General features: G+C 40.2%; 2 long non-coding RNA genes across 2 annotated transcripts; both read right to left on the reverse strand.

Annotated features, from left to right (window-relative positions):
* Positions 1-6,042: 6,042 nt before the first annotated feature.
* LOC120513465 lies at positions 6,043-45,093 on the reverse strand. Its single transcript, XR_005630278.1, has 3 exons — positions 44,998-45,093; positions 30,069-30,158; positions 6,043-6,942 (listed from the first exon to the last, which is right to left on the reverse strand). It is a non-coding gene; the product is annotated as an uncharacterized LOC120513465 (long non-coding RNA).
* An 8,487-nt stretch (positions 45,094-53,580) lies between these two features.
* Positions 53,581-58,029, reverse strand: LOC120513453. Its single transcript, XR_005630276.1, has 3 exons — positions 57,944-58,029; positions 53,974-54,097; positions 53,581-53,701 (listed from the first exon to the last, which is right to left on the reverse strand). It is a non-coding gene; the product is annotated as an uncharacterized LOC120513453 (long non-coding RNA).
* Between the last annotated feature and the right edge of the window lie 14,060 nt (positions 58,030-72,089).

Here is a 72,089-nt window from a genome sequence, read left to right on the forward strand (position 1 = left end):
CAAACCTCTCTTTTTAAGTGACTTTTCTTTAAACTAAATATGCTGGGAGTCATTATCTGTACCAAAGGGGAATGGAATTGGTTCCATTAGGATTTATAAATCCACATTACACCAGCCAGCACAGATCAGTGATCAAACATGTTGTGCACCACAGAAAGCTGCAGCCCTGGGGAGTTTCTCTTGCCTCCTGGCAATCTTCAAGACTCATTTGCTTCTAAAGACTTTTTGCCATTAGTTGCACTTAAGTAGTCCAGATGAATGTTGTTCCTCAGTCAGGTCAGGGTCATTTCTTATTTGCCATAATGGTCAAAAAGATGTTTAATTACATCACCTTCACATGAGCAGAGGTGGATTACAAATGCTACTTGTTTTCCAGTGCCATTCTAGAAGCAGATTAAAAATGACAAGAACACAAAGAATTATACTGAAAGTGAGCCTACAGATATTAACAAACTTTTATCACAAATTTTCTCCAAGAAAACCTGGTTTGTAATGATTTGACTGTTCTGCCATCACCAGGCATAAGCATTGGAATATTAATTCTGCAATTCTGTGCTTACCAGGAACAGTGAGGAACAGAACTAACAGATTCTCTAAGGATTCTTGCAAAACTGTACTGCAAGTCCAGAAATGCAAATTCAACTGATTATCACATATACTAGGAACGATTTGAAGTTATCAATTAGAAGAAAATCATCCACACTAGTTTTTTATAATTATATGGGACTATCAAAAAACTCACTAAGCTCAAGATATGTTATACTTTACAAAGAGCAAGTCCTTCACATTCTTCAGTTTTCTCACTGTCTGGAATTTACTCCTATTTACTGTCCTATTTTCTTTTGTTGTTATTATTAACTACCTATGGCAAAACAGAAAAGAAGAAAATAATTCTGCATTAACTCTTCAATTTTGTTAGGAAGAAATTCTCATCCCAAAAAGCCTTACAAAAGAAGAAAAGAGACAGATCTGAGTCTAGTAATAAATTCATATCCCCAAGTGAGATGAGGAAAATAATTTCTTATTATACATTAAATGTCATTGAGGTTCACCATGCTCATGAAGGCTATGAACCACATGGATCCAGAGGACAAAAGGAACAAGGCCATGCATGCACAGATTTCCTCTCAAACATGCTCAACAGGCTTCCCTGGAAGGGCTCACATCTCCCCACTCCCTGCCAAGCTTTTTTTTTCCTCCATCTGCCTTTACTCTATTAACTAATTTTTCTACCCTGAAAAGATTCTAAGGCAGTTCCACTTTTAAATAATGAAATAGAAATTGCACAGTTGTTTAAAACACAGTGCTAACATAATAAAATTGATTTTTCTTTGGGGAAGAAATCTAAAAAGCAACAAATGCTCTTCAGCAACCAGTACAAAGAGGAAGTTATATAAATAGTCAAAGCTTTCTGAAAACTGGGTCATTTTGTTAATTATTTTGTTAATTTCTACTAGTGTTAAAACAGAAAAAAAATTAATTCCCATATCAAGAGCAACAAAAAAAATTAATCCAGACTTCTATAATATTCACGGATTATTTAAATCAAATATCCCAAACTACTGATATTATAAAAAAGTAATTTTGAAACATTCTATTCAATACTGTTGGATGGCACCTGATATCCCTTGCCATGGGGACCCTGTCCAAGCCTGGTCTGTTCCTGTGCAGGGTGATGACAATAGCAATTCCATAAACCAATGGAATGGTTTATCAGTGAGTTTCCCAGGGTGCCAAGAATTTAAGGTTTGTGCCTGATGACCAAATGTACAAAGGAAGAGGACAGGAGACCAGTCTAGCAGCAGCAGACTCATCACACCTCTGACAGGAAGAGGAATCCCCAGGGGCAATCGAATCCTCTGTTGGAACTCCTGATGGAGAATTCCTCTGCAGGACTTCCCAGCACCTCTTCCCCATAAGCTGCAGGGTCACCAGAGCTCTCCACACAGCAGCCAGGGCAGGCTGGGCAGACCACAAGCAGCACAAACTGCAGAAAGAGAGAAAGCGAACTGGAAGAAGGGTGGGGGTTTTCTCCTTCTCAAAGTGAGAGGCATTAAAATTAGAATTGAGGAAAGAGTTAACCGAAACCAAATTCTCAAGTGCACAAAGCATCTGAGAAATCAGGTCCTGGGTACAAACACCCAGGTTTGCAGACCCGAGCAAACCCCATGGCAGGCATTATGCCCTGTGCACACAGCTCTGCTGGTAAGTGAAAGAACAGAGAAATTAGGACACAGCCTGTATTAGGGTGGTACACAGGCTGTAGCCACATTCTCTTCACAGAGAAAAGCAAGGCACAATTCTTCCCAAGAATATTTCTGGGTTTCACATTCTCTGAACCTCAGAGAAAGGAAAAACAATTCTTATCTCATGTGCTGTGCCTGTGTTTATGCCAAAGTAGAATGCAATATGGAGATTGTTTACCCAAAGCGAGGATGTTTTGTTTCCTTGACCTATCAGGGCCAGGACAGTGTGTGTGTGTGTCAGACTGTCAGCCACAAGATGAGAGTAATGAGTGCAGTTGTGTGCAGAGTTGAGTGCTTGGCAGATTCAGTTTAGATGTAATGAAATATAGTGTAATATAGTATAGAATAATATAGTATAATAAAGTAATTAATTAGCCTTCTGATAAGATGGAGTCAGATGCATCATTCCTCCCTGCCACGGGGGACCCAGCAAATATTATACAGCCCGTTCAGCACAAGCCACCCAACAGGCAGATATTTTCAACTCATGGGAGAATATCTGACACTTTTTTTAAAGAATAGCCAGGAGTCCCTTAGAGATTCCCAGTGAGTTTCACAGCAGGAAGAAGAGGCTGCTGAGTAAGGGTCACAGCAGCTCCCTGTTTTCTGGGTGAGTTCACAGCACAGCAGCTCAAACTTTGGACTGTAACAGCCCTTTAACACCTCTCACCTGGCAAAGACAGGACAGACTCCACTCCCACCACACTTTCTGCAAATTCCCAGCAGCCAGCTGCTCTCAGGTTGCACCGAACAGGAAACCAAGCTGAGATGCACTATCCAGTGTGCAAAATTCTTGGTTCTTGAGTATCTACCAGCTAATCATGGAAATGAAGAGTCAGCTAGACATCCAAGTGTCTGTTGTATGGGTAACTGTTCCTATGATTTGTAAAGGGCAGGGGAGGAGAAGGGACAGAACCACAGAAGGGTAAAACCCATGTTTTCTCTCTCTCCCTTTGATCAAAACAATTCCTTTTAATTGCAATACACTTTGCAACTATAATGTCATTCTTCTTGCATAAGAAAAAATAGACTCCCTGCTAAGAACTGAATGATCTATTTAAGTAATACTTTCAAAAGATGCTCCAAGTTTTTAAATTATCAGCTCAAAATGTTGCATAAATAAAATACCAACAATGGAAACCCATGTGTAAATCAGGCTATTATGCAGAGTTGTACCATAAAGTAGACCAAGCAACTGGAGCAGATCTTCCATAATTTCATCTTTTTTTGGTGTTCAATGCACTCATAAATTACAAACTTCTTCATTCCTCACAAATCCAAAATCCCACTGGGAACATGAAAGGCAAGATGGAGCCCTTTGAATATGGTGAAATTGAAGTTAGTGGGAGATTAAAATGCAGAAGAAATGCTGGATCTGGACATAAGGGTATTTGACATAGAATTATAATAGTCATAAAATGTAAGAATATTTATTCAAAAATGCTTCAGTATCTCAGAAGTTACTGCTTTTCCGTACAACTTCCTCAAGCTGGATCACTGCTATTTCTACTCTCCCTAATCTTTCCTTTGTAATTCTTCTTTTAAACATTTATAAAAAATTTGCACAGATGGGGAAAAAAGCTGAAGATCTGAAACAAAATAATTTAATAAGGTAGGGACTAGAATTCCATTACTGGTTTAGGCAGCCTCTTTTCATGCTGTATATTGTAACCAGGAACAATTAATTTTGAAGTCCTTGATCTCTGGGAGCTTTTGCATTAATATTATTATTAATAATGATAGCAAGCCCTGCTCACTCTCCCCACTTGCCTCCTGCTAGCTGTAAGCACTCCAGTGCCTCGAGGGACCCTGCCCCAGCACACAGAGCTGGATTTAAAAGCTGCTGCTGTCTGTGCTGGCCTGTGGGCAGGCAGGTGGTGCCAGGAGCTCTGCACACCCCCAGGACAGCCTGGCCCTGCCTAGCCCTGGGCTGGGTGCCTTGTGCAGGGCAGGAAAGGGCTGAGGCACAAGGATCCTGCTCTGAATGGGGAGGTGTGGGGAGCTTCAGAGCTCATTCCTGTGCTGAGAGCTGGGGTGGCAGTGCAGCACCTTTCTGACTCCACCCTTCTGTGCAGAGGGCACAGCCTGAAGCAGAGACAGCACCGTGCTGTGCTGACAGTGCATGAACCAGTGCCACCTCAGCTGGCACATGCCTGTGTCATAGTTGAGATGGAGACAATACAAAACAGCACACTCCATTTTCAGAAGGCTTCAGAACCCCAGGTTTTTATAGCACGCATGCTTTTGATACATTCTTACAAGACTCATAAGTTTACACTTTACTCCTTGGTCACAAGAGACAAAGTGCTCATTGGAACAGGCAGTTGTGGGTTTCTCCTATTTATCCTTCTTTCTTTCTTTCTTGGTTTTTACATCAAAAACCTTGGTAGAAAATTCTTTCAGGGGTAAACATGGATCCTCTTATCAAACTTCTCTCTGGCTCACAGAAGTCACTAAAAAACCTCTTCCATATGCATGGTCCCAGGGCTGCCAGCCACATTCTGAACAGATGGGCCTGCAGTTCTGGATGGCAATTTGCCTTAGGGTGAAAAACACACAGATCACAAGTTCAGTTCCATCATCCAAACAAAACACTTGGCCACAGCTAGTAAGGTGCAAGTCGTGTGGGTTTTGACTCCATTCTTTCCACGTGCTGTTCACATGTTGGTAGCAGCTGTCTGTGTCTGTGTCAGGAGGTGCAGCCCCTGCCCCGTGCACGTTGGTGGTGAGAGCTGGGACAGGACTGCATGCAATACAAACCTTGTTCCAAACAGGGCTCAGAGCAGCCAGCCACAGAGCTCTGGACCAATTGGCCAGGAGAAGCAGTATGAAAATAACTGCAGCATCCTCCAATATCCCTGGAATACACACTGGACTGCACTGCCTGCTTTGACATCCAGACTGCCATGTGTCAGACAGACTGTCCCTCCACCTCCAACCCAAAAACTATCGCCACAGGGCTCTCTTCATGGCTGTGCCTTGTTGGTCCTTGTTCTCACAACAGGAACAACTTCCAGCTACCTTCCTTTTCAAGGACCTCTCCATCTCACACAACCTGTTCACACATGTCCTAACACCTCCAGGTCATGACAATACTGTCTTCGCACAAAAATCAAATCTATTCTCATTTCAAAATTTTTTGAAATCCCTTTACCTATTCCAGGCTTATTGAAGCTGTGCCTTTCTGGATGCCTACCTTGGCAAACCAAACAAAGACCTAAAAGGCCAGGAATTAGCAGCAGCTGCTGTAACAAGGAATAGAGGCAAACATGTATCTCAATGTATCTCAAAAACTGTGCTCAATTCAATTTACCCACGTTGCATCCCTCTCCCATTTGGGAGTCTGAAAACAGGGAGTATGAAAACAGGGAAAATGCAGGGCTTCTGTTTCCCTTTGGGTTCCAGCCAGGCAGAGGGGGCAGGAACATCCAGCACAATGGGGAAATTCTGCATTACTTGTGTTGGCCGCTCAAAAGTAGCCCCTGGGTGTGTCACTACATAGGGCTGCAGATTGACCATCTGGGGTGTCTTCTCAGTGCCACACATGGGGATTTTTAAACTCCTATTTTTTCTTAAACATTATCCACTTCTGTATTCTTGTGGGCAACAGTCCATGTAAGTACCTCACGAACACATCTCCCCAGCTTCCTGTGGAGTTGCTTTCCTCCTGACTTAAAAGAAAGGAACAAAGGCATAATACACATTTAACTTGAAAACTGGATTTCTCAGAGGAAAGAATTTCAGTCCATCTTCCACACAGAGACTTTTTTTATTCATGTGCAAAATAAGGCTTGCATGCACAAAATATAAAGGACCCTAAAGAAAAATAATCTCCTCTGTTTCCTGGCTAAACTACTAGAAGACAGTACACTATTGAGGTTATAAACCTTTATTTTTAGTAATCTGGCATAAATGTTGCTTGCAAGCAGCTACCTTCCTAAACTGATGAATCATTAGGTCAGCTGAATCTCTTTCAATTTAAAAATTAATTTGTTCAAAACATCAAATTTAAGTGATATACAATTGTTTTCCACTGAATAATACACTTTCAGATATAACACACTCCAGTAAGTAATAAAGAAATAATAACAGAGAGATGCAAAACATAATGGTGGATCAAGACAACCCAAGTGTAACTTACCAAGTTTTTGATATAAGTATAGGCACTGTGGGAGAATGTTTGTATGGTTTCAAAATGCAGATACAAGGGTTTTGTTTGTTTGACTATACTGATACTCAGTTCTCAACCAGATGAGACAAAGCATTAGATCCCCACCTGAACAGCAAAAACATAAGATACCAGCACCCACTCCCACCCATAGGCAAAAGTCTCCAGCAGAAAGTTCACCAGAGGGAATTCTGGAAGGAGAACAAGTAGCAAACAAACCTGGGTGAGGAATAGGAAGGATGGCAAAACATTGTCCAGGACATTTGCCATCTCCTGAATGAGCACACAAACCTCCCCAGACAACACAATTTAGGTTTCACTCGATCTGCTTTTTTGTTGCCCACATCAGTAGCAAAGTCCTGTCTCATCCCTCCAGTCACTAGCAGGTGACTGCACAAGCCTGAGCAAGCTGGTTGTGCTTTCCTAAGCTTCTGCAGAGAAGTGGGTATGTCCAGAGGGAAATTCATCCTTTAATTCATCCATCTCTCAAGCAATGGGTAGAAAACACACTGCAGCATCTGAAGGGGGCTCGTCTCCTCATGTTGTAGAGAAGCAAAATTCCCATTAGTGAAGTGCAGCTAAAAGCACGTCAGCAACTCACAAGAGTTTTCAGCAAAAGCACAGCAGAGAACTGTGCAAAAGCAGAGCAGCCAGGTACCAAGCAGAGCAGAGCCCAGGTGTGCCCAGGGAAGTGAGGGCACAGAGCTTGGCAGTGTTCAGTTTGCTGCCTCTCCAGGAGCTGCAAGCAGTGCTCTAAGCCTGCCAGCCAAGCAAAGCATAAAGAATTTAAAAAAATATGCAAAATCATAAAATACAGGTTGTGGGGTGAATGCTCTGGTCCCCAACAGCAACTGAGAGATGACAATGCATCTAAAGGGAGAGGAAATCCATCAAACCAGGCACTGGATTGTCTGTTGATTCCCACCTTGGCTGATTGCCTCTGTCACTTTGCTGACCACACCAAGGCTTCTGCATGTACCAATGGGTCAGAAACTGTATTTTATCTCAGGAGGCTGGAGTGTGACACTTGGGAAGTATTATGCATGGGAAGATGTTATTACATTGAATGCAAACTGCTCTTTGCTTTGTATTAACAGGCTTGTTTACATTATAGAAATAACTGAAAAATAAAGCATTTCTCTGCAGGAGCTCACACCATTTAACCCAGACATCCTTTGTTGCTTTAATGCATGTAGTGGGTTTAAATCCAGCCTGTATAATCTAGTCCATACTGCCAAAACCCAAATCCTATCTTAAAATCTGCACAAAAGTAAAATTATTATATAGCAGAGCTGAATATTTTAGTAGCTTTTGAAAGAAAGTATGGGTTTTAACAAAACCAACATTTCACCTGAATTCTAAAATGATGTGTGTGCAGGAGAGAATAAATTCTCAGGAAATCATTTTAAATATTCACGTTCCATTACATAAAACTTGCAAGACTGCTGCAAAATGCATTTAAATAAAAGCAAAGTCATTATACAGTTGCAACAGAGAATCTCACTCTCATTCAGTGAGGATGTCTCAACACCCTTCTTTTTTCCTATTTGTTTAGGTCACATTTTTTTTATCCCCTGAGGCAAGATTTTTTTAAGAACAAATTTTCTGTGGGTATTTTCTTAAGATCCCACATTTAGATCTATTGATTATTCTCACTGGTAAATGTTTATAGTCTGGTTGCAACCACATTTTGATTCAGGTATTTTTGTCAACTGCTAAATAATCTATTTCTAAGAAACCAAATTCCTATTATATATTACACTTCATCATACTAGTTTTATCCATTAAAAATTAAAAGGAAAATTTTAAAAACCCAAAGGTATATAACTTCTCTCTCTGAGAAATAAATACTGTTATCTTCATCTTTTTAAACCAGTCAACTCCCCAAACTGGGAAACTTCTCCAAATTTTAAGTAATTTGGCATATTTTGAGAAGATTGAGTAGGGGGTGTTCTGCTTTTCCCTGGACACAGGGGACCCCAGCACAGCCCACACCACAGCCAGAACAGGTTTCCTTCCTTCCTTCCACCTGCCCAGAGGCACAGGGTAAAAGAGATCCCTTGTCCTAAAGGGTTGATGCAGCCCACAGCTTCCCATCTGAGAGCCCTGCTCTGGAGCAAAGACAATGACAAACCAAATGGAAATGCTCCTGTGTGGCATTCACATTCTCTGAAAAAAATCCCCTCGCTCGGGGTTTTTCTCCTGGGAAGCTGAAAGGCAGTGAGAGAGGCCACAGAGAAAAGAAAAACAATTCTTATCTCATTTGCTTCTCCTGTGTTGTGCTCATGTGGAATGTGTTTAGAGATTGTTTCATTGGGTTCTGCTGTGAGTTGTTTTCACTCTTTGGCCAATCAGGGCCAAGCTGTGTCAAGACTCTGAAAAGAGCCACGAGTTTCATTATTATCTTTTTAGCATTGAGTAAGTATCCTTTCTGTATTCCTTAGTATAGTATAGTATTCTTTAATATAATATAGTATAATAAAATAACAAATTAGCATTCTGAGAACACAGAGTCAGATTCATCACTCCTGCCTTCGTCAGGGCACCCTGCAATAAAATGCTCCTGACTGGTAGGACTCTGCAGCTGGCTGTTACAGATGGGCCCCAGCTTTTCTGACAAGCATTTGTGCAAAGTTGTTATTTGAACTTCCTTGCTCACTGCCTTTCTCAGACATCATGTCCTAGGCCAGCAATGAGGAGGTGCTTATCCAGGCAGGGCACACACCTCAGTGACAGACAGAGCTCACTCCATCACCTGCCTGTGGCACATTTCAGTCACAGCCTGGAAACAGCAGGCAGTTTTAACCAGGATGTAAAATTAAAAATTAAAAAAAAAATTGGAAAAAGCATGTGTTCTTGACTAAGAAAGTCAGTAGAAGCGGGAAGAAACTTTATTCTATCAATATTCCCTATTTCTATACATTCTTTCAGCATATATTTTTTTCTATATATATTCTTTCAACATTCCTTGTAACTGTGTAAGTGTTACTAAGCCAAACCAAACTCTGCAGCAAACCTGATGCTGAAGGGGCTGCTTAGGACACCTTATGCTTTTGAGCTCCAACTGGTATGAAATGTGCTACATTCAAAATTATCATCGCTCTGATGAGCAATAATCATCCATTTACCTTAGGTATAATTCCCTTTTTCTCTGCTAGCTGAACCCACCAACTATTTTAACTGCCTCACCTCACCTGACTTACCTGTTTCATTAAAACATTCCATTTTAAACACTGATATACTCTCCAGACTCAGAGAATCGATGTGCCAGGGTAATTCCTGGACAGCTATATCGTATTTCTCCAGCAATCTTTGTAAAAGGCAAAGTCAGCTAAAATAGAACAGTTTCTACAGATAAATGTACCTTTATTTCAGTGTAAATATTTTTAAATATTTTAATGCAATGATAACCAAAGAAATCGGTGGCAAAGCAAAACCGCAATATTAATATTTGATATTTGACTTTTATAAGAATTGAGAATTTCATCATTAGTTAATATGGGGGTTTTTTGCAGGCAGATAATTTTCCTTTGTATACCTTGTTGCACAAAACTATCATTAACAAGATATATTACCTAATTATGCTGTTCTGTTCTACTTCTGAGCAGGACTGAAGCTATAAATTTCACAAGGGCTGTGTACTGTCTGCAAAGGCTTTTGACAGAATCCCATGGCCACAAAGAGCAGAATCTGGAGAGACAGTGTCATTCCATTTGACAAACTGACTGGTGTCACTGTCAGCATAATAGTCCCAGGTCTGCAGCAGAAGAGAACAACATTGATTGACAACATCAAAAGGGTCAAGACAAATTAAATATTTATGGCTCTGGGCTGTGCTGACAGCTCCTGATGTGTTCTCAAAGCTGATACATTGCTTCTGAAAGTTGCCCCACTAAACCTGCAGTTTCCAAGGTTCCAAGTTTATTTCCCAGGCTGCTGACAGCCCTGCCAGCCTCTAGGAAGGCATTGCTGAACACCCTACTCCTTCCCATTTCCCTAAGTCAGAACCATGCAGTCCTTCCTGTAGGGAAAGTGAAATTATTTGCTTCACTAAAAGCATAATAACCCAGCAATGATCACAGAGGAAAAAAAAAAAGAGAGAGGTGGCTTTTTATATATAAAAACAGTTTTGTACATCTGCTTTCTGTTTTTTTTTCAATTTGATGAAAATTTGTGAAAAACCTCACTGTCACAAAATTTAGGGTTGTTGGTTTTCCCCCAAGATAGTAAAATTAATTCAAGTGAGACTAACTCCTGGCTCCAAGCTAAATTTGCACATTCCCAAAGACTGCAAATTGTATCACTACGCCCATATTTCACACATGCAGGTGAATTAAATTATTAACATAACATGCAAGCCACACAAAACAAAGCCAGGAATATAATAACAGTCAGGAAAGAATATTTGTTGTGCATTAGCTCTGGTTTAACAAGCCTGATTTTTTGTTCCAGTTTATTCTAAGTTCAAGCAATAAAGTAAATTTCTTAGTTTAAGACCTCTAAACTAGCACCTGAGAATACAGCATGACTAAAGTACACATCAAATTGATTTAAAATACCTACCTAGCTTGAAAACATAGACATCAATGAGCACTTGACATCTGAGGCACCATTACTAGCAAGTTCCTGAAAGGATTGGGATGAAACCCCTTACAAAGGAATGCATCCATCAATGAGAACTAACTAAAGCAAACTGAGCAGAGGGAGCTGATATTACAAATACCTGCAGACTGATAAATGAGGAAGAGATGAGACTGCTGACAAAGAAATTAGAGGCACTTGAAAAACAAGACCCATTTGAACAAAGTGTGTTTTCAATCAAAACTCACAAAAACGTTCATCTGGGGGAAATCCTAGAAATTCCAAACAGGAAGGTTTATGAATCATCTAAACCCATCTTTCTACTGAGATCTAAGACATTCAGACAGCTATTTGTCTAACTTTTTGAAAAACTAATGACTGAGATTTCACAGGCCTGGCAAGTAAATCTAGTCTTGAAAAAGTCACATCTAGACTAAAACATTCTCAGCTGCAATTTCAAATCACATTTGCTTCTCAGCCAGCCCCCAGTGGCTGGAAACACAAGGCACATTTGTCCTTGCAACACCCCCTTCCAACAACCTGCCAGCTCGTCCTTCCTCAGTTTGCTCTTCATCACAAATCATTTGTTCCATTTTTCTTCCGTGGTCCTGCTTTCAAGACTAAGGAAAAACACTCAGAAAAATAGTACTGGAAACAGACTGGGGCTGGTGGTGAAGTGACAATGGGAGCACCAGGCACGGTTATGTGGCAAAGGCTTGATCCATTTGTTCAAAACCTTAAAAAGGAGAGTGGATAAGTCTGCCTCTACCTATAGCTTTAGTTTCCATATTTAAAAAGAGGATACTGACATAAAGACATTTCAAAAGAGAAAATTCACCTCTTTTCTGGTTATCTGCTTCACTGCAAAAGATACTTGCCTTATTCCTAATTTGAATTAACCTGATTTCACTTCTTAGCAACTGCTTCCCTTTCTTTTTGAGTCAGATTAAACCACCCTCTAGCACACTGTGTCTTCTCCACATGAAAACACTTTATTCCTCTTAGGAAGCCTTGTACCACTCAGAGGGAGCTGATGAGGATGCAGTCCATCCCCAGGGCTCTCCTTCCACAGCCACAGCCCTCAGACCAGCTGCTCACCACTTGTGCAAACAGGTCCAAGGCTCCTCAGCTTGTTCACACACCACAAGCCTCAAGCTTCACTGTCAAATCATGGTACTTCCAAGGTCAAGAGTTCCACTGAAAGCTGGGCCAGTTCTCCCCATCTCCTCAGTGGTATTTTAATTCATTTACATAAGCTGGTACATAGAAAGACTGACTTCAAGTTATCTGCATTTTTCCCACCAGTTCCTCCAGTCAGGGAATTGATAACAATGCTGTGCTGCATTCCCTGAGCTGCACACAGAAAATGTTTTCTTTAGAAAACACAAGGCAAGATTACTAGGTAACAGTTAATGTCCTAATTAACTGCACAATATCTTCAATATTTTCCATTACATTACTGAAAATAAAGTTAGGATGGAGAAATTATTTTCTGCATTGATGACATCTGGCACCAGCAATTTGCAGTTATTTTGACTAGTACAGTATTTAAATTACTAACAACACATAAAACTCTGAGCTAACAGCAGTCTGTGGCGGTAAGAAACACACTTTGTCAAAATTATATTTCCACAGGACCAGATTAATTTAATTACAATTAATATTTTTTTTTAGTAAATGGCTCCAACAGAAATGTATAGCAAATAATTTGCGTATAAATTACTCCCTCTCCTGCTCTAGATGTTATCAGCTCCAAAAAGCCACTTACAAATATGTTAATTCACTGTCATTCTCAGTCACTGTATGTGAAAATGTGGGCAAAATTTTGTTAAAATAAACTACATCTTTTGCAAATACCATGTGTCTGCTTTTCCCTCCAAGACAACATGCAGACTGGGCAGGAAGCAAGCAGTGTTTGCTGTAACAAATGTTGATGTTCATTCTTGGCAAGGATCCCTTCCTTAAGACAAGTTTTAAGAAACAATCATGTATCTGCATCATCAGGAACAGCATGCACATAAAACTATTGTGCTAAGGGTTCTTTGGAAAAACTACTTCAGTTCCCAGCTCTGCCCATCCAGCCCAGGTGCTGTGGCATTCTGCCTTGCCACTGCACTGGCCTTTGCCCACCCTGACTCCCTGCTTGTCCTGCTCTTGCTGCTCCCTGACAGGGGAACGCTTCCCCACACCTCAGACACACAAAAGAACAACTTCCCCTGGGGGTCCAGTGCAAGAAGTCAGCTCACACCCCAGGCTTTTGCTCACAGAGTGTTTGGAACAATTATTCTCCTGCAGGAACACAGGAGCACTGCTGCACTGCCCTAAACCCATGCTGCTGCTGCTTCCTGCCGTTCCTGGCTCCCTCTGCCCCTGCAGCCACATCCTCACTTTGGTGCTGGCTCTGCCATCCACCAAGCATCTCAACGAGCTGGTCCAGCTCTCCAACCCTGCAGAAAACCAACTTTCTGCTGACTTTGCCCCATTTTAACCAGGCTGTCCTGGCTGACAGAGGGGCTGACAGGCACAACCACACAGGGAGAAGGAGCAGAGCCACCACTCCCAGTGGTGAGTTCACCCAGCCCACCCTGGGAAACCTCTGTAACAAACCAAAGCCAGGCAGATTATCACTGACAGAGTATCACTGTGCATGTAACCTTTCTGCAGAACTCACAAAACTTAGAAAGAAAAGGCTTGTTAAAAAAATAGTAAACCCCTCCACAATTCATTTATGATAGTTTTAATCCCTAATAATTATATTACCTCCAGCACCTGGAAAATAGATTATATACTAATTTCTTTAGAAGGGGAAACAAAATAAACCCACAACATTTTCTACTGAAGTTACAATACTATGCATTGAAAAAGATTAGCCACATCAGAAATTGTAACAGCAACATGTTCCTGTACAAAGATTCTCACATCTAAACAATTCAGTCACACTGTAAAAGCATTGTTTTTCTTTTATAAATATGCCCACAAATTATTTGTATTCTTACATAACAGCCAGCTCAACACATGCCCATCACAGCCTGCCAAGATGGCTCACTATTATAAAGATACAGAACAAAGGACAACAATAGTACATAATTGCTCTACAAATGGCTTTAGAGAGTAATTATATCATTAGTCCTGAGTGGTTCCAGCTTCCAAGTGTACTGCCACTAATCTTTTGAATACATTTTTGTTAGGAACTAAGTGGATATCACTAGAGAAAAAACTTGCCAAGTGAAGAGCACTCCACTGAAGAACTCCATTTCCATGCAGTTCATTGAAAAGGAGGAATTTCCTTCCCCCATTGCCCTGGAGACAGCCAAAGGAGGAGCACTGACAGCTGCTTCCATGTACAGCTCCACAGTGACTCTGTTCCCAAAGCTTTACACCTCAAATTGTATCTGCTTTGATGCAATCGTTTGAGGGCAGTAGACCTAATAACAGCCTGCCTACCAAGCAAGACAGATCAGCCAAAAAAAGCCAGCAGGACACAGGGATCAGAACTTCTTCATGATGTCCTCTAGGGCTCACAGACTCTGCAGCCATCCCTACAAGAGCTGTGTCCACACCTCCCTGAGTGCCCAGCTCCCTCATTCACTGTTACCTCCTACTCACCCCCAGCATTCACACATCTGGCTGGCCAGAAAGAGCAGAGATTAAATCAGTTCAATACCTGCTCCTTCTTAAAACAGTTACTTCTGCAAGACCATTTTTTCTCTGACACTAGTAACTATAAAGCAATACTTTGAGATGAATTCTTTCAATTTCTCAGTGCCCTTATCCATCTCCTAAATACTATCTTTTCAGCTTGACTCTATGAATGGAAGTCCCTTTCAGGTTATTGAAAACACCTAGAGCTGCCAATTCTACTTCTGACTTGAAATACACTCTAGTTTGCTTTGCTTTGCTTTCCTCCTACCAATGGAATGCCTCAGATAACATCCCCATAAAGACTGCTGTTTTACAATGACAGGACAGGAATAAACACCTTATTATTGAAGTACTGTAGGTGCTGTTTCTGTGTACAGTAGAAAGGCCAGTCTGCCATGCAAGCACTGAAGCAAAGAGTTCAAATTCCCTTGAAATTATTCAGTGCACAGGTGAGAATGGCTTCAGATTTCAGTTTGGCAGAGATTGCAGTTACCATCTTATTTCAAAATAAGAACCGTATTAATCATGTGCAGCTCAGTAATCATGTCATCATGTCATGACAGCAAATTTAGTAGTAAACTGCATTTTATAACCTCCTACTAAAATTTATAAACTATACATTGCTCAGGAATTACTTGCTTTAGAAAAGAGAGAGCAAGCATCACTTAGATACACATAATTTCTGAAGATAATACAGATATCATGGAGCCACACATTAGCCAAGGTTAGAAGGGGCCCCTAGAGATCATTCAGTTCCAGTTTGCTTACGAAGGGTCAGCAGGACCGTGTCCAGCCAGGCTTTGACTAACTCCAAGGACACATTGTCTCTCTGAAACTAGGGAGCAGAGAGGACCAGCCACTTCCCTCAGCCTTCTGGCTACACTCTTCCCTTGCCCTTTGCTGACTCATGCTCAACTTCTGGTCCATGAGAACCCCTAAAATTTTCTGCCAAGCTGTTTTCATCCTCACATAACATGCATTGGTGTGTTTCTTGCCAGCTGCAGGACTTTTCACTGAACTTCATGAGGTTCCCATTGACCCCATGCCTCTATGGTGAATCAACCATTCCTCCTAGCTTTGCATGTTCTCCAAATGTGCTGAGACTGCACTCTGTCCCACCATCCTTGTCATTAATGACAATGTGACACCAGCATTGCCTCAGTATCCCCTGATTCTGCTTCCACATCCCATGTGTTTTTAATGTTTGTGTTTGGTCAGGAGCTCCACATTCATCCATGCAGACCCTCTGTCACCTCTGCTCAATTTCCTGCTCATCTAGTTGGCCCACTCCTGAGCTTGGAGAATATAATCCTTAAACATTAACCAAGTAGGTCCACAGATGCAAGTCTGCTCTCCTGGAGACCACAGTTCCAATCCTACAATTTGCCTTGTTTCTTTCCCTTGGGATTCTGAACTCCACCAGCTCAGCCTTGCTGTCTCTGAGATCACCTCCCCAGACTCACATAGCCAAATAATTTTTTCTCCTTTGTACGTTTGAGGAGTAGAGCACCTCCCCTTGTCAGCTCCTTGATCACTTTGCAGTGGAATTTTCCAACAATGCACTTGAGAAACCTGCACTTGATTGCTCATGCCTTGCTGGGATCAGCAGATGTTGGGGTGAGCAAAGTTTTCCATGAGGAGAGGGGCTGCAAATACAAGGCTTCTTCCAGCTGGCTGAAGACACCTGATCTACTGCTTCTTCCTAACCACAGAGTCCATGGCAGACATCCACCACAGTACTGGTAATACAGCTCCTCCTGGTAATCTTGACCTGAAACTCTCCCCTGGCTCATCATCCACCTCAAGGCAGAGCTCCAGACATCCCTGCTGCTCTCCCTCACAAAGACCAAACTCCACTGCCAACCTCCAGCCTGACCTTCCTGAAGGGTTTGTATCACCCTGCAGTCCTGTGGTGTGAATGTCTTAGTTCATCTCTGTGATGCAACAAAGCAACAAACACAATATCCACAAGTGAGAGCACCTCCCCCACCATGCTTCCTCTCAAAAATTCTTCCTTTGCCTGTTAAAATCCTTTAAACAGCAATCAAATAAGATCCCTGGGGTATATCTTCCTCAATCACTTTGATCACTGGTTAAAATGCCTCACATGCACTGTTTAATGCAGCTTGTACCTGGCAGGTGTGAACAGAGCCATTGTATTGTCACATTCAATCCTCTGAGGCCATTAATGCAGCACAACATGAGCCGTAGTGTCAGGGGTTCAGTCGTGTACAGGGGATGGAGCACAGGAAAATGAAGGTGAAAAATCATTTTGGGGAAAGCTGAGCTGAAACACTCTCTGCACAGGTCCAGACAGCAATCTGCAGAAATGCAGCCGAGGTGATCACCCAGGTTAGAGGCCCAGCTGAGATATTATTTCAGCAATCTGGACTGTTTTGCAGACAAGGTATTTTTACCTCACCATAATTAAAAGACACCTGAGCAATCCCTGGAAAACTTCTAACACTGTAGTTGGTTCCCCCTCCTGCTGACAAAACAAGAACAAACTGTATTATCTCAGCCATGCAATGAGAACAGGAGTTATGGAGCTATCCTGAAGGGAAACATCCCTCGGTGTTTAACCAGAGGGAACAGAACCATGTGAAAGCTAAGAAATAATCTACTTGGTAATTACAATTAATAGCATTTACCTCTTACTGGGAGCTTTACGTTTCTTAAATATTTTCCAAACATTAATTAATTACTAAGGCAGGGGAAGAAATGCCATTGCATTATGTAGAAAAATAAGTATGTTGTGATAAATTAATTATTGTGTAAGCATCACTGTTCCTTGAGCCCTTCCATATGTATAACCAAGGGGTACATATGGGTTTAGCTTATTCTCTGCTGTAGGGCCCTTTTGGATTTTTTTTTTTTTGGTCCACTTACTTCCAGCCTAAGTTGCCAAATATGGATTGTTCTACAATAAGAAGAACAAACCAAATTTGTTTTTAATGTAGACTTGGAAAAATGCAGAGTTCCAGAAACCTACATTCTAAATTTCCCAGAGTTTAAAATATTATAATAGCCAAAAAAATTTCCCCAGATTTCCAAAACAATGAGACAACACATAGCTCTTGGCATCTCAACAAGGTGTTCCACAAACCAAGGACAAAACTTGCAATGCATAACCACTACTTCCAAAAGCAGAAACCTATACTTAATTTTTTTTCTGACTATCCAAACAAATGCTTTGAAATTAATAAAGGTTGAGAATCCTAGCAATAATTAGAAATACTAAAAGCCATACTACTACTTTTCATCAAACTACCAGTACTGACAGTACTGACAGTGTAACAGAAAAAAGAAAATTTACTTGCCTGATCAGAGCACTTCCAAGTGAAAACTTCATGAAACAGTGACTGTTTTTGATCTTGGCATGGATTAGCTCAATCTACATCTTGTAAGGAGTTCTATTTCCTTGGGAAACTGCTATTAAATCTTCTCGGAATCATCTTCCTTGGATAAGTCTGTTACAACTGTTATAACCCCAATAAGGCACATGACATAACTGAGACAAAAAATTTGAAGCTTACTGCAGAACTCAATCTTCAGGTTCCAACAGAGCTCATCTAAATCCAGGCAGCACTTCAACAGTTTCCATAATGGAATTAAACTGTGATACTGAAAACAGCAAAAGGAATTTCCACCCAGAGCCACTCACCACAGATTTCTCAATAGGGTGGAAGCTCTAAAACCAAAATGCAATTAGTGTTTTTCTTGTAAGCAGTGTCTGAACCCCATGGTGATGGATACTTTATACATACAATGAATCAGCAACACTCAGTATCCCTCTTCCACCTAGTCTTCATCTCTGCACTCAAGAATACTTTGAAAAAAATTGTTTCCAAGCTTAATATGAGGGAGAGTATGGTTTACTTTTTTAAGTGTCATTTTACTATAAATGCTGAACTTGAAAATCCAATTAAAAATCCAATACTTTCTGCTTGATCTCATCAGTTTTCATCCTGCATGACTATCTGAAGCAAATTAAACCTAAACTTTCATTTAAAGACAGAAAGAGAATTGGTGAAATTTAAGGAAGGCACTTTAGATGAGGACAGTGGTGTTTGGCTCATACTTTTAAGGCTTTTATGTGCTAAGCATTCAAATGCCCTATTTTGTATAGGGTTGTTCAGGTCTGAATTATAATTTTACCCTTTTGTTCATTTAGTAAGAAAAAAGGTTTTATAAAACTGACAAGCAATGGCTACATCTACTCCATTTAAACCAAGGAGGCAAATTAGGGTATTAGGAACTCCTTTATTTCCCTGACTCATCAGGTCCTTCAGGAAGTTAAAGAAAACACATGGACCAGTTTTTCATAGGCTCTCAAACACAAAAATTAAGGGAAATTAGACAAACTGAGCCTAATAGTTCTATCCTACCTCATACAAAATCTCTTTACACATGATCCAGCAATAGAAAATGGCACTTTGAGTTGTATCACAAAGGAAAATCTTGTAAAATCCTTTTCAATATCTTGTCAAAATCAGCATGCTCTGTGACTAGACGACTGTCAGGGTGATCTATAGCCCCCAGACAGCCCTGTAATATAAACTAAATTGCCTGAGTCACAAGCAATGATAGAGTCATTCTACAGGAAATTGGAAATCAATTCTTGTCATCACTGTACATAACTCCTTTATCAGAGTTCCAGTTGGCCGGTGTAATGCAAGGGAAAGAAGCTGGGAACTGACAATCATGGCAAGTTGAACAGTCTGCACACACACACTGAAGCACAGAAGCTCTGTTTCTGGAGCAGCACTTTGCATAGGGGACATGACAGATGTGAGCAGCCTGACTGGTAAAATATCAAAGGCTAATCAAAGGTGTGCTGCATCCTGTTCCACGAGCAGGATATATGTAGTTTGGGATTGGGCCTGAAAATTGAGGCCAGTAGTCTTTGTGCAATGATTCCTGGCAGAACAGAGGGTCAATCTTTTGCTAAATCTCACACTGGAACTCTTTCAGACTGGAACTGGGAGATTCCTTCATAATCATTATCCAGGTGCTGCAGAAACCAGAGCACCAATTTCAGCATTGACATGCTCATTAGTTTGGCTCTCTGCAACACTTGTGTCAGGACTCAGTTGTTGGAATCAAGTGATTAAATCAGTTTTTGTTAGCAAGTAGATTTTTAAGCTACAGAAAGAGCCAATTCTAAAAGTTAAAAGAAAACGAAGAATCTAACACAATGTTATTCTTACAGCATGCAATCACCCTTTGAGCAATACTTTTCTGTGTAGATGCTCTACTACGCCTCGTTTTACCTGGACTCACCAGCTAAATTAATTTCAATTAAGTACAACATCTGTTAAAAAAAAAAATAAAAATAAAAAGAAAAAGACAATTAAGACAGTTCTCTGTGAAACATGATCAACTCATGAGTGTCCAGCACAGGATATTTCTTATTTTAATGCAGAAGTCCTAACCTAAAATAAGGACTCCTTCCAAAATACAAAATCCCAGAATTATCTGGGATATTGAAGATTAAATAGTTCCAAGTCCCTGCCATAGACAGGGACACCTCCCACTGTCCCAGGCTGCTCCAAGCCCCATCCAACCTGGCCTTGGGCACTGCCATGGATCCAGGGGCAGCTGCTCTGGGCACCCTGTACCAGGGCTTCTCCAGCCTCACAGGGAAGAATTTCTTCCTGATATCTCAATCTAAACCTTCAGGTAACTGGAAGGCTGCAATTAGGTTATTCTGAAGCCTTGGCTGAACAATCTCTGCCTTTCCTTATGGGAGAACTTCTCCAGCCCTCTAGTCAACTTCGTGGCTCCTCTGGACTTGCTGCAGCAGGTCCATGTCCTTCCTGTGCTGGAGACCCCAGAGCTGGATGTGTCAAATATAGTTTAGAACAAATCATTCTGCTTAAGTGTCACAAAGTTTCCTTCCCTATTCTCTGACCTGTTTGGGAGAAGGTGTGGTTTCTTCATAAAACAAAAATTTATTATGAGACTAACATTGAGGATTCCTCTTCATGAGAGCTAAAAAGCAGGGACCATGAAGCAAACAAGCCAACACCAGCAGCAAATGACCCCCATGCACCACACTAACCTGCAAAGGGGCTGTGCATGCCCTGACAGCTCTGCTCTAACACTGGCTGCAATAATGTCTGGCACTAGTCAGACAAATGGAGAGCAAACAAGACATCAGAAAGCAGCTGAGAAGTTAAATGCTATCATCTTGGGTTAATTAGCTGAATTTAGATTACATCAGCCACTGATCTTTTTATCCTAAGTATGATACTGTTTATATTCTTGAAAGTAGGTCTGGACAAAGAATTCATTCATAATCTACTTTTGAAGCATATGCATATTTTTCAGCTCGTCTGCCTCACTATTCAGAAATATGGTCATTCCACATTTATGTTTTGTTTTTCAAGTAGTTGAGAAATGAATGCACATTTTGTGGTGGGATAATTGCAAGACTTAAATAATTTGTGATGAAAAGTGCACCTTTTCTTTTTCTTGAAAAGCAAGCTGAAATCCACAATATCCCAGAAAGATGGCCACTTTCATTGACAAAGTCTTACTTGCTTTTAATTTACACTATCCACCCTTAATGATATGCCACTATTCGTTAAACTATTACAAAATTAATCTGGTAGATAGAAATTTAGTCAGGTGTTTGTTTGTTTAACATCATTACCCAGTTTTGAGTCCATGAATCAAAGGAAATGGGGTTTTAATTAAGGCCTGCAGAATAAGAAGGACATGAAAGCAGAACATTTAATTTGCAGAGCATAGTTGCACAATGTGTATTCCTTTGTGGCAAAGCCAGCATGAGAATTTCCTGCTCCACTCCACCTCTCCCTTCTTGCCCTCAATAAAATGCTGCAGTTTTCTGCTCTTTCCCTCAGTTGTACCAATATAACTGCATGCTGTGATAAATGCTCATCTCTGAAACATCTGGAATATCATTCACTATCCCTGCAACAGTATTGGTATTCTTATATTTGCTTCCAGTACAGCTCCATAAACACCACACTGTGAAAGCAGCAAATGCTGACCTGGGAAGTGATTTGATCTGCACAAAACCCATTTCAAGGATCAGTGTCCATAATGTACCATTGCATTAATAATGTCCTGGTTTGTTCTGGGCTGGCACATGGGCCCAACAAATCCATCCAATAGGATCAGCTTGTTCTTTAACAGCACTGTACAAGCCACCACCTTCCAAAAGTTCACACTCAAGTACGCTGGGTTGGAAAGGCCAAGACTAAAGCCCCCCACAAGTCCATTACCAGCGTGACACTCATGGGCCAGGACATGTGGGTTGTCTGGTGGCTCACAATTTTTTTTTGAGATTCTGAGTTTGAAAATCCCAACAAAGATTTCAGCCACCACAGAAAGATGTGCAGAGTTAATGTCACTGGGGAAAAGTGGCCAGCTCAAACCAGAGATTTTGCAGCAGTAGATGTGTCATTCTTGACCTGGGCTCTTACACACACAGCTACCAAAAAGCACCAGGATTAAAGAATTGGTAAGTGGTGACAAAAACAAATGGTTCTAGAAAAGCTGCAGAAGTCTATAGAGAATGAAAAGTTCTTTGCCAACAGCATGTGTCAGGCAGCAGTTGCAGAGCTTTAACCATCTTGCAACAAGTGAAAGGCAGAACCACATTGCTTCATAGGTTGCACTGTGCACAGACAGAAGGTAAGTGATCCAAAAAAGCATCAGAGTGTTGGAAACAGCTGAAGCAAGAGAGGGTTATTGCTTATAAAAAAACTAACTGAAAAAGAATCTCATGCTTCTAATTATCATGATTACTGGATTTGATCCACACCCCTCCTTTCCCTCTCCAAACCAAGGTTTAACTCACAGCATCTGTTAAAGAATCCAGGAGTGAGCTATACCTAACCAAATTTTGCAAGTCATGAATCTTCTCTACAACTGTCTCCATAACCATGGGAAAATACTTTATCACTGCAATAATCCCCTTTAAAGGAGATTACTAAAGTAAACAGGCATGATTGAACAGTAACCAGTCTCCGTTTTGTTTCTGTCCTTAATTCAGGCCCTTTGTTAACTGCTAGTTATTGCTGAAGCACAGTGAATTTTGCATGGTAAGTCATTTTAAAGACTGTTTCTCCATATCTTAAAAGGTCTGAAACAGAGGTTAGAAAAACTAATAAACTTAAAAGTATGGAAAGTACAGTCACAGAGAAACCTTTTATCAATGCACAGCACTGCAGTGAGACACATCCCAACATGAAAAAGTAATTTGCATGTTTACTGATGCATTGTGGATATTTGTTCAAAGCCTTTAACATAAGCTGTTAGTTACACAGCCCTGATTCATTTAAGTTCTCAAAGTTTTAATTAGTTCTGAGAAAATGTTTTATGTAGAAGTCACAATTTGCCATGAAGCAGCAACTTGCCCTCTTTCTTCCTGTGATTCAAACCCTCATGGGAGAAGTCTTGCCTATAAGACTTGGGCCAAGAACACACCAGAAAGCTGCAGCACTGGCTGTTGTTCAGCACCCTGCAGTTTTTAGCACCCAAACCACTTTACAAAGACAACACACTCATCCACATTTTGTGGATTAACCCAATCTGCAGAGAAATAAAATAATTTCTTATGGACAAATAGCCATGGTAATAACCAGGAAAAAAGAAGGGGGGAAAAAATACAACACCAGCAGCAAATGTTTTCCAACTGTCAGAAGAGCATGGCTGTGGCAGTGTGGAGGCCAGCAAGATGAGCAGGTGAGCCTGCAAGGGCCCTCTTCAAACCTGTGCCTGCATTTCCAAGAGCACAGATGGCTGCCAGGTGGGAGCAGAGCAGCTCACATTGACACAGTCATCAGCACTGACACTGGACAGGGGGCTCACTGCCCTGGTAAGCACTGACAGAAGGTTCACTGTCTGAAATTGTGTATCATGTCAGGCACAGAAGCAATAATTTATAAACCATTTGCAAATAGCTGCATCACTCAATATACCTGTGAGCTCAGCACACAGGGTCAAGGCAGAACTCCATCTTCACTCTCTCTTTTCCCACCCCAATGTAAAGATCCCTCAGTTTTTCCTGGATCTGTCTCACCATGTCTTATTGCCTGTTACTATCAGCTGACAGATGTGTGCCCTCTCCATGCCATCCTATCTACATGTTTTCAGTAAGCCAAACAACCAAAATAGTGAAAGTCCTAAATCAAAGTGAAAGGAAGAGAAAGGATGATAGACTTCACCAGTTATAAAGAAAAGCAGAGCAAACTGCATGTGATGCTTCTTTGTTACCATAGCACACCCAAAATTTCACACAGCTGTACTGTAACTGAAGAAAACCTGAAGGAAACTCCTTTTGTCCAAGCTCTGAACTCACCACCACTGGTGACACATCACTCTAGACACCAAGGTTACCCCTGAGCTGGGGTAAACCAAGCAGCTAAGCACTAAAACAGCAGCCCTTGTCAGCCTTTCCCCCAGCAAAGAAAACCCATCTGGATAAGACCACCTGATGACACGCTTGACTGATGTTACAGAGAAAAAACTCATTCTGCTACAGTGAAACTACAATCTTCTTAAAACCTGAGTACTACTTAAGCATTCACAGTCAACTGTGGTTGAGGTACTTTAAACAAGCACTGGCTGCTCACAGAATAACCCCTAAACACAGTTAAAGGAATTCAGTAGGGATACAAAGAGCTGAGTGGAAAATTGAAGTTACCACTGAGTTACCCAAGTACACAGAATGCAATATCTTTAATTACCTACATCCCTCTATCATCACTATGTCCTTCAGAATCACACCCAAAAAGGGAACATGGTAAAAAACCACATCACTGGGTCTCTCCTGCCTCTATATAGCAAGTGAAACCAAGAATTTAAGACTTTGCTCTGCTCATGCAGCTCTTCACATTGCTCTGCTAAAAGCAATATGATGCCAATTACTGAATGCCATTGCAGGACTTACAAACCACTGAAGAAAACAGTACAAAATCTACTGCAATGTCATGGCATATGATGGTGGCTAAACCATTCATATTTACCAACCAGCATCACGTAGATTGTCAATTGTTGAAGTCTGGCTGAGTGGTTGCTTGCTAAGCTGCTCTAACATCTTCACTCAGGATCTTAGGAATAAATGCTAAGTGGTCCCCTCAAACAAAGTTCAGGAGGTTGGTGTTTCTAATTGTTTTGGATGGTTTTTGATTATCAAGCCTCAGTAGGAGCTACAGTGCACTATGATGCTCCAAAGAAAAGGTACCATGTATATTTTTAATGCTTCTACTCATGCTCTTTCACAGCATGTGCTACATCCCATCACTGTACCATGACCATCTCCTGACAGTTATTTGCCTCTGTGGTATTCAATATGTGACTTGGATACAACACACTGAGGCAAACAGAAGAGTAAGAAACAAGTTACAGAACACTTTCTCTCTCCTTCTACTGGAGCAGATTGTATGTGTGGGAATCCTTAAAATCAGAGGGTTTGGGAAAGCTGCAAAAGGCAGGCCTCAGAAACAGCAGAACTGTGATTAGAGCAAACAGTAGCCATAAGATTTGTCAGCAGAAAAATTATATGAGATGTAGAATGTAAGGACAAATAGAACAATGGTCTGTGTATTAACACTTGTCTAGAATAACTCCCAAAGTCACAGAAAAGTCTATCTAGTAAGATGTTAGGAAGTTCTAAGCTTAATAATGGAGCTCTGTGCATTGTGTTTTAAGGCTTACAAGCAGGTATTGTATTCCAAATAAGCAAGTATTGTTTTAACCAAAGATATGTGTGCTTATAGTGATTGGATAGAACTACTGTCAGTATGCTTTTGCTTTGTGTGATTGGTCAAAAAACTTTTAAAGTGAGTTGTAAAATTGAATTGTTTGTCTGCTGCAGAGGACGTGAGCTGCTGGCACCTTCCCATTGTCATAACCACGTAATGAGGCTGATGCTGGAAAATAAAACAGCTCGAGACGTGTTCCCCAGCAGTCCCGTCCCATTTGTGATTTGTACATAGAGCCCCAGCCAGCACTGGTTTGTGTACAGCACAGCAGTGTAAGGTTCAGAGGATCCCAAACTCTCCCTAAGAACTGATGCCGCAGCGCCAGCCACCCTTCACTGTGAGCGTCACCCCGTGGAGCAGGAAGCAGTTTTCTTTCCCCATCACTGCAAGTCCCGGCCAGGAGTCCCAGGTGACAGATGACTGCGGGCCGGCCCTGCTGCTGGACGTGGCTCGGTGGAAGGAGCAGACACAGCCGCCAGGAGCAGCGCGGAGCCCCAGCGCCATCAGCCGGGGATGCGCTGCCCCTGCCCCGCAGCCTCTGAGCACACATCTGTCCCTGCAGCAGCAGCACGGGCTCTACATTTACACACGTCATGTAATTATGTTTAGAATTAAAAAAAAAAGAAGAATTTTCTCAGAATTATTTTTACCACTATTTTCCCCATCTTTCTAGTGTCAGTTCCATTAATTCTACCGTTTCCCTAAATCTCACAGAAAGGGATTTTCAAAAGCACTAGATCTTCAAGTGAGTTCTGGAAAAATCTCTCATCCAGAAAGATACAAATAAATCCCTAACCTGCTTTGCTATTACAGTGAGAAAGATAAGCATAAATCCAGCTATAACTCAAATTCAGTCTTTTTACAAGCTAAAAAGCCTATTGAAAAGGAAGATTGATGGCAGCTTTACTGCACATTACTGGTATATTAACTTAAGATATTTTTTAACTGTTAACTTAGAGAGATATTCCTGCTGGTGAAGGTTTATCTCTGCTTCCTTTGCAGTCAAGTAGGATGTGATGTCTCCATCTACTTCCTCATTCTCTGAGGCACCCTATAAACCTGCCAGTGGAGAACAGCAGAACAGAGGTCTCCCTAAAAAGAGCACTGAAAACAGACATTGCTAGCTAGAAGCTGGGAAATCAAATTATAAAGCCTCTGCAATACTGTTTCCCTGAATGGCATGGAACAGCTTTCTACTTACAACTCCTACAGCTTGATTTGCCAGTCCTGCTCCTCAGCACTCCCTTTCCCATTCCCTATTCGAGCACACACTGTGGGCATCTGTATCATGAGACAGAGACACAGCTAGGGAAATTTCTCTTCATGCTCTACCACAACACAGAGGAACTACTACAGTCCACTCTCCCAGCCTCAGCTTTAGCACACCATGCATGCATACCTTGTTCATTGTATTTTATGCTGGTATCAGAGAGCTCACCCTGGCCAGCAGCTCAGTGCAGCAGGCACAGCTCACACTGGATATCAGCCACTCACGATATCTAAGGCTTTACAAACCCACTGGGATGCCTCCATTCTCTAAATACAGCACATGAACTAAACTATGTGTCTTCTGTACTCGTGACTTGTTACCCCTCACCACTCCTCCCAAGAAAACTTAAGCTGGACAACACCTGAGTTTTGCATGCTACTGCTGCTGCAGAGCTGGAGACAATGTGAGGGGAAGTCATTTTAATACACCAGATAGGTGTATTAAAATACAGTCTGGCCTTCCAGCTGCCCAACAGGCCATAAGCAACCAAAAGCTGCTTGCAACGCAACAAACCCAAAGCATGCAGCAGGCTTTTGATATCTGGCTGAGACAGATTTGAAGTATCAGATCATCCTAGTTCATCTCTGTTTTTAAAGGCCTGATGAGGACACAAAGCTGTTCAGACTTCCTTTGCTTGCCTTATTTCACGTGATCCCAGACTGCTGCAAAGCAAGGGCACAGCACAGGGCAGTGAGAATTACATCTCTGCAGAACTCAGCCCAGGATCCAGCTTAGAGCCACTGAGTCTTAATCACAGAGCACTGGAAGTAATAATCAGGGGCTGCATAGCTTGGATTGGCTAATGAAGTTGTAATGGGGCATTTATCAAGGGATTTTTAAAGTAAACATCATTGATCTCCTTGCAAAATGTAGCACTTTAGTGACATATTTGGGAGTGGCTCAGCTACCCTGGGGAGCCAGGACATGCCACACAGAGTAAACTTGTCAGCCACTGCAGGCACTGCAGTCTGTGTCAATCCAGCTGCTGCCTCCAGCTGGATTTAAGGACGAAGCAAAGCAATAACTTGAGGCAGTCCATCTTCCAACTCAGATGCATGCTCTAACAACCAGGCATTTGAACACTTACAAACTACTGAGGAAAACAATATCTACTACAATGTCATGACGTATAATGGTGGCTAAATCATTCATATTTACCAACCAGGATTGTAAAGGTGATCCTCCCATGTGTGAGGACACGAGGCTTGCCTCCATTTTGCTCAGAAGGCTGATTAATTATGTTATATTATATATTATATTGAAATACTACATAAAAACTATTCTAAAAGAACAGAGAGAGAGGATGATCAGAAGGGTACAAAGAACAAGAATAGAATAGAATGCATAACAAAATCTTGTGACTGCTCACAGCCTTGGCACAGGTGGCTGTGATTGGTCAGTAACTGAAAACAATCCACATGGACCAATGGAAGATGCACCTGTTGCATTCCACAGCAGCACATAGTTATTGTTTACATTTCTTTCCTGAGGCTCTCAGCTCTTCAGGACGAGAAAAATCCTACCAGAGGATTTTCTATAAAATATCATGGCTACACAGGATCACACAGATGGTCAATTGTTGAAGTCTGACTGAGGGGTTGCTTGCTAAGCTGCTCTAACATCTTCACTCAGGATCTTAGGAATAAATGCTAAGAGGTCCCCCAGAACAAAGTTTAGGAGGTTGGTGTTTCTAGTTGTTTTGGATGGTTTTGATTATCAAACCTCTTACAGGGATGCATCTCTCTCATGTTCAGAAGACTCATAGTAGGAACTCTCCTTGAAAGTTTTTTAAAAAGAAAATATGTTTCAAGAAAATATTTTTCTCCTTTTGAGAAGCCAGCATTTTCCAACATTAAAAAAAAAAAATCACTGAATAGTGCACAACCAGCTACAGCTATTATCCTGAGTTACAATCCTATTCCTCTGGGCACCTTGAGGATAAGCAATTTCATTGTGTTTCTCAAACATGTTAAAACAAACTTTCTCTACCCTTTCCTTGACTTGGCCACTCTGCTTTTTTTGCAGTCTCCTTTGTCAGCAGCAGCTCAGCTCTTCCATGGCAAAGAACTGGCTGGATTTGGTGAGTGTGGGAGGTAATGCACACTCCTCTGCCTTGGGAGACTGGACTGCTCTCTGGAGACAATTTGCAGTTCTCTAGACAGAGTAAGTCTTGGTGGCTATAAGTAATCTCACTCCTTTGTCCCAAAGGAAATGAGCTACAGAACTGTTTTTTCCTTAAACCACCACATGGTTCACAGTCTCTTTTGAACCCTTGCACAAGCAGGCCACAACAGCTAGTCTATCAGACAGTTTTTCAGTATGAATTTCCATTATTTATTTCTAGTCTCACCTGAAATTATGTCAGACTGGTCTTAATGAATTACATCAAACAGTCACAAATGGGGCTGATGAAAACAAATAATAACCACATGGAAATCACACCCAAAGCAGGCCCAGATCCCAGGCTAAGGTTACAAAAGACAAATCACTGCCAACCATTAGCTTAAAAACTAGGAGTCACAAAATAACAGCCAGTTAAACCCCTTGAGAGCAAACCACTGATGAAGAAGACCATCAAAAGCAGTGACAAAACAGCTGTACGTGAGGGAATTTCAATAGTCCACCACTCTATAATACCTCCAGATTTGTTACTGCTACTCCAATCAAAGCACACTTAGTAAGTGAGCACAGTTAGAAAAGCAAAATCAGGAGCATGCACAAAAGATGACTCTCCTGGCACTGCACAGCTCATTGTTTTAGGTCACAATTGATTACTCCACTGATGCAAATGAAATTCAGATGCAAGACCCAAAAGGACAAGATGGACAAAGTGCTGGGGAAAGGAAACAGAAGAACGAAATTCAGCAGTCAAGTGTTATTCATGAAAAGTTATTTTGTGAATATTTCACCATTCATCCTTGGTTATTGGAGGAAAACCAGAATGAACATCTGAGATTTAAATAAAAATTAATGAAAAATAAATATGTGAATAAAGCCACTCATCTGCACTAATGGCTGCTAAGAGATTGTCTGTACCAAGCACTTGTACTCAGTGATAGCCACAATCTCAATACTTCAACAACAATCGAAGGACCACTGAAAACTTTCAGAGTTCCAATGGTTCTCCTAGACAGATTTTAGAGTCTGCAGGCATTTATCTCAATTCAGTAAAGCAAGTACAACTGTCTTTTGCTATATCAAAAACTGAAAAGCTGCCAGCAATGCTTATGCATACTACAGAAAACATTCTGCATGACTTCCATCTGTTATTCATCATTCTGAGTGGATGTAAGGATGGCATATGTTACTGTTCTCCCACAGCCTGGAGAAAGTAATCATCTTGCCCTCCTTGATGCAAACAGCACATATTTTTACATGAAACAGATATTTTTATTTAGTAGTTTTTTACAAACTATACACACTTGTATTTAGGAGAAGGTCTTCTGGGCATTTCTACTGGAAGTACCAGACTGGATGGAATTCTGTCTAGTTTTTCCAAAGGAGAATACCATCTACAAAGGGAGACAAAGAATTACATTATAAAGAATCAGGTGGTTGTAACACTGAAAGATGTGAGCCTGTTCTTCTGCCCATGGAGTGGAAGTCCTCTAAAAAAAAACTAAAACTCAAACACACTTTGTCTTTTGTCATTACTAATGTTAAATTTGCTGCAAGTCTTAAAAGCCTCATGGACAAGCTAAATTTTTCCAAGATGAAGGCAATAAAATCTCAGGGAGATTCTAATTTCTCTACATTAACCAATATTTTCTATCTCACTGATAGTGTAGATCTTCTGGCCAGCTTTGTTACAGAGGAAAGTATTGTGTCCATGTGATGTGAACTGCAGAAATGTATTTGCCAAAATTGGGACTGAAGATTTAAGGAATTAACACAGCCGGATTTCTAAACACAAAGCAAATGGATGAGCTAACTGAAGTTTTTAAAAAAAATCCCACAAGGGATCAAACTGACTGATAAACCTCTGCTACAGACAGAGAGCATGGAGTAAAGCCCAGTGAGCTCAGGGTACAACTCTTTCACATAAATGGACCCAGATCAGGTTCCAGCTCAGAGTATGAGCACAGAGCCTGCTCAAGTTTCAGCAAGCACATGTGTAGCAGAGTTTGCTCTGCCAAGGAGGCACAAGCTTGGGGATTGGGGGTTTTTTTCCTCATTTCTTGTTGATTTTGAAATTATTGATATTAAATAAATTAAAGGAGAAACCCTAGACAATGTTAGGGGGATTGACAAAGGAATTCACCAACTATTAAAAACCAAAACCAGGAAAAAATTTCTCAGTATTTCAGATTCTACTGAATAAAGTCTTTTTTTCCCCCCTCTCATGACTATTTTCTTTGACTCTGATGTCCCAGTCCTGGTCTTTGCATTCCATGGTATTCAATCCTTGAAAATGAATGAGAAACACACAAATTCAAAGAGCAAGCGGGTAGCAAAATTATACCAACTGCAGGGAAATATTACAAAACTTTCAACAGCATCAGCCATAAACAATCCAGTAAGGATTATTTCTAATGCTTTGCATTTCACCAGAATAATTTTTGTCCAAGTATGGACAGAAAATGTGGTATGGAGGAGACACCAGTGTGGAAAACCTGATCCAGACAGACTTTTCTGGTCTTTCCTGCTTTCCCAGAGCTATCAGTGTATTTATCACTATAGGATATACTTCACACATTTAAACAAAAATATTTATTTTTGAGAAATATGGACTCTGCTGAGAGACTAGACTGGCAAGAGAGAAACCAATTTATTTAAAAGAAAGAGCATAGCACAAGGAAATGCCACACCACAGACACCTGAGCTACCTCATCCTGTCTCCTGTTAGGAGGTTTTCATTCCTCATGTCACTCCTCTAGTCCTCTTCCCCAGTCCTAGTGTGAATTCCTCTTTCCCAAATGACAGCTTATAATAACATTTTAGTTAAGGTCCTACCAATAAAACAGACAGTAAGGGTTATCATGGCCAATCTTCATCCAAGTTCTAAATAATATAGGAGGAAAATGTTAAGCTATCGCATTCTTTTCAATGAAAAACATAGAAAGATGTTTAACAGAAAGTGCTCATAACAGCAGAGGAAAGTTGCAGTCATCTCACTTCCTTATCTGGGGAGAATGAGTCTGCAAATGGCAGGTAAAGGTAAAAGGTGTCCAAGGGAAGAAAAGAGTGTTTTCCTGCAACAGGAGCATCACTTTTGGTTCAATTTAAACTCCTCAGTGAAGGATCCCTCTTGTCTAGAGAGATGTCACTCTAAGGGTTAACTATTTTGCTGATAAAATTTCATACCAAATTCATAGTTTCAATACAAGTTCCAGATTCCATGTCACTGAAAACACAGGCCAATCATAACAAGGTGACAGCAGAAGCCATTTGAGGAGTAGAGCCATGGCCATATTGGTTACCAGCACCTCTATTTCCCTGGGGGATTTTTGGGATTGTTTTGGTTTGTGATGCTGGTTGTTAATTTTTAAAGAAGAATAATCTTCAACTATGAAAATCATCTTCCAAAAGCAGTTATAAAGCTGATAACTGATCCAGCTCACAGCAACACCTCTGAGGGAAGAACACAACTCCCTGCAGAGGTGGGGCTGTGCTGCTCAAGTACCCTTCTCTGGGGGAAATGCAGGCACAGAGAGCTCCCAAGGCCTCGAGCGTACAGGCTCAGAGATAGAGATGGACACAGTGTTTGACCTAAGGCCTTGGAGAAGGCTTGAAGGTTCGGAATAAAAAAGTGAAACAGACACGAAATAAGAATAAAGACTTGTAGTCTAAGCAGAAATATGTTTTAAGCAAGTAGAAATATGCCTCATGTAAACAAATAAATATGTTAAGCAAGATAGTAGAAAATTTTAAAGTCTAGCAATAGAACCTCTTATAAAGTTAGTAAAAAGTAGAAGATACAGCAGTAAGTTTCTGTAGAGTTCTATGATTGGATAAAAATAGACACATTGTGTCAAATTGTGTAAAACATAGCAATTAATGATTGGTTTGTAAAGATACTAGTGAGCTTTGTGGAAGTAGCTGATTGGATAAGAAATTTATAAAAGATATTGTAACTAGAATTAAAACAGCTTCTGGTGTGATAAGTTTGGATGTATCACCTTAGGGTTTCACCCTTCCATGAGACTGATTCTGCAATAAACCATCTTTTAATCACCTCATCAGCTGACCCCATCTGCTCTGTATCCCGAGCACTGCTCAAACCCAGAGATGCAGATCTTGGTTTACCACCTCTCTCAGGTCCCCAAAAATGACTTTTTTTCAAAGACTACATGACTCATTCTCAAAGAATTACATGCATATGAACCTGAGAGAAAGGGTCAAAAGGTAACTTGTGTACAAAGGTGGGACTCTTTCATATGTAGACATCTTTCATAACCAACAACTTCTCTCATAACTCTGAGAGGAAATCTATACTGAAGATGTTTATTTTTACTATATCAGTGCTTTGGAACAGGGAAAAAAAAGTGCTATTGATTTCAGTTACAACTGCCCATTCTTCTGTTTACAGCACGATAGATTTCAGTAAAATTATTAGAAACAGGAGCAATGTTTTATAGCAGTGTAATATTAATGTTTCAGAGACTAATCATGTCTTATCAAGCCATGAGCATCAAAAAGCCAAAAACATAAAAATGGAAGATATGCCCTCAAACTGCATATTTAGCAATCTCTTTAAATGTACTTTATTTTTACATCAGAGTGCTGTACAAGTTCAGTTGTGTATTCTCTAGAACCAATTAAGCCATAATAACTTGACATCTTGCCATGATTCTCTTCTGTTTTGCCACCTACATTTTACATCAAGCAAATAATGTAAAAGCAAATAAAAATCTGTGAAGGTCCTTTTAACCTTGACAGTCTGTCGTATTGTGAAAATCAGAGTAGATCAAAAATTTCTCTTCTTTTTCCAGTCTTGCCTCTCATTCAAACACACAGGCTTAAACATTTATATGTCTATTCATAATTTATTGGAGCATTTGCCACTCATGACACAAGTACAGCTCTAGCCTGCAGGAAAAACAATGACTAATAGTTGAAAGACAACATTTCAATTAGTCATTGGGAAATACATCCATGCTCATTGCTTGGTTCTCAGGTGCCAGTAAGCTCCAATAGGGAAGTCTGACATCAAATAGTCACCCAGAAAAATATACTGCTTTCAATTAGCAACAGCAGTTAGATCAGAGACGGATCCTCTCTCCCAGTACACACCAGGTAGATTTATCTTTAAAGAAGTCCCCAAAAATATGAACCCCTTAAGAAGGTTGGTGGGGAAAGCTGTGCTCAGAGTTCTGTTCCTGCCATTAGGACATGCTTATTCTGCTTCAGAAGACAGGTACCAGACTGTATTTTTTGTTTCAAATTTCAGTGTTTAGCATAGAGAAAAATAGCAGAGCCAGGAGATGCACAGGAAAGTTGTTGTGCAAGATGAGAATCCCACTCTGGCCACCTTTACTACCCAAGAAGACCCCTGCAATGAGAAAACCCTGTAATGAGAAGACCCCTGTAATAATGAGACCCTGTTTCCCTCAGCTACTTCCCTGTCACAACAGGGGAGCCTAGCCAAATGCCATTTGCTTGGGTGCCATCTTTGCCATCCCAGTCACAGACTGTTGATCCTTAAATTAACAGACTTGGAAACACAAGCATCTCCTCAATCAGGAAGCATTGCAAGTCTCCAGATTGGGTTTACTGAATATGCCTTTTGCTCCAGGATTGTGTTCATCTCCATGATCCTCCTTCCAAGACATTGCACACCTGCAGCCCAAATCCAGACTTTGGAGATAAATTAAAGCCTAAATTTGCTTATTCTCTGTAGACTTAGAGCAACACAAGGCATTCACAGAATCCCAGAAGGGTTTGGGTTGGAAGGAACCATAAAGATGATCTACCTCCACCCCTCTGTCATGGGTAGGGACACATCCCACTAGAACAGGTTTCTCCAAGCCCTGTCCAGGCTGGCCTTAAGCACTTCCAAGTTGCATTTCAAGGGGCATTTGCCAATTAAAAAAAAAATCCAGAATAAATCAAAGTGGATATTAGTCACCAGAGAGCTAGGGCTGTCATTTTTCTTCCAACTTCATCCCCCTTTTTAAATAAGCTGGCACACATCTGGCACAGCCTGTGCTGCACTCCATGCCACAGCCCTGGTCAGGGGCAGTGCAATCCTGCCGTTCAGATGTGTACTGGACCTGCTCCAGTTTCCAGTTACATATGGTCATGATTACCAGCTGGCTTTGGAAAGCACAAGGACTCTGAAAACAGCATGTCTGGAAGGGGTTTCTCATTGTAAAAAAGCTCTCTGTGACATTGAATGAGCTTTCACATTTAGAGTTTTCAGTGTATTCTAGTACACTGGATTACATTTTTCTGGGATTTTAGTAGGGGATTTCTTTTACCTTCTTGTGAAGGATCAGAATTTATGGAATTTGAGATATGGCCTGGCCATTTTTAAGTCAAGTCCCTTCTGTCTGGACAAGAGGCTAGGAACAAGGGAATAGGGGACGGGGGGGGGAAAGACAGATACCAACAGCCACCTCCATTCAAATAAAAAAGCATGTTATCTTCCTGAATATATTATGCTCAATCCTCATGTTAATGAGAAATATATAAATAGAATTGGGCATTAACTGACAATTAGATTTTTTTTTTTTTAATGGGAAGGACATGAGGGATTTTGTTATTAAGGGAGTTAAATTCTAACATCTGTTTTTAATTCTACCAGCTTATTTGTCTGTTTATACCTACAGGCTTTCAAGACATCATTCAACACTGCTAATTAAAGCTGACAAATTCTGTTCACTGTGATGCTTCCTTGTATCCCTGCAAGCCACTTACTCATGTCAGTGCTGTCACTGCAGGTGACACTGCTGCTTGATGGAGAGATGACAAGGGGTGGAGTGCCCCTGAAGGGATGAGAACAGGTTCACCTTGTCACCTGTCAGACAGAGGAGGGAACAAGTGATGGATGGCAGTGACCATTGCTCTGGCCACATGCATTTGTCTCTTCTCCAGGCTTGGTGAGAATGATCCAGTTTTCTACCATGGTTTGCTTAAAACAAAATCCATGGCAATATTCTCTAGTACATTACTAAAATGTCACAGAAAAGGGACTCCCATTTAATAATACATTGCAGACGTACACAAACACACAGTCTGTTTCTCTTGGCAGTAAGAAGCCCATCTGCAGCAATGCCCTCAGGAAACTTGCTATGTGTGCTGCAGTCAGAGCAGCACAAGGCTGATTCAGGAGAGCAGCAGCAGCTCACATGGGAGTGGCCATGCTTGGAAAGCATTCACAGAAGCACTGACTTGGCCCAGATAAAAATGCTAGAAGCCACAAGAACCAATGACAAGTTTATTCATTACTTCATATCCTGGCCTGCAGACTTCATAGATCCAAACACAGGCAGTATTAGATACTAATTTGCATATGTTTTTCTTTAAAACAAACAAATAAATCCCACGCCACACAGACAATACTGCTGAGAGGTCATGCAAGCAGGCCAGGGACAGCCCATTATAAAATACAGGACTCAGAATCTGCATCTTATACACATTTCAGTGCCCTACACACACAGTCACCAATGGAACAGGCATATGGGTGACTGCTGGGATCCACACTGGGCTGTGCAGGCTGGACATGTGCCACAAGGAGCAAACCCAGAGAGGGAATGAGTCAAACAGAAATTTTCCTTATCTTTCCTCACATAAGAATTTCACTACCAGAATATAATTTTTTTTACCTTTTTTTTCCCATTTTGGAATGACCAACATGCTTTTCAAGTGTATTTTTAAAGCTGTTAGAGTCTAGAAGAGGCTTTTTATTACCCAAGTACACGGTGCTCAGTACCTGGGAGCCCGGCTCCCTGGCTGAGGTGTCTAGACATCTCTGCAGTAGAAATAACAGCACAGCACAGCTCTGTATTGAATCCACTAGTTTTAGCATCAGAAGTCATTTCATGCCCCAGGATGCCACTGTCAAACACATCTGTTGTATGAAAATTATCCACTGCCAACTTGAGAACAAAGCAAAATATGTCCAAATTATCTGTGTTCTCAAGGTAACTTCACCTCCTAAAAGACTACATGAAACAACACACCCCTCAACATCACCACCACTACTTTAGTCACTCCAAAACTCACATGACATACAAACACATCTAAAAATCCACTTTGAGGAGAGACAGACTTAAACTGGGAATGATAGCTTTGACAGCAGTATTCCAAAAACTACTATATACTGCATGCTAGAAATATATAAATTATGTATTCCAAATGCTTTCACAGAAATAGATTAAAGCACTTCTCTCAATCCTCTAAGAAGCAAAAACAGTCATAGAGAAAACAATTGTTATTTTAAGGCAGTTTTTAGCTTCATTTGTCTAAAGCTACACTTTCATAGTTCAATACACAAAAACATTATGACATATATGCAAATCTGATATTTTCATGCAGGAAAGGTGAAATCTCTATATATGAAAGGTTGAAGTCTGATCTTTCAAAGAAGCCTGCAGCTGGTTTCTGTCATCTTTCTTTCTCTCTTTGTTTCAATAAGCAGACCCACAACTTAAGGAAAATTATAACTTTGTCCACAGGAGAAAAAGAACCACAGACCTACCCACATGGAGCCAAGAATTCACTTTTTCTCTGGGGGAAAAGACTCTGGCACTTTGGAAAAAAAAAAAAAAAAAGAGGAGAAGGGCAGAGATAAAAATCAGACTTTCCTGGTTTTTAGCTACAAAATTTTGCAAGTAATTAATAAGAAAATAAGAGATAATCATATAAAAGTATTTCCCACTAATTCAAACATATTTAATTTCCTGCTTTCTTTCCTCATCTAGTCTAGTATTTTCCATAGTTACTGAATTGAAGTGGAAAATATTTTTCCTTCCACTCCTGCTCTGTGCAATAGAAGTAAATATTCCTTATTCTCATTCTTCCTCCTCAGACTTGTAAGATGATTGCTGTATGGTTTCCTCCAACCTCAAGTCTAAAAGATACCTTTTACTTATTTATAGCTACATCACCCAGGTCCAATAGGTTAAAAGCACATGGGTCTTCCTTTTAAAAAAATAAATATATGTATTTTAGTCTACTGATTTGGGATGCTGAAAGCCTCTGAATCACTCTTTGAAAGGTAAAGCTTATGCTGTCACAGGCAGTCATACCCTTCATTTGAAGGTTGTTGATCACCTGAACACTTCCCTTGCTGTGGCTCTGTTCTGTCACATTCCCTTCTCCCAGCCCATGCACTTGCAGGACTCTAACAAAATAATCCCTTCAGGCAACACCAGCCAGCAGAGCACCAGCAGCAAGCAGCAGCAGGGACAAGCGTATCCACTAGCTAAAATTAAGCTCTCCAAACACCACAGAAACTTAGTTATTAAGCTTGAACTGCAACAAACCCAAATGAACAGGGCACAGAGAATGAAGCCCCTGACCCAAACCTTCAGGAGAACTGAGAGCTCACGCCTGTAAGAGTACACAGGACATCCACACACAGACCTCAGAACAGGTTGCTATAAGTGTATCCACTAGAAATTGTTAAAGGTTGAAGAAAAAGTTATTTAAGGAGATGTTCTTAAACATTTCAAATGCATCAAAATTAACAGAAACTAAAATTTTATCAATAAATCCTCACAAAACAATGTAGTGGAGGCAATAGAAAACCATCAAACTACTTCTTCACTTTAGCAATGCTTTGGGGAGGTGAGTGCACTGCATTTTCTTTTAAAACATTGAGCTGCCTAATTGAAATGCAGCTCATGTTGCAACCAGGCTTACTTCTGGATCACTAAGAAATTGGTCCGATTTGAAAATGTCAGGATCTGGTTAGCAATTCAAATGACCATGGTGGTAATTACGGCTTTTCATGTTCCAGCATGTTGCACTGCATCAAAACTGACACAAATGCCTAGTTTTATAATATCACAGAATGGAAATAAATGTCCAAAATTATATGAAAATGTACTAGTAAGAGATTAATAACTGTTATTCTATGAAGAAAGATAGCTCTTTTCTACAAGTATATTTTTAAAAAATGTTCTCTGATAGCATCTCTCCTTGAAGAAAACTGTATTATATTATCACTCACAAGCTATAATCGTTTCTGTCAGCACCAGTCAGAATTTTTGACAGAAAAGAGGAGGAGAAATTGAATGGGTTGTGGGGAAAATAGTGCAATCCTATAAATAAGTCCAAAGAGATACTACTTAAAGGTTCCCCTCCAGCATTTTGTTGTCTCTCCCAGCCAGCAGACTAGAACATTTCAAGTGTTTTATTTTGATCATAAAGTGGAGAAACCTTGTGGATAGGGAGCAATGCATCATGAGCCATGTGCACAGCTCTACAATCTGTGGTACCAATGTGCCATTTTGAAATATGGGCCTAAAGCAATATGCATAAGGGAAACTTTTCCTCTTTTTCAGGGAAGAAAGAGGAAGAAAGGTCTTTTGAAGTCTAATATGCCCCCAGAAATCTTATGAAATAAAATAAATAAAGCAAGAACTGTCTTTAATAGTTCTCTTTTGCAGCAGCCAACTGAGTCACTGAGCTGTCTTCCAGTTGTGCAAGGTTAAACAGAGATCAACACTTGGTACTGCTGCAGACCTATTTTGCCATCTGATAGATCACACAAGACACTCTCTAGCCACATACATGACTGAGAGCCACAGAACGCCCATGCTTTCTCTGCAGTCTTGTATTTTTTTCCATCTGACTAAGAGGCTGGGTGTCCTGTGTTTATCCATGAAGTTAACGTGGGCAGATGTGCTGGACAATACCCTCCCCTCCTGTCCCTTACAGTGCTGCTGTTTCATGGGGTTTGCTACTTGTTCTGAGCAGCACCTACAGCACTCCCTGTAATTCAGCACAGAACAGGGAGTGATGCCAGAGCTGCAGGTCCCTCTGTACATTACCCCACTGTTACCCTGGTCCTGATCCCAGAAGGAACAATTCTATTCTATCTATGCCATCTGTGCTTCTGGTCTCCTTTGGCTACACTGCACTCTTAGAAGTTCTTGAAATCACCTGGAAAGGAGGAGAGTTGATCACCTTGATCAGATAAACCAGGAGGGGACAGAAAGGGAAACTGATGGTTTGACACACTTTGTCCTCTGGCTCACAGGAACATAACACAAAGTGCTCAGAAGTAGTGTTTCCTCCCATAACCCCCAGGCCAGATTAAAAGCAGTGAACCAGACAAACCAGCAGTCAGGTTAAGGTTAGGAAGTATTGTGGACACTTAGAGAAAAATATGAAGGTTTCTGCCTTGAGGAATGCCTTAGGTTGCAAATGAAAGATGTGGCTGGGGGTGTATATTTTATTGCCATCTGTTGGAGGTGGGGCAGTTATCTTCTGTTCATTGGGCCACCTGTTAAAACCAGGTGGAGGAGTTTTCTTTATTTCTTCCACGACTCATCCTCCCTCCAGGAAACCTCTTCTGTTCATGGCCAGTGAGTGTCCCTGCATGGCTGACAAAATTCCATCATCCCATTGGAAGGTGGTCGGCCCAGGGGGAGGAGCCAAGCATTCCTACCTGGATATAATCCGAGGTTTGGAACACCATGGGTAGCATTACCTACTGAATTCCTAGAGGACAAGAGCTCCATAATTACCACTGGACCTTCAGAGGAAGACTAGACACAAAACACCACAAGAACTTAAATTTCTCTGTTTCTTAAAAAAACCCTCAAGAATGTACCAACCAGTGACAACATAGGGGAATTCATGAACTACTATTCTACCAGAACCAATCAAACAAACAATCTTTTTATCTAGGAAAAAACTCACATCTTACACACTCAGCAAAACTATTTCTTACTCTGCAAACAGGCTGCTTCTATCCAAAAATCAAGTTCTTAATCTACAGCTGGGATACCATAACATAGTGATTGAAAACAAACCCGAGGAACCCTGCTGAAGCAATGGCGCTTTGCATAGGAAGCATGCTCACGTGTCACAAGATTATTTAGAGCACTTCTTGTCTTTAGAGCATGGGAAGTAATAAGCAAACATACTCTAGTCATTTTTTTGCTGGGATTATTTTGGTGAACAACGAGGTTTATAAATTCACAGTGAGGGAGTGAACCAGTGCAGACACAACAGATTACAAAGTATCTAGAGGCTCTCTAACTCTTCTTCTTCAGACTTTATTTTTCATATGTTAAATAGTGACTTTAAAAAGTAACTACAGGTTTAGCAATGAATCCTTATGGATGAACCTGAATACACACAGTATTACCTTATACTTTATTGCAAATGCAACAAATATGGCATTACACATTTAAACTGGAAAAAGAAACACATTGCCTTATGTGAGAGATTATCTTTCTATTGCAAAGAGCCAAAACCTGAGCTTCTTCATTCAAGCAAACTGTCACACAAGACTGGACTTCAAAGCTGACAGCTGTGCACAGCAAGTGATCTTAGTACACCCATTATAATTTGTGAGACTACACTCAGATGGCTGTCACCGTTACAGAAAAATTAAACGTTTAAGAAATTAATTTAACATTAAAATAAAATACCTCCTCTAGAGAAGTTTGTTTTGTGTAAGACAAAACTAAGAAAGGAATTCTGAGGCTTAAGCTGTAAACTGTTGCAAAAAGATACTTTTTTCTGTATAGACTTCAGTATAAAAAGGGCCCACCTACTACATGCACAAGCTCCCAAGTGGGAGTTACAAACAATAATTGTAGAAGTAATTAAAGGGAAAAAAAGGGCAAACAGACAGATTGGATTCCCAGTAGATGAAGGCTGTCTAACAACTTACAATGAACACGTTTGAAGTCAACTTCAAGTAATATGCTAACAAGAATTAAGTGCATCTGTTTCATGCTCCCTGAGAATAATGCCATCAAAACTGAATTCAAATGTTTCAAACCTACAGAGGGCCTGAGCATGTCTTTGACTAATTCAAATTAACCATGTTACTGAGGTTACAAGCTTACCCCTTTGGACATGAACAGATCCTTGCTAAGGTCACTTCATCAAGCAAAATAATGAATGTCTGTGTTCAAAAAGTATGAACAATACATTTTTTAAATTAACATTTTACTGGATTGAGGGAGATTTATGGAGTTATTTGAATTTTGGAAGACCCACAATAGCAGTCCTCAGTCATTATACTATGGAAACATAACAATATGCAATAAAACTTAAGAAAGCAGGTCAACACTTGAACCTTGGCTGAATTATTAATAAGCCTAAAATAGCATTTGACACCAAATTACTCTATTTTTTAGTAAGGAGTACGAATTAGCTTTTATTTTATTTAAAATAAGATAAACAGAGAAAAGGTAGATTAATTCTGATTGATATCATTGAGGCTGTTGCATCTTCCAAGTTCCTTATGTAAATTATAGATCTCGTTTTCCTAGGTCAAATGGAAAATGGAGCAGAGAATTGGAACTACTGTCTAAACAGAAAGTTCAAGGTACTGCAACAAGTTCCAAGGCTCTTTTCCAGACTTAATTTTTCTATAATATAATATAAAATATATTTTAATAATATAATAAAAATATAATTTTATAATATAATGCATAATATAAAAATAAAGGTATATTTTATAATATAAAATGGGGAATTAAAGATCATGGTAGAGAAAATAAAGATTAGGTTTCTTAGACTGCACTATGCAGAAACCAGATTAGCATAGGGAGGGAATGTAATGGAGGGGAATCCTGATCCCCCAGTACCCTGCTCTAGCAGGCAAGAGGTGAGCTCAGCCCAGATGAGCAGTTTTCAGTCCCTGTGCCACCAGCTCTGCTTTCCTGTGCAATCCCTTCCCTGTTGGGAGGTGCCTCTGGATATCACAACAATATAAAGAAGAATTTAGGTGAGAAACTGACAGCTTTAAAGACCATTATTTCCTTTGCAAAGCATAGCAATCCATGCTAAAGTTTTTCCTGTGGGATCTATTCCTGTCTGAACACAGATTTACTCACTGTGTTCCAACTGCCCACATGACTATAGGCAATTTTATTTTTTTAACATATTGGCACAAGCAAACTCTGAAACGTACTAAATGAAAATAATCTTCTTATGTCACAAAATAAAACCCCCTTATTTTACCAGACACTGATCTGATTATCGTCTGAATAAAGCTAATCAGTGTAATTACACAGTTTAAAAGTGCACACTGTGGATCTACTGATCATAACAGACAATACTTCTCTAGGTGTCAACTGAGTTTCAGATTTGATAAATTGAAGTTTTCCAAAAAACCCACTGGTTTCAAATTATTCTTTCAAATTTGATTCTATAAATAGAATTGGAAGAAGTTTCCTACCATTTGCTGTCCATTGAGGACATTCCATTAAAAGCTAACAATTTTAAAGATGAAGCAAAGTCATTCCATGTATTGTGGTGGTCCATCAACAAAGGGCTGGATATGGAAATCCACAGTCCCACTCTATTGCCCTGACCAAGCTGACCAGCAGTTTACTTGACTATTAAACATGGGCTATTATCACTTAATATGACATTGCTATTTAATATCTTAGCATTAATATGTGAGATTGCCAAAGGATTCTAATCACAGCAATATCATTCATATTTTAAAAAATTAAAGGTAACTATGAGGTACCCAGCAGCTTTTTCTAATTAAACAAAACCACATCAGAATTTACTAGTGTCACTCCTATAGACAAGGATCAGTGCCATAGCCTTCTTCCTCTTATGCCCTGTGACAGACAAAATTTGATCTAAGGCTTTGCAGGAATTCATTGTCTGTGATCTGGGAATTCCAGCTTTACCTTTACCCAGTTAATCCAGCTCTGAGCTGAAGTATCAGTGATGTTCTCTTGCATACAAGTTCAGCAGCTCTGGGTTGAAAACCACTTTGACATTCCTGGCTTGATATCCTGCCCTCAACAAATGCATTTGATGCTCATGTATTGCCTCCTGGCTGCCTGCTGCCACAGCCATCTGTCTGCATGGCACACTGCCTGTGGGCTAGGGGATGTGCCAGCTTTACTAGGGCACAGATGCCAAGAATAGGTGGTCTTAAATGCACAGCCAGCACATTAATTCACTGCCACCTTGTCTTACTGCCCTCTGACCCCCATCTCAAGGAAGGCAAGAGCAGCCATACAAGAAGAGACAAGGAGTCCATCCAGAGTTCTCTCTGATTCCAGACACAGGTCATTAACATGTGCCTTGAAGTGAAACGAGCACCAAGAACTGAACAATTATGAAATAACCTGCTCATCAAAAGCCTGGAAACATTTCAGCTGTAAACATGCACAAGGGCTAATCTGTAGAAAGTGCTATAAACCCTGGAGTGAACCCTGTCATCTAGAACTGAAAATGCCTCAATGATGTTAAACATGTAAAGCAAATTAAAGCCACTCCAGCCTTAACACAGTGCCTGTATTTAATACACAGTTGAAATTAATATGAAACTACCTTTTTCGGCATTTTCTTATCTCCACAATGGAGACCAGCTTTAAATGTAACTATTTTATTGCCTGAATATGATTAAGGATGATGTACAACTGGTTCTTTTGTACCTCAATTCCTGTAAAAGTTAAAATCCTGAAGAATGAATGCTGGTACTTAACTTTCATGCCTGTCCCTGTCTACCAGACTGTTTGCCATGGATAGGCAACCTATTTACTGGGGAGGTCCCACAGTCTATGGTGAAGACAGGACACACTCCCACAACTCCCCCAGCCCATACAAGTAAGAAGGTTGGTGAACTTCCATGGGATCAGGAAGGACTGCTCACCACTTTCCACTCATGTTTAAGGAGCTGGTGTGGGAAAGAGCAGTGAGGAAGAGGCTGCAGAGTACAGGGATTTAAGGACTTGCCCTGGTGCCAGCTTTCATGCCACTGCTGAAGTAGCAAGTTACCAGGTAAAGCGTGTTACCCAGTGTGTGCCCATCAGGCTTCCAAGCCAGCTGACAGCCAGGCTCTGCACTGCTGGCACAGGCAGAGCAGGGATTAAAAATTAGCCTCAAGGCTAATGGCAACAACACAGAACAGATCAAATCACACGGCATTAAAAAGCAAAGTTGATGGAGTTCCAATACACACACGGGGTTCCTCTGAGGAGGTGAGATCCAGCCAGCACATATAAATACAACTGACCTTTTTGGCAGAGAAAAGATTTTTGTAAATACATTTGATTTCCCCAGTTATATGGCACACAAAGGTGCCAATTTTGAAACACATTTGAGCACTGAGTACAACACAATTGCTTTCCAGTTCTGAACTAGGCATTCTATCATATTTGGACAAAGGCCTTTTGCAAAAATACTAAAACACCACAAAACCCCCAAACATCTCATTCATATTCTGCTCAGACAGCAGAAATTACTTACCCTCTCTCCACTTTTCCTTATGACTTCATCTTTCTCTCTCTGCATATCCCTCCTCTGCTCTTCCCACCTCACACTCCTGTACAGCTTTCAGATAACCAAAGACCAGTCATGAAATACAGTCACCTATATTTGTCAAGTCAGCTACAGAAATAGCTGACTGTGCACCAGAAAAACAGACCTGAGCCCAGACTTTAAAATACCAGTGAGCATAAGTTCCCTGAACTGCATGAAACTCCAAGTAGATTTACCACAGGAACAGAACAATGCTGAATGCCACCCTGTTCTTCTGGCAAGAGGGGACAACACTTCAAAAGAGAGCATTTCATGTCAAATCACAAGCAATGTGGCATTTGCATTATTAGGTGTATAAGCAGACTACATGCACAAGACAAATATCTTTTTTGTGCCCCACAGCAGTTGCTATTATTTATGAATGTGTCTCAGCGCTTTGCTGCTTAGAACTCAGCATCACTAACTGGCACTGCTCAAATGTTTCAACAGAAAGAAACCTTATATGATAATTTATTTGTGACAGCTACAAGAACTGTGAAAAATGTAGTTGTAGTCCTAGTCACAAAAAAGCATTTCAAGTCTTGCCACAATAGCTACAAGAACTTTGAAAAATGTACTTGTAGTTGTAGTCCTAGTCACAAAAAAAGCATTTCAAGTCTTGCCACAATAGTTTACAGTTTTGGGCATGAGGCCAGGTGTACTAACAAACACCAGGCATGTTTCCCATGCTGGAGCTCCCACAGCAGCCCCAAGGCTCTGCCTTTCATGCATTCAGGTGCACTCCTCTGCAGAATTCTTTGCTACAGGCAGAAAAGGGATGTGCATGTGCCCTTGCTGAGCAACTTAGCTGTTCTTTAACAGAGTAGGAGATGGCACTGGCACAGCAGTAGCTCTCTTCACCTGATTTTGACCAATGCATTAGCAGCCAGCAGAGGAAAGACTGGAATTTTCCCAGGCAGTTCAACAGCTAACCTGGGCTGCGAGCAGGTGAGGTTCACTTGATGTGCAGCCAGTAATAAAATGGACTCTTGAGCCTGAGGATAATGAAAGCAAAACATGGCTTTTGCCCCTCAGCCTTCCCCTCAACTCTGCTCCAGGTCCTCTGATGGGACAAACAGAGCTTAACCTCACCCCACCTCTGACAAGAAGTCAGTCATGGGAGCTTCACTGGCTTTTTATAAAGAGGTGGCAGAACTCCAATGCATTCTTCCCATGCTGCCTGCTCAGAAAGTTGTCAGCACACTCTCTGGATCAGAACATTTGTTTTATTCAGTGTATGTGTTGACCTATTTATGTAGCTTTTCCACCAATATCTGTATTTATTTCCCATTGGAAAACTTGATAAACATTAAGATAAATTCCTTCCATTCTTGCTATTTCTATACTATAATTACATTACAGTTTTTATAAGCTAAAAAGCTGTGAAAAGCAACAATCCAGTCTATTTGAATGGGAGCAGATTATACTTGCTCGGAATTCTGTAGAATTTGCTTGTTTGCATGATTTCAAACCATTGTGGGGAAAGAGGGTTACTATCACCATCATGTTTGGTTGGTTTTTTAAGGGCTTGTTTTTCCACCACGTAGAAGATAGCATCTGTACTCATCCTGCCTTGGTACCATGAACCTCCAACATAGATAATTATAGTGGAGACAAATGAGATAAGTCTTGTTGGAAGATCACTGAGATTAGCTCAGCTGGTCAGCACAGTGTTAGTAATGCCAAGGCTGTGGGTCTGATCCCTGTATGGGCCATTCACTTAAGAGCTGGACTCGATGACCCTTGCAGGTTCCCTCCAACTCAGAGCATTCTGTAATGTCAGCTGACACATTTCCCTGAAAGCACAACTCTCCCTGCTCAGTCAAGTTTCCCAAGTCCAAGAGACAACATCCCACTGTTTTCCTCTGAGAGCTTCTAAGTTTTCTGAAAAATTCCTCTCCCTGGCCCTCACCAAACCAAAGCAAAAAAGCCCCCAGACATTCACACCTTTCCTCTTTTATACCCACATGAGAAGGAAAAATCTCTACTCTAGGAGTTAATGGCACAGTCCCAGGGTATGCAGGGACTGAGCTATGTATGCTTCTGAGTGATAATCCCACTTTCCTGCTTGCTGAACAATTCACAGTATTCCTTCCACAGGAGGGAGATGCCTTTCCCCATCACCCAGAGCACACTGATTTTTAGCTGACCATCTTACTTTTAAATAAAAGCTTCAGAAACCCTGCCAAACATCGTCCCTTTGTGCAGCCATACCCAGACACAGAGCTTGGCAAGCTTCCCTCCCAAAAAGAAATTGTGTGCACGCACATAGGAACAGACAAACATCTCAATTCACAGTCTCAATTCACAGTAGCATAAACACTTGAAAAAGCAACTAGTCACATTACCCAAACTAGAAATTTAAATGGACATGAATAAAAAAAGCCCACCAAGAACAAATGCCAGAATTCTCTGTCATTTCTAGACACATGTTTTCTCATATGAAAATCAGACTCCCTCTGTCAAGTGATGTTCTTCAGAAGGGTTAATACTGTGCACACAAAATGTCCCAAGCAACTTTAACAAGCAGAGTTGCTGGAACAAATTCACATTGGTGCTGCAAATTAGGCAGAGGTAAGTTACACAGAGTTGCATGTCACAGCCTGGTAAGATAGCAGGCAACTTTATAGAGTGCAGAAGTTACCACTACATTATTCCAAATCAGACATTAATCCAGGGCAACCATTGACAACAGAAGGATGAAGTGGAAAAAAGTCACTCAAAAGAATGTATAAAGCCTCCCTGTTCAAAAGGTTTGACAAAGCAATTACTTAAACATGAACTAAACCCACCATGTAGTAAGAAGGCCAGCAGCCACCTGTAATTCCACAAGCAATAGTTAAAAGCTGTGCAAAAGAAGATGCTGTGTGCAAGGAGCTTTTATTGGATCTAGACAGGGCTCCAAATGTGACACCCAACTAACAATGGAATAACAGGTGCCTAGTAGGACCAGAAATGTGTGTTTCCTCTGAAAAAAAAAATAGAGAAAAACCTGCAAGACTGTTGCTGCTCAGAGCAGTTTGCATCAGTGCTGCAAACAGGACTGTCAAAAGGCAGCGTGACATAAGGCATTTGCTGCAGATCTGTGTTTTCAGGGACCAGAAAGGACCCCAGAGCCTTGCACTGTGGTGGCACACTGTAACACAAAGCAGCAGCTCCATGTTACCCCTGGAACACCTGTGAGCCCATGACTGCAGCAAACCCATGCTAACAACAGAATCTTTACACTCAAGGATGTGACTTCTGTACTCTATGCTTTTAAACACCTTTGTTCTTTCTTGTACTCATTAGAAATTGGAGACAATGATTTGCACCTTCCTGGATGTAACTGACAATATAAAAATACAATAGAAATAAAATCTAAAGTTTCCACCTGGTATTAATGGAAGCAATCCAAGTGCCATTACTTAGCACAGTAACCTGCTACAGCTCCTGCCTTTAATTCTGTTCATGTCTTACTATGACAATTTGGATTTTGCAGCTTTTTCTCCAAGAAAAATCCTAATATGAAGAGCAGAGAGCTAGCCAAAATTAAAATTCATGTATAATACACAGAAAATGTTCCTTCAAAGTATTATCTCCAAGGACTATTTTTACTAACACACCTCATTCTTTACTGTAGAGAATCTGAAAATTTCAACTAAATACATCCAATCTCACTGGATACATTTAGACTTAAGAATATCATTTCAGTAATCATAAAACCATTAATATGAGAAAAACTGATATTACTACAGTAATACTGTGCTGACATAAGTAATTGCACTTGTTAGCATAAAGCCCCTATAAGAAGGTCACATTACTATACAAATTGCCTTTTAAAAAATAAAAATTAAGCTTGTATTCCTCCTTATTATAAGAACAGCAGAGGTCATTAGTCCATTTAAAGCAGCTTAAAAATCAAATAAAATTTCCCAGAGTTTTAAACAGCTTGACCCAGCAGTTCAGCAAGAAAGTAAAAATTTAGCAACTATAATCACAAGTAACTTCATTAAAACAAATTCATGTGGCTGGAAAAACCTAGTATAGAAATAAAATATCTAGAAAAAGCCATAATGTAGAGGTGATAAAATAAATTTCAGGTGGTAGTTTTCATCTTTAAACAAACCTAATCTAAAACAGCATGACATTTAAGATAGTAAAAGGCTTGAATTCTCATATTCTTTCAGTTGAAACAAATTACAGAAATTGGCACAAATTTTACCAGCCTTTGGTCTGAAATTATACTACTATAAAGTAAATAATCTTCATTCTGCCACTGCTCTAGTTTCTTGGTTTCATAAATATTCTTCCTAACTTTACCTCAATTTAAAATACATTCCTCTAACAGGCTTTGTTCCCAAAATGATGGCCAAAAACTCATTAAGAATTTGGAACCAGTGTGAAGGATTAATGATGAAAATGCATTTGTTTATTCTGTGAGACAGGACACCCATTTATGGCACACATTGACTCCTAAATTCACTGGAAATTTTCTAATTTATATGACTGAAGTAGAAACATGTAGCCAAACAGAAATTACCAGCTGAGTGCCTTAAATAAACAAAATTCCTTACTGTTTCTGGTATGGCCTCTCCTCAGTTGCCTATCCATTTAGTTTCTTGTTTCAATCAGTCAAAAGCTGTTTTTTTGAGTTGGTTATTTTTCAACACCATGTAACCTTAATGTATGCTGCCAATGAACAACAGAAGCCTCTTCCAATGAGTGTCTCATTTATCTTTAGAACTCGGGGAACCTTGAAGCAGTCTGAAGAGAATAAATCATTAGCATTTCCTACTCTAAAGCATCTAAACAAAGACATTCTCAGGTCAGAAAACAGGAGATACCCATAGGGATACTGTAGATATTCAGGATGTTAGCAGGACTGCCCCAAAATTTAGGAGCTCTGTGGCTTCCCAGGGGTTGTTCTGGGGAATCAAAGTCTGTCTCATCCCAGGAAATGCTCAGTGAATTGGTTCCACGTAGCCATATCTCTTCTGCATACACAGCTCCATTCTTTATCTTCCTCGCTTCTGCAGGTTGGATTCTCCTCCTTCAAGGATGCAACATTCCTCCAGAAATTCCTCCATTCTTCTCCAGGAAGAACATGGTTTAACTCTTTTGAGGCAGAGTGAGTATTTCATGCCCACATACCCAAACAGATTCCTTATTTCTGTACACATGAAGAAAAGTCAAACTACCAGAAGATATTCAGCATTTTTGACAAAAAGTCTCATGTTCCATTCAGCCTAACCCATACTGGGGTGCTGGCCAGCACATAAATGGCTTTAAAGTATTTCAGTTATAAACCAAAGACTACAGCAAAGATTTCAGGGCATCTGCTGAGACTGCAGAATTTGCAAAGAGGCAGATAAGTAAAACAATAAAGGCTTTTAATCCAGCTGAATAACATCAGACTCCACAATCCCCACAGACTCTTCATATGTAGCATTTCTCATAGAAAAATAAAAATCTAAACATGGATCAAGAGAGCAAAGTCATTCTTCAAGGACTTAAAATCAGACCTTAGCTGTAAGTGATTAGGGAACAAAATGTATTCTACACCTTCTGTAACAAGGATAGCCACACATGGTTGCGAGCAGGCCCCAAGTGTGCTCTGGCCATGCTCCAAGCTAGCTGGAAAGCATGGAATTATTAACCTGGCTCTGAGGAGCATCTGACAGCCCTTGTCTTGTGAGCACAGACTGCCAGCTCAGTTTCAATGTGAGCATGGCTCATGCCAGCTGATGGGATGCTGCCAGCATTGAGGAATACTGGACAAATGCATTCTAACAGGGGGTACTCCTGGATGGCAAATTTCTCCTCAGCCATTCCAGTACAAGTAAACCTAAAACATAGAGCTGGTGGACAAGGGAGCATGAACTGGCCACAGGTTCCAACTCAATGGCCACACTTGTTCTCCTTGAAATCTGAACCCCTCTACCTCAACTTATGAAGCAAAATAAAATGGCAAGTTTCAGGAAAGCACAACTCCAGACTATTGGCTGCAGAGCCAGGAAAGGCCATTCCACCTTCAAAGAAGGAGTTTTGAATACTTTCAGTCTTCAGAGTGGATAAAAATGAATGCTATTCCATTTTAAAAGGGTTTTTGGTTCTATTAACAAATCTACTTGGCACCTTTTTTTCACATGGAGTTTTATTTTCAGAAACAGGTACCTGAAAGACACACAAAGATAGTCTTTTGTATCTACACTGCCACTAAGGTAAGTGGTTTCCTCAGGGAAGGAATACCAGCGTGCATGTCAGTGCAAGGGAAGGCCAGCGGGTCTCCAAAGTGTGGGCACATTGCAGTGCAGTACCAATTCCATAGTGTATTGTACTGCAGTTTAAAAGCAGGCTTCTGCATTTTGGTTACAATCCTGGGTATTCAACAGATTTTAAAAACAGTACAGGATGGTACAACCTAAGAGGTTGAAGTAGCCAGGGGTAGTGTAGGGCTTGCATGCAACAGCTGATGATGAGGGAACCACGACCATCTCTACCACCTCTACAGACAGCAGCAAGAGGGGGACAAAGGAAGGAAAAGAAAAAGAAACCCTAAAAATAACCAGTAGGGTTTGAAAACCTACTCCATTCATTTTTACTCAAACAACTGAAAACATGAGCTTGCTTTATTTCTTTAACAATCAGTATGAAAGCAGCAATCAAAACTTCTTTCACCTAACTACATGAGCTGCTATCCATGTTCAGTTATTTGTTTGCTCATTGGAATAAAAGTCCTGTTTCTGAACCCTATTTCTAACAGATGCACTCACTAAGTGATGGTTCCCATGATCTTGGTATCAGGATCAAAACAGAGATAGTCTGAGTACACACACACAAATACAGGCAGACCATCAATAAACCATACTTACCATTAGCACATGGTGCAGCATGGAAATAATAAATGACACATCAAAGCACTTCCCAGCTGTAAAAGATTCTCCTTTTTAATTCATCAGCTCATTCAACTGCCACTTCTTTACAGTTTATATTGAATACAAAGTAATCAGAACTCTTTTACTGGACTAAATATAAGATAATTTGTAGCAATTCAATCCAGAAGGCTTTATTAAAGGCCTTAATATCACCTTTTCTTTTATTAGAAAACACTTTTATGATAAAAGCAAAGTTTTTTGACTTTCAGTAATTCAACATTTGGTCCTAATGCACTTAAATGGAAAAAATACTTAGAGGTTTTGAAAAGCCTAAAATAGGGAAACATCTGCTAAAATTTAGGTGCAGCTGTTTAGTGAAGAGGTCCAACTCTAGAAAAGCCAGTATTGAAAGCTCCCTCTGCAACCAATAAAAAGTCTATTTAAAAAGTCATGGAACAGGGTGAAGTATTTGTTCAGGTTCAAAGTGATGTTTTTTGTTTTGTTTTTAAAACACTGACATCTTTTGGTCATCAAAACTTGGACAAATTTCTTAATTTAGTGTCAAACAGGTGTTTCAGTCAAAGCCCCAACCAGGCCAAATTCCAACCAGGCCATAGCATGTGCTTTTTCAAAGCAGACAGAATTGTTTCAGTTTTAAGAATAAAGATCCCCAAAATAGTCTAATTTTTGGTACAAGAGGCCTGGTTTTTTTCCTGCTTAGCAACTAGTGTCACTTCAATGGTGAACAAAGTCACTTTATGTTAAGCCTTATTACCAGCTTTAGGTTCTTTTTAAACACTCTACACAAATTTGTATGAAAAGCATCTTACACTCTATTACTACATTGTTTTCCATTTGTGGGAGAATCTTAATGGCATATACATAAAAGCCTAATTCATATGACATTAGTATAATTTTGGCCCAGGGAAGTATGAATGTAGACTATTACAATCCTTAGCCTCAGCAAGGAGGGTAGTATCCTTCAATGCTGTAGATTTAATTATTTATTCAAAAATTAAATGAAAGGGACTGATAAATTTCATTTTTTCAGCAATAACAATAATCACTAGACCTGCACCAGGCAGGTAAGATTCCTGCTGAACAGGACATAGACTGTTAAAATGAGAAAATTCCATTTGTTACTGTACACAAGAGCAATCTGAGCCTAAAAAAAAAAAGAAGAAAAAGTGAAAATGTGAGTCTCTACACATAAGGCTTATGTCTGCCTGCCTAATGCTATCTAGTGCCTGTGACTGCAGTGCATACAATACACTACCTTATATAAACTGAAGAAAAGAATTAAAGGGTTGAGTATTAAGAGACATACTGTTCTGCTAATTACCCAAAACAATGACTGGAGCAAAATTAGACCACTGCATTTCAGACACATAACATCAATATTTCTTGTACTTTTTGCATAGCTCCAAATACTTCATCACATCATAACACAGTAGTATTGTTTTTCAAGAACATGGTAAGACTTCTATTTCATTTCTGTTTCTGCTAGAGAGGGAACAGGAAGGATTCAAAATGTAATGCATAACCATAATGTTAGTAAACAGAACCACAAACTACCAAAAAGATTCAGGTGTGTTTTGATTCATAATTCTTGGGTTTGATCTATATCCTGGCTCATTGCATCACACATCACTGTGGGCTTCCCACAGCTCTATACTCACCCCAGGTGTCCCTCATTGTCCTGTTCTGTCCTGGAGCACAAGCTTAAGGGACTTTTCATCACTTCTAGTACACTCCCATGTTCATGGTTCTCCTCCAGGGAAATCTTTAGCAGAGAGCTAAAGTTGATAAAATATGTATTACTTTGCTGATCTTTCAGATTAACATCAATGGACTGAGGCAACAATATTATTTTTATATTTTAATTAGTTGGGTCAAAAGCAAATGGCTTGTCAAAGTTAACCTTACTGCTGCACAACACATCTCTGTGAGTGCAAACACTAGCCAGAATATCCAAGTGACTTTTAAAAGACTTTTATGGATATTCCACTCTCAAAGGATCCTGGATGAGATCAATGGATGCCAATCAAGATCATTATGTATGACCTACCTTGCCCATTTCCTTCCCTTTTTGCCTTTGAGGCTCTTTTACTGCACTGAATGTCTTTCTGGGGAATTTCATTTAATATCCTGGCAGCACACTCAATTCCTCCTGTCAGATCCTTGAGGCAGTCCTATAAATAAAGGGCAGAATGCTTTATTACTAGAGTCAGCAAAAGAATTGTGCACAGTGATGCCCTTACTCATACCACAACGTTATTAAAATGTGCATACTGTTCCTATGGTTCAGAGGCAAAGGGAGGCAAGTAACTGCAATTGCAGCCTAATGGTTTGTTCTCTCTGCTCCTAGGTCTGTGTGCAAGACTGAGTGTTTTGAATTCTGCTCCAGATGAGTTACCATCTCTGCCTCCTTTACTTCTGTTGACACAGCCCCATATCTTTCTGGTCTTACATGAACACATGCTTTATTTGTGTTTAATGCTGACATGTAATTAGTATCAGCTGCAAACCTGGCACTTCAACTGTTGGCAAGCTGCAGCCTGGTAGGAGAGGCAGTGCTGCACTAAGGTTGGAGTTCAGGGCTCCTAAACTACTTTTGCATTTCCAGCTGCCCAGAGCATGCCAGAGACCTGGAAGAAGTCACATAGGGACTCCCATTCCACATCCACTGCAACTTCTACAGCCTGTTGCTTTGATCTGAAGTAAAACAGACAGCAGGTCATTGCTAAATGTACTAATTTAAAACCAGCCTACTTCAAAAAGACTTCAAAGTCCTTGCTAGTATTACAGAACAATCAGTCAGGGATGACTTACCAAAACACATTGCAGCCAGACTCAGGATTTTATCATAAAGCTCATCTGATTTGTGAGTGCTCTTCCCATGGGCTTACGTGGTAAAGAAGAATTTTAGTCTTTTGAAAAAGATATTTCTAACATGAGGAAAGCACTAAAATAGGACCAAACCTACCATTTCATTACTCAGTAATTGTAGTCCAATAAACAATAACATCCAAGACTTATACCAGTTTTGAAGAGGGCCAGGTTGCATCAGGAATTCATTTTCCCATTTAAAATTTTTATATTGTTTATTTAAAAACTTAAAACTTAATATTGTGTAGTAACAAAGTCCAAAAAGCATTAGCAGCATCTCACTCACATGCAGCAGGTTTAAGGCAAATACAGTTACCTTACAATTCCCCCTTCTGAGTACCAGAAGGTATTCATCTTCCCAGAGGGAGAAAAAGTGGAACCAATAGTATCCTCAACACTCTAAGGGGGGACATTATATTAAGAAATTAATTTCAAAATAGTTTATATTTAAGGCTTATAAAACTTCATCAAAACATTATGACTTTACAGTTAACTGCAAAACTGCATATTATTCATTAGCAGTCTCTTCCAGAAGAGAGAGCAGGAAAGGAGGCATGCCCCAACTGAATGGGATTGTAAAGTTATAAACTTGTAAAGTTCTCTCGCTACAGGGGAATGTGCCAATTGTCAAATTTCATTCATTTTCAGTACATACATTTTCACCAAAATGCAGCCTTAGAGTGGGCATAAATTCCACTAGGCTGCCTCCTTATGGGAACAACCAACAAAGAAATAAGCTATCCATATGTACACAAAGATAGGTAGTACACACCACTCCTTCTCTAATGCTCCAGTTTCTGTTGCAAATAAACTACACAGGCCAACTGAGTTACCACTGCTCCCATCCTCTTGACCTCACATCCTCAACAAAATTCTTAATCTGATGCCCTTCAACAGAACTTAATGGATGAAACACGAGATTCAAGAGAGAGTAAGTCCCATATCACTAATTAGAACTTGCAAGGGCTTGTGGAAGGCTTATTTAAATAACTGCTGGGCTCATTTCTTGGCTCTCATTTCTCATTTCTTGTCTGTTCAGCTGCTGTTCACAGTGGCTCAGCCACAGAGCAGTAAGATGTTATACATGTTATTACTATGATACCTGATAGGTGGGGTGGGGGTTGGGAGGGAGATAAATTTTTTTCAAAAAGAACGTTGCAGAAGAGAGACCTTCCAAAAGTCTTACAAATCTTTTAGGGCTATCCTACATTACCAGAGAAGTGCTTCTACTTAGAAGGAAAATGAATGATCTTTCTTCTATTCACACTTGGTGCTTTTCTGGATTTTGGTGCTGCTGCACCTCACAGGCTGAGATGACTCCAACCCACACACCTTTCACCCTAAGAGGCCATGAAAGACACAATATCAGTGTATCAGTTTGATACATCTCATCTACCACCCCGGGATCTTTCCACTGTGGTCTACCTTGGGCAATTAAGCTACCAATAAACTCCTAATATAACTCTAACAATTCAACTTACGTCTCAAATCCAATATTAAACTATACTTCCTTTCTTATCAAAGTGCTTACGTAAGGAAGAAAAAAGGTGTCAAATAGCAAAAATATTACTGGTGTAGGGCTCCAGCTCACGCAGAACAGTGTGACTTCAGTGATCATTATTCAGTGTTTGCTCAATAAAACTCATTCTGTTCAGCTCAGTCATTGACTGTCTGAATATATACGATAGCATTCAAATTCTGGATTTTTAATAGTAGGTTTCCATAAGGATTTCACTTGTAACACAACTTCAGCAAAATACAGCAATAGAGTTCACGTAGACTTCATTTATGCACATGGGCATTTTTTCACACAGACATAAAAGAAAGATCTTTTCACTGGACATCTGTTGATGGTACATGGAAACTTTCATTTATCTTGACAACAGCTTAAAAAACTGTCTAAGGTCTCAAGGAAAAAAAAGGCTGTAAAATAATTTCTTCAGATTTGTCTGAAAAGCCAACAAAATAATATAGATACATCAAAATAGCATACGCATCCAAAAAAAGTTCAAAGGTTAGTTTAGCAACATGCAATATAGATTTTATATATAAAAATATATTTTTTCTTACATGTACACACAATTATATATATATATATATGGTTTTATAGTCAAGAATTAAATCAGCAGTGTGGGGTAGGGTAGGCTGACTTGCATACATACTATGGAAAAAAGAAAACACTTTAAAATCACATACATGTGTTTTTAACCACAAGCATGCAATAACATTCCTCACTGCCTTTGGAACAGGTATCAATGTCAAACTCAGGGTTGGAATGTCATCACTTCTGGCAGGGCACTACTGCCAGGACACTCATGTGTGCAGTGGTCCCACTGACACCATCAGGTGTTGTTTATGCATGATTCAAGTCTAAATGTCACAGCAAAACAGAAGGAGCCAGCAGGAAATATAGCATGGAAAAGTGTAAGAAGAGAAGGATTAGCTACACAGATAGCAATAAAAACAATTTTTCTCCTGCTCTTTCAAGAGGGAGGTGTTGAGGTTTTAGGAGTTCTCCTTTTGTTTGTTGGTTTTTGTTTGTTTTTTTTCTCTTAAGGAATTTTTCCTCATATGTGTTAGCAGAAGACAATAATGACTGGATACAAAGGAGAGACAAAAGATGCAGTCACAGCTCAGGGGAGGGGTGCAGCTGGCTGTTCTCTCTTTACCTGGGCTTTCTCATGGAGAGCAGAGATACCAAGAGATTTTTGGACTGAGGAAATAGGATTTGGAGCAGCCCCCATCTCTCATGTTCTCTCATCATTTGGAGGGAAGACAGGCTGCAGTCGCTGTGAGGAGAATTCGTCACCACTGTGGGGTTCAATCTCCTGCTGCCTTTCTTCTACTGTGAGTACAGCTCTGCTCGTAAGAGCAGCCATTGTACTGGGACCTTAATGCTCTGCCTCACTAAAAAAGGGATTGTCACCATTTGCTCAGGTGCCCCAGGGGAAATCCTGGAATCTCAATCCCACTTTTCCCTTCCCTGCTTGGAGCCAGGCCGCCCATGCCCTTCCCTCAGCACTTCACTGTCACTGCTCTGGGTTTTTGCTACACTCAGCCCCACAGCCCTGCCCGCTGAGATCTCCCGTGGTTCCCCACTACTTCGGAGTTTCATACATCTCATCTCCCACCCCGGGATTTCTGCTCACTCCTGCTGTTCCAGCTTGCTGCTTCTGAGAGTCCTGCTTGAGCACGAGGATCAGCTGTCCCAGGGGTTTGTGAAGCAAAGCCTCTCCTCCATCCCTTCCCATCTCAGCCGAGCTGCCATCACCGCGTGAGGGAGATGAGGCTGGGCCCGCCGCAGCGCCCCCTGCTGGCGCGGGGCAATGCCCGCCCCGCCTGCCCGCCAGCAGCCAGCAGCGCCCCTGCTGGCCGCGCCCAGAACTGCAGCCAGGGGAAGGGGCCCTGCTCTGCAGCCGGGACACGGCTGGGGCTGGCTTTGTGCTGCTGCTCTTTGCTTGTTTGCTTGCTTGTTATACACATACATACCAGTAAGGAACTGTTAGGGTTTTCCTATATCTTTTTTTTCCTATATCTTTACCTGAAAGCCCCTTAACTTTGGCATTAAAATACTCTTGCGGCGAACCACCCATGTGTGAGGACACGAGGCTTGACTCCATTTTACTGAGAAGGTTGATTTATTATGTTATATATTATATTAAAATACTACTATTATATTAGTAATATACTAATATATTATATATATACACTATAATATATTACTATATATTATTAATTACTATTAAACCACTACTATTATATTAAACTACTACTATTATATTAAAATTACTAAATTTAAACTATAATAGTTTTATTAAAACTATTATATTAAAACTACTACTATTATATTAAAACTATACTAAAAGAGCAGAGAGAGAAGACAGATCAGAAGGCTACAAAGACCAAGAATAGAATAGAATAGAATAGAATGCATAACAAAATCTTGTGACTGCTCACAGCCTTGGCACAGGTGGCTGTGATTGGTCATCAATTGAAAACAATCCACATGGACCAATGGAAGATGCACCTGTTGCATTCCACAGCAGCAGAGAGTTATTGTTTACATTTCTTTCCTGAGGCTCTCAGCTCTCAGGAGGGGAAAAATCCTAGCAGAGGATTTTTCATAAAATATCATAGCTACATTCACCTAGTATTATAATTAGCTGAATATCCAGTACGGCTGCGCAATTGCCCTCTATAACTGGGTTGGTGAGCTCTGGAGAGGAAGTAAGACATCTTCCTCATGGTAAACTCTTCACCTGTGTCAAGTTGGCAGGACTCCTTGACTTGCTGGTGACAATCCAAACCTCCTCTCATTCTTAGAACCCAGTGATATTTATGGTTCCTGCACTCTTGCAATACTTCATCTATCACCTGTCATTCCCAACCTTGTTTTAGTTATCCCCACCTGGTATCACAGTATATATTCTTTGCTGACTACATTTCTAACTTAACCCCTTAATTCATTTAAGCTCTTAATTAAAATATATATTTTTTTCACTATCTTAGTTGCATTCCTTGCTCAACCCTTTGACTCTGTTACACACAGATATTCAAGTAAAAGAACTGTTATTTGCTTTCCCATGTCTTTGTCTAAAACCCTCTAATTTCAAAGTTATAATAAGTTGGAGGGAAGGGAGGTTCCAGCCTTCCTTGGCAGGCACCTGTCTTTTAAACCAACACAGGACTCAGATAGTAATGGACTATACAGGCACTCTCAAAAGACTAATCATATCCCAATTTATTAGGAAATTCAATAATTGCTGCATTTGAATGAACTATAAATCCTCATTTCCCTAGGAATCTAATAGCAGTCTTTTTTGCAAATATAAGCCCTTAACTTATCCATTCAACCTCCTTTTACAAATAAAGCAAGTCAGAAGATAAACCATCAAAATGAAAGGCAAAGACCTGAGGAGTAAAAGGAGCAAGGACCCGGCTGTAAATTATCCCTCATGTTACACATAGAACCTTACAATACTCAAGGTTACAGGGGAATTGCAGGGGAATTAATTGAAGAAGGTTATTTTGGAGGGAAAAAAAGTGTTGTCTGCGTTTTTTCTACTTTAAAATAACCCTTAAGACACATATGTGAAATTCAAGCAAATTGTTCACAGAAAATGTATTTTAAGACCTAATATAAGGCCTTAGCTTCCCATTGCACAGCTTCAGATAAATACATTCATCACATGTTCCAGACATACCCTTACAAATAAATCTAAGAGATCTTGACATTTACGCTGCATAGGGAACTGTCTAGATCTGCTTGATTCAAAATTCTCCACCTATTTCATCCTTGGTATGCAGAACACTCCTGTTTAGCAGCCCTGATTACTTTCTTCATAAATGTGAAATCGAACTGCAGAGAACAAAAGGATCAGCTCTCCAAAGAGACTTGTTTCTTGCACTGAAGAGCACCACAGATCCCTAAGCCATTCTCACCTGTGTCATCCATCATAGTTAAAGAGGATTTTAAGCTCATCAAATGCCTCAGAGAGGAAGTCAGCATATACCAGTGGTGTTCACACAATGCTCAGACTGAGCTAAATGTCGTCTAAATTACCTTTTTCAGAAGAAGGTGCATCTTAGTTTTGCTGCAGGAGTGCATTTTCCTCTTTTAGAGTTCAAGCACCTGACATCTTTGTGAGTTGTCCACTTGAAAAATCTTTCTACTGACAACCAGTCAGCTATCATTCTTCTGTCTGAAACATAGCTGACATAAAATGAAGTGACTTTTCTCTCTTACCCAATGCCCCCGTGATCACAGATGTGTCCAAGATGAAGGAAGTCCAATTTCAGTTTCCTCTTGTGCTTGAAGGAGGGTCAAATTTGCACCTTTTACTATTCTACCAGCCAGGAAACCTCAGAGCCTGGGAAATCACAGTCAGTCCTGGGCAGAGAATAATGTAAACTGAAGTGGGAGACAGGCAGGTGGGGGAAATAAATTCTCAGTAGAAGCTGCAAAACTAGCCCACTTCTATAAATCTGCACCCACATTACTTCCTGAGAGAAAAAATGTTTTTTTTCAATTTCCAGCAGCTTTTGGCACCAGTGAGTTTTAGATGACTGGCTATTATTTGCTGTTCAGTAAGACTACAACAAATTTTGAACAATAATATCAGGCATGAGAATTCAACTGGTGTTCAAACAGCTGAATTAGGAATGATGTCTTGTGGGTAAAGCATGGCCTGCAAACTTAAGTCTTTCCTAATCTGTCTTACACTGTTTTAAAACTCAAGGAGGCCATCAGTTCCTTCTTCTCAGGCCATTTCTCCAGATGATAAATGGAGATATGCTATATTATAGCATGTTTTGAGAACTACATAATAGAAAGATTACATTACTACAAAAATCAACACCTCACAGCAGCTGACACTCCATCAAAGCATTGGTAAAGAACCACTGCACTTCAATTTAAAATAAAACAAAACCAGGTGATTTGCAAAGAGAGTAACCACCAGCTTGGCATCTTGTTTTCTCAGTCACAGCTTTATAACAATCACAAAATCTGTTGGTCCAACTTGTCTGTTTTCCAGTTTTCAGAATGAGAACAGACTCCAGCATTTGCTCTGGGGCATGCCACCCAAGAACTGATGCTGCCTGCCCAGGTCCACAGCAGTACGCTACAAAGTCTGAAGTAACCCTGAACCCTTAAACACTTTTTATTTTTCCCGTTGTCAAAATACAAAAACCAAATGTTCTTTACTTTACAGAAGAAAGTGGTTCCCAGATGGGAAAAACACAATCCAAAATGTTCTTGTTTCATAATTAGAAGGTAATATCTTAGAGAAATGTGTTACAAGGGTACCTGTCATGACATGATGCAGCTCCCTCATGGACATTATCTACATCATCTAATGAGAAGGGACAGCCAGGATGGGAGGTCAGGATGCTGGCAGCTGACATGTTTGACAGACAACTGCATTCATAGGGCACTGTGCAAGTTAACAGGAGAAAGACTGAAGGCAAGTTTTATTCTGACAGTACTCAACCATTTTAAACTATAATTATTTTGTAGTATTTGTATGATCCAACAGGAAATAAACAAAATATAATCTAGAAACAACTTTGAGATTATAGCACCCATAACACTAAGTGCATAATTGAATGGAAAGACTAATTTGTTTATTACAACAGTATTTCTTTATTTGTACCATAAATTAAGTATATTTTTTGGCAGTTCTCCCTTGCTAGGAACAATTTTTTTATTGATGAACCTGCTAATTTTAAGGGCTGAGCCTTTAGAGCCCATTAGACGAACATCATCAACACATTTTGTTTTTTAAGGCAAGGGAAAGAAACATTTAGCAAGCTGCCATTCTCATTTTTCAAAGTAAATCTTTTTCTCTCTCCCACAGTTATACACCAGTACATAAAATTGATTTCAGAAGTTACTTCTGATTTACATGGCTGTGGAAGCAGCCACAAACCCTCAGCATACGTAAAGACATTTCTGCAGTATCTCCTCGTGCTGCTGAGTCTGCACACATCTAACCTGGGACAGCAGAGGAATTTCAAGTGCCATTATGCTGCAAAGGGAAAATGTGCCTTGCTTCCCAGGCTACAGACTGCTATTCATATTGCCAAAGTGCCCTGAGAACAAGACTCAGGTTGGTGTATATATCCCTAGACAGAATATTTCTTGAATATTTACCATCTAAACAGATATCAGCAAAACTAGAGCTAAGGAGCTGAGAGAAACCTCCAGCAGGGCTTCCTCAAGGTCTCCAGTGCACCTGTGACAAATATAAGTGCAGCTCAGGGATATACAGTTCTATATTTCCTCTCCACTTGGACAGTGTTTTTTGATACAACTTGGTATCCTTCTGAAATATAACACAGATATAACAGAATTTTTTCTTTTTTTTACATATTTGTGGGGAAATGGCTTTAATGAAAAAAAAATCTTTACCTTTGGAAGTGTATATCAATACTTGCATGTATTTTAGCTATCTCCTTTTAATAACAAATGGGGAAGGGTAGTGGAAATAAAATTCTTGTCATTTGAAGGCCTGGGTCAAAAAAAGGTGGACTTCTCTATTGTAATTTCACAATCTTTGTGTATGTAGGCAGATTTCCTGAAAATATGAAGTATTTCTCTGCAAGTCCTTGGGTCAAAAAGGTTCAATGAGGCATTGAAATTTATCAGGTACTTTTAAAAAGCAATTTCCTAGGTATTTATGGAGCTCCTGCCTAAAAACACACACATTCCTGTTAGTTCAACACTCTGTAAAAACATCTAGCTCCAGTACTTCAGTTAGTTATTGACTTTACACCAAACAAAATTTATTGTCACTATTTGTTCATGACTCACATCTTTACAAAAAAAACCCAGAAACATAAATAATACAGTTTCATGCTAGCAATATAGTAATTTATTCACCAATTAGTCACAGATGAATACCAGAAGAAACATACTCATTAGCACTTCCAGTGCCAGATTTCAACCTGAAATAAAACAGTTCTCAGCCATCTGAGAAGCTATGCATTTTAACAGATACCATCACTTTTACCAGCAGCTGTAGAAAAGGTGGCATTTCCATCCATATTATCCTCCAATGTACCAGCCCAAACCAAATAACACAATAATACAATAGAGATTCCTTGCACCTCTTCCTCTTTCCCTCATTATTGGGCAGACAGAGTCTGGTTTGTCTTGCAAAAAGCTTGGAGCAAAGCAAGTGTGGAGATGCCAGCTGGCTTTGTCCTTGCACCAAGAACACCAGTTGTTTACACCAGACCTTGACCTTCATGTCAAGAAAATCTTCAGCATCAGGACCCTGGCAAGCTCTCTTCCACTGCACTATTTTGGTTTTGATGCCTTGATACCTAGAACAGAAGAAGACAGTATTAAAGGAATAATGCAAGGATTTATTGAAAGGCCTTCAAGGATACACCTTGGGCAGTACAAGAGACTGGCCATGGCTTGTTTTCAGTCTGTGAGCACTGGGAACGTATCATCTGAAAGGGAGTCTACACCCATATTTCATAAGCAATAAACAGTGAAATTAAATACAATTTTCTATACTGATACATAATATGGAACTGCTCCATTTGAAGAGCATTAAGGAAGTCTTATTTTCAGCATACCTGGGAGGGGATAGAAAAGAAATCAGGCCCTCCATCATCATGGTCAAAAGTCCCTTAAATAGCTGTCTGTCCTGAAAGTGAGCTTGCATAGCCTGTTCATCAAGATGCTACTGAAACATTAGTGAGACCACTTGTGTGCTTAACTAGGCATTTCCTCATCTGGAGTCAGAACTGCTGAAACCACCTCACTTCCTCTGAAATTCCTAAGAAATGAAGAAGATTTGAGCACTTGAACACCAGGTGAGCTCTGGCTTCAGTTTCACAGTTTTGCAAAGAGCTAAGGTGGCAGCCTGAGCATCTGTTTAATAATAAGAGGAATCTTAAAACTTTTTTTTATTTATTTTTAAAGCATATTGGGTCTTTTATCATGTAATCATTCCTTTTCTCCTTGGGGACAGAAAAGAGAGAAATCAGGAGCTGAACTCAATTTCCCAGTCTCCAACACAACATATATTTCCCCAGCATGTTGTGTATTTATTCTTACTGGCTCCCTAGGCCAAATGCACAGCAATTTCACCAGAAATTGGGTCAGACCTTTAATGTCAAAAGCGGGCTTCTGTGAAAGGGCCACATCCCTATTGTTCAACAACATTAGGTCCTAACCTGTACCACTTACAAAAAATCTGAGAGCCATTCTGCAAGAAAGCATATTTGCTTTCCTTCTACATCAGAGAAAAAGTTAAAAACACAAAAAGCAGAGGAGAAGACTCTCTCTAAATGCTCCTGGGTAAGACACAAACATGGAAGATATGAAATCCAATCTCACTTGCTGTTTTCATCTGTCTGAAGCAGGGTTTTGAACCAGTTTTTCCAAGCATTTGAGCAAGACTGCTGTAGCAAGCAGCTATTGCCCTAAGTTGGATACGCTTTTTTCAACAGGGAAAAACTACCAGCAGATAAACCCAAAACCAAACCCTCTCAACTCTGAAGCCTTCCTTGTCCAATCTCTCATGATCCTAGAGACTGCTTAGCTTTAAAATTACCATCACATCCTAGTAATAGTTACTAGGTAACTCCACATGCAACAGATAGGCCAACACTCCTCCAACTACGGCACTGCCACATGTGTGATTTTATCAGCCCTCTGTCACATCCATTTTCACTGCACTTCTGTCTATTGATCCATTCAAAGATTCTGTTCCTTCAAGAGAAAATAGCCCTTTTTTCTGGCTATAGAGTAGCTAGTTCATCTAGGACACTAACAGGAAAAACTTCAAGCAGCCTATTATATGCAAGTGATTTGTCTCCATAAAACAGTCCTAGTGCAATGGATTGCCCCAACATTAATTTTCTCTACACTTCTTCTAATCAGTCAAGTCAGAGGGGTCAAAGCACACCCAAATGTGGCAAGTAAAAACAAGGAAAGGCCACATAGTAGAGGAGGCTGAGATAAATTGCATACCTACAAGAAAAATAATGAACAAACAGCTATTTACTTCTTGTTCAATAATTGCACCTACAATGCATTTGACTAAAAGAGGGAGCCTGTAACAACTGCCAGTCACATACACATTCCCATAACTGCTGTTTCCCAACACAGTTGCAGCAATTCACAGTCCTGACTCACAATCTCCTAGCATCTCCTCCTCCAACTAAAGTAAACCTTAAGCCAAATAGCACTTCAGTTCTTCCACGTGGATCCAGATATTTCCCCCCACAACCAGTATTTCCACTATCTTTTGTACAAAACACATAGATAAATATTGAATTGGAAAGGCTGGTTAAAGAAAAGAAATAGGCCAGGATATAATCTCACTGACAAGTGCTTTGATCACACATCATTACAGAATATCCCAAGTCAAAAGGGGCCCAAAAGGATCATCCAAAGTCTAACTCCGGGCCCTGCACAGGACACCTCAAGAGTCCCATCATGTGTCTGAGAGTATTGTCCAAATGATGATTGAGCTCTGTCAGCCTTGGTGCTGTGACCACTGCCCTGGGAGCCTGTCCAGTGCCCAGCCACCCTCTGCGGGAAGAACCTTTTCCTAACCTCCAACCTAACCCGCCCTGACACGGCTTCAGGCCATTCCCTCAGGTGCCATCACTGCCACACCAAGCAGAGATCAGTGTGTGCCCTGCTCTTGCCCTCACCAGGGAGCTGCAGACTGCAATGAGTCCCCTCAGCCTCCTCCTCTCCCTGCCCAGAGCCAGTGCCCTCAGCAGCTCCTCACACGCCTTCCCCTCACGGCCTTCGCTCTCCTCGTGGCCTCCTCTGGACTCTCTCTGACACTTTGAGATCTTCCTCACACTGTGCTGCCCAAACCTGCCCACAGCACTCGAGGTGAGGCCCCAGAGCAGAGCAGGACAATCCCTCCCTGGCCCCGCTGGCCGTGCTGGGCCTGGTGCCCCAGGACAGGGATGGCCCTGCTGGCCCCAGGGCACTGCTGGCTCCCATCCCACTGGCCACCAGCCAGGACCCCCAGGTGCCTTGGTGTGGTGCTGCTTTCCAGCATCTCCTTCCCCAGCTGTCCCCACACCCAGGGCTGCCCCAGCCCAGGTGAAGGATCTGGAATTTTCCATTGTTGAACTTTATACAGCTGGTGATTGCCCAGACCCCTGCTTTGTCGAGGTCTCTCTGCAGGGCCTCTCTGCCTTTGATGGAGTCAACAGCTCCTCCCAGTTTTGTCATCTGTGAATTTACTTTGTGTCACTTCAAGTCCTGCATCCAAATCATTTATAAAGATGTTGAAGAGCTTTGGGCCTAAGACAGAGCTCTGGTAAACCCCAATAGTGACCAGTCCACACCTGGTGTCACCCCATCCATAAATTATTTGTAAGTGATATGATGCTCCAAGACAGTCTTTAAATAAAATCCATTACAAAAGCAAAACTCTCCTGTGAAGAAGTTCATGAAGGCATGGAAAAAAGTGATCAGCACCTTGTACATCACACTTGAAGAGTCATTTTCAGTTTGTTTACATAAGATCTAAAGGACTGCAAGTACTTGCAGTGTCACCACAGCGAATGGAAAGTTCACAGTGTTTTCAAAGACTGTCAGGACAGGACATCAGTTACAGAGCACTGGTAAAACTTGAGTAATAAGCTCCAGGAAGATGACATGTTCAAAGGTATTAAGATGGCAGTTTTAGGCACAGCCATTATTCACATAGATCTCTGCCACCCAGGGAAATTTATTAGAACTTTCAGTGTGATCGCAACAATATGTAAATTGGACTGCTCAAATGAGGATATATGGTGATGATGTATGGTAGGAGTCATCAACTAAAGATTGGAAGTGGGGATGAAAAAATGATGTGATTACTGTGGTCAGGCATTCTGAAGGTCTTGGTTTAACAGACTGAGCAAGATGTACTACATCAGAGAAACCCTCTAGAATACAGTTGCTCAGTAATAATAATAAAGTGACTGTCTTAAGTATTGAACTATGGAATACAGTATATCACAACCAGGTTATTATAGAAACAGAGATACAAAAAAGACATGAAAAACAGATGAGTTGTATGGTCTTGTTGACCATATTTTGTTAATATAGATTCTGCAAGCAGTAAAATTTATGAAAACTATCAGATTCCTGTACTAAATGGTCTCTGTTTCATCTGCATTGCTGTTCAGATGTGAAGAGTTCTTTAAAATGAGGAAGTGATAATACATTTGAGAAAAACTGGCAGACAATGTTAACCAGAACTACACTAAGAGACCACTGGCCTCTGTTTATTTATTCTTTTAAAACAATATTTCCTTTAGTCTTGTATGAGGAAAAAAAGCAGAGTTCTTTTACAAAGCAAGTCTACATTCACATTATTAAGAGTAAAGATCTACAGTGTGAGAAAGCATGTTTATTTTCCTTCAGATCTTAATGGGGATGAAATACATGGAATGACACCCATCCAGGGACTATCAGATCCTCTCATGTCAATAGTCAGACACCTTATGAAACCTCTGTCTTCATAAAGGGCCAACTACTCTTCTTCAGAACACCCCCAAAATCACCTCTAATACCTCATCCCTGTGCAGGCATCTGGCATCACGCACAAGACAAGCCCTGACCACCACTGTCATACTTGTACATGAACAGGACTCACACTGAACACAAGGTGCCACAAAGCTTCATGTTGAACTGGACAGACACTTAACTGCAGGAGAAAATAATACACACAATAGCCAGGAAACTGTAATTGTAAGGAAACTGCACTGTTAAAATCCAGTGGGAGTTACAAAACAGATATTGTATAGATTACAAACACAGTTCACACCTTGCAGAAACAGTCACTTTACAGACAAGAACAAATCTTTGGAAAGAGGAAGCGATATGCTGGAGTACTATCAAGTCACCTCAGTCCACAAAAGAATCACCAGATTTTAAATTACAGTGAGAAAATGCAGACAACCTTCATGACTGTTGTCATTTCTGCTGAATGCCTCCCTCTATGTCACAGTGCAGATGGCCACTTTCAATGTATGTATCTGTGTCATCAACACACGGGTCAAACAAAACCAATAAAGTGGAGCTTTACAGCATCCAAATTCCCTGCTTGTCCATAGCCCTGAAAAACAAAGATGTCAACATGGGTTTTCTACCCACCACAGGGCAGATGAGCCACCACACAGAAACTCTTGGTTTCTCAAAGGATGAAAAACAGGCATACTTAAGGATATCTAATCTATCCTTGTCAGAATCCAACAGACATACCCTTTTCCTGCCACTGGCACCAAAATCAAGGCTGCAGGCTAAGAATCAGCATACACACCTGCTCTAGAAGACAAGGGCAGAAGTACCACAAACCTGTGAACAGGTGCTTGAATAGTCTGCCTGTATTCCTCCTGCAGTAATTCAGTGAACTGCTGATAACTGGAAGTGACAGTTGAGCAGTAAGTAACAGGTATCTTACCTTAAGATGAAAGGAACTGGAGAAAAGCTGGCATTGCAGTTTAAAATGTTGTGTCTAAACACAGAAAGCTACTGAGAGTTTTGAATCACCATACCATAAAAAAACCCCACATCCTATGTAGCAGGAAAGTACTCACTTCAGTCTAACTTTTTAGGCTGGAAAATAAGGGATATAGCATTATATATTATAGTTATTGCATCCTTTGAACTACAACTATCAAATTCTGAAAACTGATATCTATTTACCTGGTATCTAGTTCCACCCATCAATAAGAACAGAGGTTTTATTTTGGATATGTACCAGTTTCAGTCTTCAATGGCTTGAATCAAGAAAGAGTGGAAATAACAGTTGAACTTCATTATCTTACTGGTCTTTTTCAACATTAATGAAATAAATATAATAAAATAAAATATATTTTATGCATAGAGTAACATAACATAATATAATAATATGGAAGGGTTCTCAGGAAAGGTGAGGCAGAATTGGGTACTGATCAGAAAAATAAAAAACCACTACTTTTGAAGAAAAAAAATTAATCAACCACAGTATCTATGGGTGTTCCTACAAGAACATAAGACCTCCAGATGAGTTTTGCAAATGGCTTGCAATCCTGTTTTCCTGCCTCAAGAAAAAGCATCCTTTTAACATACCTCACACAAAGCTAACTAAAAGAAAAGGAAGTGTGCAATATCTACTACTGAAAACTGAAAGCAGAGTATATACCCCAGTGACTGGCATAAGTCAAAATAAATCGATTATAGTGGTGAATTACCTTCCAGGTGTTCTCCAGACAGACAGAGAATTCAACCCAGAGAAAGATGCTGTAAAGCTATCCCTGGATTTGCTATTTCTTAGTGACATTTGGCATAACTAACCTCAGTACAAAACAGGTTAAAAAAGTAACTTGTTCTATGCAGAAGTCCCTCTGAGGGCCATATTCACACAGCCTAAATTACACTCAACTCCCCGTACTTTTTATTTTCTGAAAGCAGACTGGGGTTTGATAACGTATTTCAGTCCCATGACTTGTCTTTTCCAGCAGTTGCTCCATCAATGGATCTGTCACCACTGACAAAACACAAGGAACTTAAGGGATTTTAAATCCACCTCTTGATAAAGTTACATGATGAGATTTCTAAGATCATCTTTTAAACACAATGGGCAATGACTGCTACTGCACTACTGCCTACCTGCCTTTCCACAGTCTTCAAGAAATTCCTTTTTAATGATTTCTTAGAATAACTGTCATCAAAAAGAAAGATGCAAAACTGCATATTCCCTTTAGAATACAATTAAGCAGAACCTGTACTCTCTTGATGCTGAGATCTCAGCAGTGAATCTCCTGTAGTATAATAGCAGGTTTATCTGTTGCGTCCTAGGGCTGAATGAGGATGAGAAAAAAAATAATGATAATCAGCACCTTCAGCTTCAATCAGCAACATGTTCCAAGATCACAGGATCTGAAATTCAAATGATCAAGAGGCCATTAGAGACAGTATAGATTTAGCAGAGGTATGTTCATCCTAGGGTTATCAGGGGAGGGAGGAGGAAATATAAAAGCATTAATTCCAAATAAATAGAAAATTAAATATATTTGACCATATTCATCCTTTCACAGAATAGTTATGTGTCTACCTAAAAGTATACTTACTGTCCAATCTTTAATTTTTCATGTCAGCAAAAAATACTAACAATAAATATTCCCCATCCAGCTCTAGCTTTAATGACCATTATTTACATCAATAGTTTTGCTTATAAGATGAAAATCTACTCCAGAGTTCTCTCCCTACAGAAAAACCTTTAGATGACTTTCCATTCCATGTGGACTGGTTGTACATTCTCCTCCAAGGGAAAAAGCCTCCAAAATTCCTTTGCTGCCCACACCAGCATCAGAACTGAAAAGAGTGATCTTGCAGTACAGCTTTTGCTATGTGAACTCACCAAACCAAAATCTATTCTTCTTCAAAGGGCATTTCTAGCACTCATTGCTGCAAAGACATAAAAATAATCCTTATCCATAAAACCATTCAACAAATGCCTACATATATTTCCAAACAACTAGAAGAAAATTCTAGAGATTCCTTTCATTTCCATATGTAGTCATCAATGATCAGTGTAAAAACATACTTTTCAACTAAAATTGGACTAAAATTTTCAGTCTGCAGGCTCTGAGACTGTATTGTCACAGTCACATCACATTATTTCCATCAAAACAGCTGGAGGTTTCCAGTGTAGGAAGCAATTATTATGAAAAGTGTCAATGTGTCACATTGTGATTAACTTCACATTATAGCATTTGACAAGTAGCCAGCTCTAAGTCTCCACCAAGAAAAAGGGAAATGGAGAGAGAACACATGTTCAAGTCACAAGAGAAAATAACACTTTACCCACTGCTATGTGAGCAGATTTTGACATTGCTGACTGATGCCACGGTTGTGATACACTTCTAGAGTTTAATTGTTTTGGTGGAAGGGTCTGCATGCATGAACAAACACAGTTTGCCTTGTCCTGACAACGCATGTACAAAAGGTGTCTATCTAAAACAACATCCTCTGTAATTATATCTTCAATGAATGGTGCAAGCATTTTAGGAGGCAACAGTCACAATTCATGGCAGAGATGAGGGGAAATTTCCCATCTGTCAAATGCACAACAAAGAAACAGAGTTACTGTGACACCTTTCAGACCTAAAAGGCTCAATTTAATTACAGTGCTAGGTACAAAGGAGCAACACATCCCTGAAGATTCCTGGACCAGTGACTTCCCAAAGAAAAAGGTGTGATGATAGTCTCAAGCAGGTGTATTTCTTTGATTTATTATGGTAAATTATGGTTTATCTACTGTGTTAACCCATGTCATCTGACCAGTTGTATTAGAAAACAATAAAGCAAAAGACAAGACAATAACAAGCCACCAACCTGGCTACACATTGCCTAAAACAATCACAAGTGCCTTCCCCTACATCCTCCCCCCATTTTCTGGTCAGTAGGTGTGGGAAATGCAAGCACAGAGAGCTCCCAATGCCTCAAGTTCAGAGATAGACGAACACAGTGTTTGACCTAAGGCCTTGGAGAAGGCTTGAAGCTTTAGAATAGCACAGTGAAACAGACATGAAATAAGAATGAAGATTTTATGTTTAAGCAGAAATATGTTTTTAGCAAGTAGATATAGGCCTCATATAAGTGGACAAATATATTAAGCAAGATAGTAGATTTTAGAGATTAACAATAAAACTTGCTGTAGAGTTGATAAAAAGTAGAAGATACAGTAATAAGTTTCTGTAGAGTTATATGATTGGGTAGAAAAAGATGCATTGCAGTAAATAATGTAAAATATAGCAATTAGCAATTGGTTA

Source organism: Passer montanus, unplaced genomic scaffold, assembly GCF_014805655.1.
Source record: "Passer montanus isolate IOZ18808 unplaced genomic scaffold, ASM1480565v1 scaffold81, whole genome shotgun sequence".
NCBI classification, from domain to species: Eukaryota; Metazoa; Chordata; class Aves; order Passeriformes; family Passeridae; genus Passer; species Passer montanus.